Genomic DNA, 72,089 nt, shown 5'->3' with positions numbered 1-72,089 from the left:
ATTGTCTACTTCACTGCACCGACATTTGAAAACAGATTTACAAAAAAAAAAAAATAATGATATAAATGATGAAGAAAATTTAATTATCCTATGAAAATGGCAATACATGTATTGACAATATCAGCAATATCTTGTATTTAAAAAAAATGCATAAATTTACTTTATGTGTTGAGCGAATTGTAAAGCCCACAATACAATTACCCGTAAAACAATTGTGCGTCAATAAATTTGACTACATAACCAAATAAATCTTAAATATTGCATCTTTGATCACCTGTGAATAACTTCCATCGGCTTCTTTTTTATTTTGAAATTGAATTTATTATGTTACCGTAATAATAAATTTCAAATATCTGCTTTTTATATAAAAAAATGTAAATTTACCGCGGATTTCGTAAAGTTAATTTATTAATCGTGGTTGCAGACAGATAGTCTGTATCTTTAAAAAATAAATTAGATATTTGAATTAAACAAGCATTTTTCTTGAAAATAAGCTTTAAATTTCAAAAATCGGATAATAAATGGAAAAGCTGTATGGTATTTTGTAAAGTAGGTATCCGTTGCGAACGGGCATTTACGCTCAGCGCCGGTAAATTATCGATCGATGTACCTTTATCGGGTGCACGACAAGATATTTAAGCATTTATATAGGTTAACTGGGAGTGTCCGATCCCTGTAATATAAATCCGTGGTCCAACTAATTGGTCATTAGACTTGCCAAAGAGATATCAATTCAAGATAATTTTGGACAGGCAATGTCTTTTTCAAATGGTTTTTTAGTAAGAAATTTTTTTTTGTAAAATGTGTTAGACGGTTCACACCAAATTTATAAGTTATGCTATAAAACTTAATAATATTTTTGAAAAAGCAAAAAATACCTGTATTATTTTTGGCAGTTGGTAGCCTTACGGGCCTGTATTACTAGCCAAAAGTTCTAGCTGTACATGAGTCACATACAACTAGCCTATACAAACTCTTGACTAGTCATCTGGCTAGCCATACAGCAGGGCTTCCATTAAGTTCCAAAATTTGGAAGTCAGAGACTGCAAATTGTCTGACATTGGAAGTCACATTATAATTAAAGGTAAAGAAGGAAAACGGTTATATTTTGGAAGTCATTTATAAGCCAAAATCAGGCCCTGTGTTCACAAAGAAAAAATCAGGATCAGGATCAGATAATCCTTATTTTTATTTTCATTGTTTTATGAAACTAAAACTGATCATACTATGCTAGAATTAAATGGTACATATACAAAATATAAATAACTGTTTATTTGCAAAGAAACCAACCTTATTTGGGATAAAATCAACAAAAACAAATACAAAAATAATTGGATCAAAATGATTATCAATTTTAGGATCAAGATCAAAATTTGGATCAACTGTAAAATGCTCATATCTTGTAAAAATGACAATAAATTTATTCTTAAATTTCATAAACATGCTATTTCAAGTCCAATTTTAGCATTAGTTAACACTGAATATATAATCTATGAGGATAAATAATGGAGAATATTTGAGATTTTAAATTTGATCTTGATCCTGATCCTTAAATCTTTGTGAACACAGGGCCAGGAGTAAATGACTCCCAATCTTCCACTAATGGAAGCCCTGATACAGCATTTTTAAAATGATTAACCTAAAGCAATAATGAATGTGCAAACTTGTGTTTTTAGAAGAAGATTTTATTGAATATCCTGAATACTTAATCAATTACAGTAGATCATAGACTTTAATTGTAATTAAAGTCCATGAGTAGATATTTTTTTTAGGGTTTGATGATTGGATGTTTTTGCTACTGAAATTACAAAGAGCATTATTAAATTATTTCCATGGACAATATTTGTAATAAAAATTTCATCTTGAACACTTCTAGCTGGCATTGAAAATTTTCGAGTTTTTTTTTTTCGAGGATTTCTTGTCTGTCGGATGCAGCACACCTGTTTTTTCACAATTGCATAAGAACGTTATCAGGTCAATTTCCAGCCATTATAAGTTAGATTATGATAAAGTATTTTTTAATAATAATAATTTGTAAATAACTGAATTTACATTAAAAAACTCTTAAATCAAAGGTGACTTTATTTCTGATTGACCTATATCCAATATCTTGTCATAGGCTAATTATAAATGGCTGAACAAAATTATTTTGAAAAGATATAATATATTCATTCTTTGTGAAAATGTAATAAGACATGCAAGTTACTGACTTCATCATTGCATATTTATTGTTGAAAAAATGCGATACAACTCGAGTATACAGTGTGTGTACTATAGACTAGTCATTTGTGACTCATATACGGCTGGAATTTTTGACTAGGAGTAGGAGCTTGTACGGCTAGCCACTCACATTTTTATTTGGGTCCTGTCTGATTGTTTAAATTAATCAGTTACTGACTGTGACAATATTTCTACACAGTCAAATTTATTAAAAAAAAGATAGCCGTACAATGTGTGAAATTTTAATTTGACTATCATACTCATCTGCTAAATCTCATAAAATGAATTAATATTTCGTGATATTGCAATAATAATTTAATTGTGTTTTATATTGATATTAATAATGTCTCCAATGTTGTAAAACTAATCATTAAACTGATGCCTGAGACTTGGTGGAATTTAAGATGTGATCACTATTTTATATTGTTTAATTGTTAAATAATGTTTTTTATAAAATTATGTGTAATATTTCAGATGGGTTTGCGTGTACCCTGCATATATAAATAGCAAGAAGACTGTAAAGGAAGGGAGAAGAATTCCTAAAGATAAGGTCTGAGCACACTTATGCATTTCCAAACATTTATTTAAACCAAAATACATTTTGTATTATATATTTTTTTTAACCTTCAAAAATGGTATTAACTCAACGTTCACACTTATTGTACCAATACAACAAAGATGTGAAGGCTCCATAAAAAGCCTTCAAATCTTTGTTGTATTGTAATGCTTAAAATAACATTTAAAAAGTCTGTAAGCCTTGAATATGAAACTTTTAGGGGTTCTCTCACTGGCTCTGTAGCAGAGAAGTTAAGTTAGCAAACTTCAAATCACTTGCCCTTCACCTCTATGGGCTCGAATCCTGCAAGGGACTTTGGATTGAAGCTATCTGGTTAGCTTACAGAAGGTCAATAGTTCTACTACTGATATGCTCTCTTATGCACAGAATGGCATTTGTGATTTTCCTCCACCAGTAAAACTGGAACATGCCATATGTGCTTTATATTGTAGATTTGACTTAAAAACTAACATAACAAAAATCAATGAAACTTATAAGTATTCAAATGTAAGTACATTTGTTAATACAATGTCATTTCTTTTAATTAATTGTGATATATAATTATGTTTGAAAGTTGATTGGATAACGAAATAAGGAATAATGATGAGCTGTTTAATGTAGTTCTTTAGAGTGATATATATAATTATGATAAATATTTGATATATGAAAGATAAATATGTGATAAATATGATAAATATTTGAATTCCAGGCTGTAGAAAACCCATCATATATAGAAATCAGAGATGTGTGTTTAAGTGCTCAACTTATTATTGGTGTAGAGGTAATAAAATACACAATTTATTTTCCATAGTCATACATTGTACATTGTAGGAAATAAACAGTTTCTTGCTGCTAGCTTAGCTAAGATGTTGTGTAAATTATTTATTATATTTAAATATTTGTTTCTTTCTTATTCAATATTTTACACAGTGACTTAATTTTTTAAAACTATTTTGTACATAAACCTAATCAAAAGGCATTAGACTTGGCAGGTTTAGAAAATATGCAAGGAATTCTGTGCCTCGATGCATAGATTTTTCATATGATAATGAACATTAATTGTTATGGTTATGTGTAAAAACTTGGATGGCAAATATTCAAGCAAATTGGCAAGTTTCTTTTTCTCAGTTGTTGTTTTTTTTAAAATAAGATAAATTAAAACAATTGAAATAACTAGATTCATCATCAGTTTGTCCTGTTACACTTAATATAAACCATACAAATTTATGCTAAGATACAACAAAAGTTAACTAATTTGTTAAGCATCCAAGTTATAAAAACCAGAGCCAGCCTCTCTAAATTGTGAATAAAAAAGATTTTAATGTTTAAATTTTAAATTCTGTTTTAAGGATATCCTAGGGGCATAGACTATAGCTTGCATTTTTACTGCCATCCAGAAAAAGACAAACTCAGTCTGCTACATTTTCAATTTTGCCATGTTTAGAGAGGTTTGAGATTTCTGATTTGAATGTGTCTTTAAAATTCAAGATGTGATTAAAGGGACACCACTGAGGTTTTTTAGACATGAGACTGAAAATAATTTTTCAAGATATTTGTTCCATTTGATGTAGGTCTAGATCTAGACCAAATAACTTGTGTCCAAAATTTCAGATCATTCTGTGTTAACTGTTTCAGAATAATTATTTTAATTGTGAAAGATAACCTAAAATTCACTCAAATCTGGCTAAGAATAGCACAAAAATATGATTTTCAATTTATTTCTTTAAGTATATTTCTTCACTATTCTGTTTTAAGTGCCCCAGCTGATCTATGTAAGAAATTTAAATTGAATGTTTTTAGACTTTTAGACCTCAGTGGAGTTTCTTTAATCTATAATATAAAATATTACTTAATCAAATTACCTGGAAAATTTTGATCTTTGTTAATTAATGCTGTTACCTCAGAAAGTCATGTTATATTTCAGAATAAGACATATTGTAGGGAACTAGAACATAAGGACCTAAAGTATAGAGGTAGAATACGCATACAGTTAAAAAATGAAGACGGATCACTGAAATATGAAAAATTTCCTAATAGTAAGTATACGTATTTACAATGTATGGCCTCATTTTCATTGAATGTGCTTTTTTTAGCTAGGCTTTTTTTCGAAGGTGATGAGCGTTTTGTTTGTATTTTGTTGTAGATAAAATGATTACAATACATATCTGAATATGGAGTTACTATTTTCTGCTAGAGTCGTACCATATTCGATCAGATTGGAAAAAATACATTGTTGAGTACAACTTAAATACAAACATTTGTCATATCTTGTCATAAAAATCAAAGGTAATAGTTAGAATCAGTTTAAAACTTTTCCGCCCCTTAGTCAAATACTTACTTTGGTTAATGGTTATTGAATTTTCTAAGCGTTTTTAGCTCGACTATTCGATTAGAATAAGTAGAGCTATTGTAGTCACCCGAGCGTCGGCGTAACCTCTTATGTTAAAGTTTTTGTAATAGTTCAAATATTTTCAAAGTCCATTGACATATGGCTTTGAAACTTTGCACACTTGTTTACCATTATGACCCCAACCTGTAGACAGGAGGAGGTAACTGTATCAAGCATTTTGACAGAATTATGCCCCTTTTTCGACTTAGAATTTACGTTATAGTTTTTGTAATACTTCAAATATTTTCAAAGTCCATTGACATATGGCTTTGAAACTTTGCACACTTGTTCACCATCATGACCCCAACCTGTAGACAGGAGGAGGTAACTGTATCAAGCATTTTTTTACTATCAAGCACTAAGAATAGTCGAGCGTTGCTGTCCTACCGACAGCTCTTGTTTAGCTATATACCGATTTACCGGTAAACAGATAAACGTTACACTTCTAGTTTAAAGTGGATTTAAACCGTGTTCATTTCTTGACAATTTTATCCTTAGTCTTCTGGCAGCAACTTAATCTACCCATGAAACTAGTGCAGACCAAGGTAAGCCAGCACATCCATGCTGATTGATCATGACCTGCACTGTTCACTATTCAGTACTTAATTGAAATTGACCAAATTGACAGCTGGACAAGTCCATTTCAGATATTTAGGGTGGTAAGGTATTGTATTATATTAATGTATTAAAATCAAATTCTGTATTCAGTCTGTTTCATAAAAATGTCTTCACACGAATGATGTCAATGAATGTGTTTCATTTCTCGTCCAATTATAGAGCAGTCAATATTGTTATACCTGGGAGAGACTATACCCAAGTTAAAGACCCGGCAGCACGGTGGCGGGGGATCCCAACAGGGCGCACAACAACAGCAAGGTGGTAAATCACAGAAAAAGAAGGGCAGAAAGGGGAAATGAACATTCAGTTGAAAAAGACATAATTATTAGAAAATCAGATTCTGTTGAAACGACCAATAGGTGGCCGTCTTTTCTAAATTGTAGAAAAAGGAGATATTTTGTGTTGAATCAAAAATTATTTAACAGTTTATTATTCGTACATGGTATTTATGTTATAGTCTGTTGATATTTGGCCTGATGTTGTTTTGATTAGGAAAATTTCAGGCTGTATGAAAGCAAGGTCGAGGAATGGCCGATAGTGATGTATTCAGTTTGTCAAGTATTACAGATATACATGATATTTCAGTGTCATAATGATAGTTACATATATAAAGTTGTTTAAATGGATCTTTCGTTTTGGTAATTGTATAATACAGAGTGTATTGTTTAAGAAAAACAATCTTGCAAATGAAAGAAAGATGTGTAAAACATGATTGCTATCATCAGTAGGCCAAATGCATATTAGTCAATATTAGTTTTGTCGGTCTCTTTTCTGTCCTTAATCTAGGTCATAACATATTCATTTTATATGCTAGAACCTTCATTTACCAGTACATGTATAATACTGTATAAATGGTTAAGTTAGCGACTCAGAAATATTGGCAATTTTCTCGCAAATTGACGAAAATCGCTAAAATTTGCTCTAGCGTGAATATCAACCAATCTGTCTTTAAATTCTATCCTGTATGGTTTGCTAATATTTCCACACTCATAATATCAGGAATTTAAATTCACTAACTATTTGACATGCGTAAATATCCATTTATACATTACTTGTTAACAAGATCTTTATTATAAATGAGACATTCACATAATTTATACACCAGGTCTCATAAAGTGGCAAATGACCTGGAAATTGCAAGAAATTTTACCTATTAACAGGCTTTAGAAGTGCATTGAAGTCGTTATTTATGAACACTTCTTATAATTTTTTTAATACAATGATTGATTTATCATTGTTGACCAGCTGTGACATGTACATGTATATCAAATGCTATTTATGTTACTGTTAAATCAATCTTAAAAAAGACATCAATCTTTAAAATTAAAAGTAGTTTAATATTATTTCATTGCTTTAATTTTAGTTGATTTATATTTATTTCCAAAAATATATACATATTTACAATCATAATTCAAAATCAAATCATGTATTTAAAGTAAAGGATAAAAACTTAAGACAAAATCTTTTAAAAGTCATCTCCATTTTACTTAATCATGTGTTCGATTTTTGTACTACAGTAAGTTAAGTATTTTAGGAATTGGGAATATAAATATTTATTAAGGAAAAAATTAGGAATTTTGATTGAGTAACATCACAATGGTGTGAGTTGAATAACGTTTAAGTTTTATTGAATAAACTTTCTTTGGACATATGGTAATGGTAGTTTCTTTTTCTTTATATATTTATAAATTTGAAATTATGTTTAAGATACAATAATTATAACAGTTGTTTTACTCTTTTCAAGCCTCAGCAGTTATTTATGTAATTAAAAGCCAGATCTTTTCTATATTGTTAAAGCATCTGAATTATTTACATACATGTTTATGTGGAGTAATAATGTAATTACTCAATATATGTACAAAATATGGAAATTGGTGTGCAAATTTTTGTGAACATTGAATTTTTTCAAATAAATATAATGAAATATAGATTATCTTTGTTTATTTTATTGCAACTTCCAAGTCTTTATTTGAAAATGGCTTCATTGAACTATCAGTTCTGGCAGTAATTGACAAATGAGCCGTGTCACGACAAAACCAACATAGTGGGTTTGCGACCAGCATGGATCCTGATCAGACTGCGCTGATGCGCAGGCTGGTCTGGATCCATGCTGGTCGCAAACCCACTGCAATGTGTATGTGTAGATACTTTCCCTAATCGGTGGTCGACAGCAAAACAATTTTCCAAGGACAGTTATACAATTAAGCTACATTTGTATATGCTACAGAGAATAGGCATTTTACTCCTAAATCAGTGGGTCAAAAAAAAAAAATAGTTTCGTTTCATGTCTCTTTTTAACATTATGACTCAATTTTTTTTTCCTAATAAAATATCAAACATTAAGATATTAGTTTTAAGAGCATGTTAAAGAAGTATCAAATGAAGATAGCCCCGTTCAATGTGAAATTATTTGTCATAACCATAGCAAGATGTAAACAAAACTGTATTTTGACTTCCATAACTATTGCAAATTACTATTTATGTTAATATTTTTCTTAACAGAAGCAAAAGATGGTTTGTGTAATTTGCCAAATTAGTAATTATAATTTTGTATAAACTATACCCGGACACCAACAATAAAATGCTGATTAGAAATCAAAACAAAGCATTTCGAGGGCATAATGGGCCTTTAACTGCTTACCTTCCCTCTTTTCATTAGTATTAAAGGGGGATGCTCCGGCGTCATGCGTCAACAATCGTCTTCTACTCTGAAACTGCTGGGCAGATGTACTTCAAATTTGGTCTGTAGCATCCTTGTGACAGTCACAGTTAAATTTGCTCATGTCATTTCAATTGGCCCCTTTTAGGGGTCAACAGAGCTAAAAATAGAAAAAACCTTTAAACATCTTCTACTACAGAACTAATTGATGGATGATCACCAAACTTTGTCTGTAGCATCTTATGTAGTCTTTTATCAAATTTGCTCATATTAATTTGATTGGCCCCTTTTAGGGACCGCTAAAGCTAAAAAACCTTTGAACATCATTTCCTACTGAAATAATTGTTTGAAGCATTTCATCAAGTTTGCTCATATTAATTTGATTGGCTCTGTTAAGCTAAAGTTTAAATGCCACAGGTCATGGCATTTCTTTAAATTATTGTTTAAAAATATTTTATGCTCAAATTTTATATTAGAAAATACAGACAATGGATAATTTCCAACACTGAAAAGCAGTTGTTTCTGGAGAGCGACTGTGGGCCATCATGATAGGGCTATCATGGCCCTCTTGTTTTAAAAAACCTTCTCTTTACAATGTATTTGCATAGAATTTAAAAAAAAAATCAGACCCATTTCTTGGGTTGGAGGCAAGAAATTTTTTTCAACCTTGCTTGTTATTAAAATTCTTTCTACTGACCATTTTTCAGTCAAACTACATGTAGCTCTGTATGCCAGAGAAGAATCACATCCAAACAAAAGCTAGCTGGGGAAACAATCTAAATTTATATGTCACTGGCAGTATACAAATCAACTGAAAGACGGGGCTTCAAAGTTGGGAATCATAACCACTTTAGTATAGAGTCTTAATATGAGCATCATAGGAACCCACTGGTAGTGATTCTGCTGAACTATGTATATGTAACAAGTATGCATGGGTTACTGAGAATTACTTTTGAGTATAAATGCCCAGTCTTACTTTTAGTACATAGGCCTTCTCTTTATTTTGAGTACAAATCCCAGTCTTATTTTAGTATATAGGCCTTCTCTTTATTTTGAGTACACTTATTTTAGTATATAGGCCTACTCTTTATTTTGAGTACACTTATTTTAGTATATAGGCCTACTCTTTATTTTGAGTACACTTATTTTAGTATATAGGCCTACTCTTTATTTTGAGTACACTTATTTTAGTATATAGGCCTACTCTTTATTTTGAGTACACTTATTTTAGTACATAGGCCTACTCTTTATTTTGAGTACACTTATTTTAGTATATAGGCCTACTCTTTATTTTGAGTACACTTATTTTAGTACATAGGCCTACTCTTTATTTTGAGTACAAAATTTTAATGCCCAGTCCATAGGCCTACTCTTTTGAGTACTGATGCTTAGTTTTCCTTTTAGTACATAGACCCACTATTATTTTGAGCACAGAGGCCTAGTCTTACTTTGAGTGCAGAGGCCGAGTGTCTTTGATTTTGAATTGGGTCCAAATTTTTGTTTAGAGAAACAAAGCACAAAATATCTTTTCATTTTTATTCAATCATTAACAGTCAAAATGCAGCAAAACAATAAATGAATACATGACAAAATGGTAATGTTTTGAAATGATAAAAAAATTATGAACAATGAAAATGATAGTTTATGATGATAAGGCAAGGTTCCATATTATACAACAACTTATGTACTTAACTTATTCTCTAAAATTTTCACTTCAATATCCTTAACAGTTAATCTGCTAAAAGGAGTAAAAGGGGATTTTCTCTGTATCAAATTTGTAACAGTTCATTCTATGTTTAAGGACTCTCAATATTGAAATACGCGTACAAAACATGCTCTATCAACAGTATAGACCCTTGTAAGACTGCTTAAAAGGTGCAGACTGGCCCAGTTCTGACTCGATACCAATATCAAAGGCTTACTTTTGGTTCCAGGAGGGTGACAGTAACGGTACCAGACGGGTGAGGGTTAAAACATTACCTTCTTGTAAGTCGGACCATTTGTTCTTCTGCAATCAGTGGGAATAGTTTCAGAATTTAGTTTTCAAGAAAATTCAATATAAGTTTTTTTTTTCATGAAAAAACATTTGATAAAAGTTTGTAATAAAATTTTATTTTATAACATTCACTTATTTCATCCTTACATGAACACATGCACTAGGTTTTCTGCTGAATTTTAAGAAATGTCCTGGCATTAACCCTTTTTCCCCCAAATAACATTAATTGACTTGTCCATCTATTGATCTGGACAAATTTATTCATTACCTTTAGGGAAAATTTCAATCTCTAAGCCAACAGTGAAGACCATAATCAGAGACGCAATTGGTCGCATTGCTAGATTCTATATAAAAATAACTTTACCAAACCGTATATAAACTTTCAATAAGACAAAAAGAGTAATATGGAAAAATTCATCAGGCACTGGCATAAGGCCAGTATTGGTACAAACTAAGCAGTTAATACACAACTGCACAACACTTAAAGGAGGTTAACTTTTTTTTAGAATTTAACCTGCAATTTCTTGCACTAGTCATTACCCCTTGCAGCATTTTCCCCTGTTTATTATACCACCTTGAATTCTTTTAAATCTTCTTTTATTTATTTATTTTTTTTTTTGCTTTAGCAAGTTGGAAACTATTTTCTTCCTATACCTAAAGATGCATCCAGATAAACATTTTCCCTCTTTCCATTAATAAAGATTTTTAGCATTAAATAATACCATAGAAACTATTTTAACCCTAAACCTGCGGAATTTTCTAAAAATAATTATCAATTTTTGGGATACCTTGACAATGAAATTCTGAAATTTGTCAGTCAACAGTATAGAGCCTGGTCAGATTTGAACAGAATGTCGAGGCTGGCCTAACTCTATAATGGTTGTAAAGGTTAATCAATTTTAGTTCCAGCATTTTACATGTTAAGTCATACAGTGCATTTCCAGCATTTTATTTATATCACATCCTCATACAGAATATGAAAAAGGTCAATCACCAGACCCCAAAAACAAACAACTTGACTTAGTAATATCAGACCTTGGTAAGCTTTAAATCTACATTCATCATATAAAGCTAGCTTTACATTTAAATCTTAACATTGCAGCAAAATAATTCTTATCATCTATATATATTATGTACTTGACAGCAATTGATGGACATATTAAAGCATTCAAATATAAATAGTATGTTCAACATATCATTTGTAAAAAAAATCTTAAGTAAATATTCTTACACTTTCCAAAACATTTGTTAAAACAAAATCAAAACGGTGGCTCTGCACTTAATACATATAATTATTATGCAAATTTGAACTTAAAACTCATCTTCCTTTAAGCTAGCATTGTAAGGTTATTTTCCTTCCTGAGCCAAAAAAGTAGTTCCTCCAATTTTTAGTATCCTTGAGCCACTCTAATTTATATACCCACTGTTTGAAATCCTGTCTGAACTATGAGACAGTATTGCATACCTAAATAACACCAAGACACCTAAACAACTGAGAAAGAAAGCAATGCAACACATTTCTGTATCTGACCATTAAGTATTCTACAGTTTCCTTGGTCTTAAGACATGAGTAAATTGAAGGTTCAAAATCAAAATGGTTGTAACACAGTAATGAGCTGTAGCACTGTTGCTAAGAACACATAGAAAGTCCAGCACTAGAAGTTATTTGTATATTTAACTTTCAATGACCAGTTCCTGGTACATTGTACATAATTATACACTGCTATTTATACAACACTTATTTCAGGCTTTACTAGTATTTTATATTAAATCACCTCATATCACTTGTGCTTTTTTATCATATGACCACATTTGTCTCAGGACACCAAATGAAATTGTTTCAGTAGTGCTTTATATTAAATGACCTCATAATACTATCGCTTTATATTTAATTACCTGATTTGCCCCATGACACAAAATGACCCCCATGACACTAGTACTTTACATTACATGACCTCATTTTCCTCATGATACTAGTGCTTTATATTAAATGACCACATGACACTAGTGCCTTATATTACATTACCTTGTTTTCTTCATGACAGTAGTGATTGACATTAAATGACCTATTTTTTCGGATGACACTATTGCTTTATATTAAATGACCTCATTTTTCTCATGATAATAAATGACCTTATGACACTAGAGCTTTTCATTAAACAACCTCATTTTTCTTATGACACAAGTGCTTAGAATAAAATGACCTATTTTTCAAAATGGCACTAATAAGCATCATAATACAATCAATGTACATGTTTTTATTTCCTGTACCAGCCGTCACAGAGAAAAAAATACCCCCACAATATCTATGATACAAGATTTTAAGTAAGTCCATTTATCATTATTTTTGAACATTTAAAAGAAATTGTAAAATTGTACGACAAGTGAATGTCATGGAAATTCAACGTTAAAAGTGTGACCTAAATCATGAGACAGCATATGGAGTGCATATTGCCGTGTTCAAGTAGAAGTGTTTGAAGAAAAATTTTCAAATAGTACAAGATTTATAGAGTGGACATGGTGGAGACAGATGGATTCACTGATGGACTGACAGACGCAACACGAGTGATTCAAATATAGACCCCCCAACTACATTACGAGGAGGGGAATCAATAAGATCTTATTAAATTCTATCAAACAATCTCATGTACTTCAATTAAGTATTTTTCAATAAATTATGGCAATCAATAATATGTATTTTATTTGATGCAAAGAAAAAATATATTGAAAAAATCTATTTGTCTTGAGATAAATTTACCACCTGACCTCAATACTTTATTTTTAGGGCATTACAGCAAAAGAAACTCAGTTGATAAACATGTCTCAGAAAAACTTGTCTCTAATTTCCTGATCTTGTAAGTGTTTATAAAAGTGCTTTATTAACATGTGATTTCATTTGAACATCTTATTTTCAATTTACAGCACAATTTACTTGTACCATGTGTACACCACAAGGGCTTCAACATTTTTGTATGAAAAATTACACGATAACTTATTACAAAACACATTTAACAAGTGCATACTATAAAGGCTTGAAAAACACAGATTCTTTAGACAATAAAAATCCTAAATTTTTTGTCACTAAAGCCACATGATCTAATTTATAGTCATGTGATCAAATCCTTAACAGTCACATGATCAGATCATTAACAGTAACATCATCAAATACTTACAAGTCACATGACCAATTCCTTATAAGTTAAATTATCAAATCCTAAGTCACATGATCAAATTTTTAGTCACATGGTCATATTCTATGGTAAAATATATAAAGAAATATCAAAATCTTACCCTATAAGATAAAGATAACAAAATAAGAGACTGAATTTCAAGATATTACAGTCCAACCTGTGCTAAAGACGACCTCTAAATAAAAATTGCCCTGTAAATAGAGGCCACTCTAAGACAATGTCTTATTGATTAAGTAGAACAAAGCAACCTCCAAATAAAGACCACTTGTCTATAAAGGCCATATTTGGTCTCTCCTTTGAACGGCCTTTACTCACAGGTTTAACCATAAATCTATTTTCTAACTTAATATTTATTTTTTTATATTCCACAAAAATCTCAAATGCACCTCTAAAAAGGTCTCATTTTTGACCTCGGTATGACCTCAAACAGCACAAATACATGTATACACAATCTCAAATACTAGTCATAAGATCTTAAAAGCCAATCATTCCACAACAACAAGGTTTGACTACACATCTTTGTGTGGTGTGGAGTCCAGTTCATCTGTTTGATTAATCTATGACTTCCGCTTCTCAAAACAAAATGAATGCACGCAGTTACATGCCCCTGTTACGAAGATGAATTCTATGCTCGAGTGCAGAGGCCTGCTGCATCAAATAAATGAGATTCCGCCTCTATGTAACAAAATATTCTGAAATGTAAAACAAACGGAGACTTTCAAAAATAGGTTTTGTTTAATTAACTATGATTTGCAGGAAATTAAATCTTATTCATAAAGCAATCTAAGTAACTATTGGTGGCGTGATCCAGTGATTAATGCATCGGGCGAGTAATCTAAGTACTGCTGACCGCGTGGGTTCAAACCCTGTCAGGGACAAGCTGTTGTTTCCTTGAGCGCGAAACTTTACATTCATTGCTTAGTACTGGTTGATTCCAGGAATGGGTTTCAGAGTGTTTCAATAAGCTAAAATAAATTTGTATAAGTAAATATTGACACCTTAAAAGGCAACTTTATTTTAAGCAGATTGCCATTTTATGAAATCACTAACAAAACATAATTCTAATTGTTATACAAGCATGTTCTGAGAACTATAAATAGGATAAGTGTTACATGTAGCTTTTGTACATTTATGTAATTTATTTTATGAAGTAATTCGGTTAAAATTTCCAAAATATCAGCAATAAACTCAGTTTCAGGAATTGTCCATAGTGCCAAACTTGCTTATGTTACACCTATATATACAGAAAATGTATATGAGCCGCATCACGACAAAATCAACATAGTGCGTTTGCGACCAGCATGGATCCAGACCAGCCTGCACATACACGCAGTCTGATAAGGATCCATGCTGTTTGCTATCAGTTTCTCTACTTGTAATAGGGTTGGTAAGCGAACAGCATGGATCCTGATCAGACTGCGCGGAACCGCACTATGTTTTGTCGTGACGCGGCTCATATAAATAAAATATATGAAAATCATTAAATGTTTTACCTTCAAACACCTGTATGAGGATCTATATGTACTGACACGTCTGAAAACCATGTGGCCACGTCAACGTCTAATGTCTCGTATCTCTTTATAAATGGGTGTTCCTACAAAACATACCATTATATCTTTTTAAAGTGACATTATGTTCATACAAGTGACATTTTGCCTTAATTGTGTTCAATTATGTATTTTTCTATGAAAACATATTCAGTGGCAAACAGATTTTTTATAGATATTGTTTTATCGTTACAAATGTACCTGTAATGCTAAATTCTTTGTATCATACACATTTTCCATTATCAACAAGCAATTATCATAGTATTGCAAGCAGTCCATAAGTCCCCTACCGGTTAGAACCCCAGCAACATTAATGTTTCAATGTTTCAATTTTTCTCTTTTTTAAGAAAATTTGTTGGAAAACTTCTTTAAAAGTGATCAAAGGAAACAGTTTTTATGAACAGACAGACTGAAGGACACTCTAAAGTTAATTTTTTAAACATCCCTGTTACCAAAATATAACATTTTTAAAAGCAAATTCATAAAGAGGAGATAAGTTTAACTCTTGAAATAAAGATCCAAGATGTCATACATGATGTGAGTGTAACAAAGAACAATTAGTAATGAAGCTGTTTATAATGAATGTTTATTTTGAATTTGAAGTAAAAGTTTAAAGAATGAATAAGAAAAATTCAAAGTTAAAGGATGAGATAATTCTGGAAATAAGGATGCTAGTTTTATAAACCTTGTCATATTATTATGATGTGGGAGTTTGAAGTAAATGAAGTAATGAAGAAGTTGGAGTAAAATATACCAATTTCTTGAAATAAATCTAAGTTCAAGGGGGACATAATTCTGGAAATAGTCTTGCTAGAGTATTGAACCTTCTCACAAATGATTTGAGTGATAATAAGAAACATATATATGAAGTTTGAAGAAGATACATTAAGAAATAAAGAAGTTATTACAAAACAACATTTTTTTCATGTAAGTTCAAGGGAGGCAATTCTGATAATTTTTGTGCTAGAGTTGAAACCTTGTCACATTTGATGTGGTTGATGACCAGAAACTTATGTTTGAAGTTTGAAATAAATACCTTAAGAAATAAAGAACTATAGTGAAAAAGCCTAAAAACTAGAATCAGAAATCTTGACGAGGTTGCTAACGTTTGTTAAGTATGACAGCTTTCAATATACTCCCTAGTATAGTCAAGATTAAAATGATGTGTATAATTTCCATACTGCCATCTATCCATATTTCAAGTCTGAAAATTTTCATCATTTTTTTACTAATTACAAAAATTGTTTTATTTGCCATGTTTTAAGCCTATTTGTTGCCATGGCAACCATTTTGTTTTCAAAATAGGAAGAAAAGAAAAAGACATGCATAATCTCCATACTGCCATCTACCCATATTTCAAGTTTCATAAAAATATTTTCAGTACTTTCTGCAGTCTCACTAGATCAAGTTTATGTGTCAAATTTGCCATTGTTTCAGTCTATTTGTTGTCATAGCAACCAGAACTTTCAACATAGGACGAAAAGAAAAAGATGTGCATAATTTCCAGACTGCCATCTACCCATATTTCAAGTTTCATAAAAATAAATTCCAGTACTTTTTGCGTTATCACTGGATCCAGTTTATGTGTAAAATTTGCCATATTTTCAGATAGCAACCAGAATTTTCAACATAGGAAGAAAAAAAAAAAGACGTGCATAATCTCCATTCTGCCATCTATCCATATATCAGACGGACGGATGGACTGACGGAAGGACGGTTAACCTAAAATCCCCTCCGGTACACCGGTAGAGGACTAATTATTGGTCAATTACCATTACAGTAGCTAAAATATTAAAATATCTTTCTAATTAAACTCAACTTGACAGTGAAAAAATAAGCATAATGTCACTTTAAACTGCATATTCTACAAGACTAACAGTAAGATTTATTTGTTTCAATTTAATGAAATGTCTATGAATCATATTTTTTTCTTCTTCAATTATGTGTTTATTTTTAATTATGTATGTAACAGTATAACTCACTATTAATTTCCTATACTTTGGTCTTCGTCTGTAATCTTTAGTGAGGCTAAAATATAAACAAGAAAATTTGTACATGTATATCTTTATGGAAACTTCTTGAGTGCTTGACTTGAGAAATATACTTTTTTTTACAAGTTTTAATATCTAGAGTTTTTTGTTTAAGTCAGTAATATTTGGAATAGCTACATAGCCAGGTAAAGGACACTTACATATGGCACTCAACCTCTTGTTAGTGATGAAAGATGACAAATTTCATAACCGGATATAAAAAATCAATCCTGAACAATTAAACAATAACAAAATGTAGAAGGTTAAGAAAAGATGTAAGAAATTTTTTTTGTTCAAATGGTAAACTTTGTTTATTTTATGTTCCCCAACCACTTATTTGTGGTCAGCAAACCTAACCATGGAAGGTCCTGCTTGTCATAATAGATTGTGGTTAATAACATTTACAATATACATGAACCCTTAATCTGCTGGCAGCATTTGCCACCAGTATAGAGCCAGAACAATCTGACCAGGCTCTATACTGTTGGCAGCTTAATTTTTGTATTTAGATATATTGAAATCCCTCGAACTTTGAATGGACTGTTCCAAATTCAAAGCAGGACAGATCCATTATAGAAATTAAGGGTTAATGTTGTTTTGTATACGTACCAGTCCTTGACAAATGAGCAAAAGTCCATGGAGAAATGTTGACCAGAAGGTAACAATGGCGGGTCTTCTTGTAAAACTTTTGTTAAAACTTCAAAATCGGTTTTACAATTTTTGTACGGAAACTCCCCTGTTGCCAATTCAACCTGGAGAAAAGAGAAATTTCCATCTATTAACAATTTTACTGAATAAAAGAAAATTCCTAATTTCTTGACTGTATTAAAACACTTGCTCAGAACAGCAATTATATATGAGCCGCGCCATGACAAAAACAACATAGTGCGTTTGCTACCAGCATGGATCCAGACCAGCCTGCACATCCGCGCAGTCTTATCAGGATCCATGCTGTTTGCTTACAAACTCTATTACAAGTAGAGAAACTGATATCGAACAGCATGGATCCTGATCAGACTGCGTGGATGCGCAGGCTGGTCTGGATCCATGCTGGTCGCAAACGCACTATGTTGGTTTTGTCATGGTGTGGCTCATATGTCCATCACTAATATCCATATTAACAACAGGTAAATTAAGTATTGTTAGGTATAAAAATTAATTTGTGCATCAAGTAAAACAACTGTGATTTTAGTGCAAGATCTTAGTCTCTGTACATCAAAGAAAATTGCTAAGAATTTGTATAATGTACAAGTGAGCTACTAAGTGAGTTGCTTGCTAAGAAAAACTAGTTTTAAGAGAACCAAAACTTACTAGAGATATTCCTAAGCTCCATACATCAGCCCTGATATCGTAATCGGGTCGGGTGGGATCTGGTGGGTCTATTCTTTCTGGCTGTTGATATAAAAATAGTTTACTTTAAAATATGGAAAATCTTAAACAAGTTTCAAATAATTATATACATGTATAATGTATTTAACCTAAATCCTCACACCTGCTTGAATTGCATTACTTAAATTTGGAACTGTCCGATGTAAATTGATTTGGTATCAAAGAGCAACAAGAACTGTTGGTACGACAGTGCGCTACAATTTTCTGTAAGCTGAAACTGACGCTGACAACGACACAGCCAACAAAATTAACCCCTTTATGTAGCCTTTTCAAGGCGATACAATAAAATTGAGTCAGTTTTGGAAGATGAATAGCAAAACTCATTAAATATCATAACTGGATCTTTTTTTAGTGTGTGTGTGTGTGTGTGTCTGTGTTTGAGGGGGCTGGGGAGAGGGGGGGGGGGTCTTTTTCATTTATTGAAAGTAGTAAAAGGTCTAATTCATTATATTATAAAAGCCGTAGAAAACTGGTGTCAGTGACATAAAATTCAGGTATATTTTGCCAAAAAAATTGCAAAATGTCCATGAATAAACAAAAACTTGAATATATATATATTCTAACCCCCTTCAAAAGTCAATAAAGTTTTAAGCTATACTTACTGCCATATACGCGGCACAGCCTGCACTTCTAGTTTTTGCTTTAGAATCCACCAATCTTCCTGATATACCAAAATCACATAATTTAACTGTTCCTTTCTCGTCTAATAGAATATTTGAAGGTTTTACATCTGAAATACAATAGAAGAATAGATTCTTACTTATCTCACTTATTATTTTCCTTCATTTACAAAGTCACAAGCTCAAAGAAAAAGAAAGAGGCTATTCACATAACATGTATTTAACATTTATTTAGATAATTACCTCCCCTTGTCACCATTTTGAGGATAATTCTTTTTCTAAGCTACCACCAAAAAGTGATTGGCCTTTGCCTCCAGTATTAGAATAAGATAATTACCTCCCCTTTTCACCATTTTGAAGGTTATTTTTATAAATTTCTTAGATTCCTGCTGGCACCAAAGGTGATTTGCCTTTGACATCGGTATAAAGCCATGCCAATTGGCTTATCCATGCAGTCTGACAAGGTTCTTTACTTTTGGCATTTACATTTCCTCTAAATTGATAATGGTAAAGACCATTTTAGAAAATTTCAACAGGGTAGTAGTTAAATTACTTGTATTATGAAAAAGTTACTTAAAACTTCAACTATTTATTCAAACTTTCTTACCTCTGTGAATAACACCGTGATTTTCTTTGAGGTAATGTAGTGCCTTGACCATCTGGAATGTATCAACAACAACTTAAGTTTATTTCAATGTAAGAAATGTTCCTTCCCCTTTCTTAGTCCTTTTAGCCTTAATAACATACAATATGACTCTTAAGGCCTTCAAATCATTTCAAATTTGAACAAAATTAAGGGTAAGATCTCATTAAAGTAAATTTTCATTAAAGTATATAACTGTTAAAATGTACATGTATCATATTTGTCAATACAAGAATGCTTTATGTATCTAGGAATATAACAAAATCTTTATTTATCTACAGCTATGTATATCAATCAACCTTAAAACCTACACATGCACATGTATAAGAAGTGGTCCATGCAATGTATCTTCATACCAAATATCTAAGATATCTGAAGGCCATATAAAAAATGATATGTAAATGTGATAAAGTGGATAGGATGGAGTGAAATAGGATGGATTGATTGATAATCTGGTTGCTTTTATACTTCTATTTTGCAATACATAACATGAGCTGTCGGTAGGAAAGCACGCTCGACTATTCTAAGAGCTTGATAGTAAAGGAGCCTTGATAATGTAAAAGTTTTTAAGTTCACAAAATGGCTAATTTTTTTTTACAAATCCATGTTATAGGCCTTGGAGAGAGTCCTAATATGCTCACAAAGAAGTGTATAAAATTTCAACTTGTTTAAACCATGTCAATGAATTATGAAAATACCCGAGGTGGTATGCAAACTTTAACATAAATTATAAGTTGAAAAAGGGGCATTATTCTGTCAAAATTCGATTAGAAATACCTCCTCCTGTCTACAGGTTGGGTTAATAATGGTGAACAAGTGTGCAAAGTTTCAAAGCCAAATGTCAAAAACTTTAACGTAAGTGGTTATGCCGACCCCGACGCTCAGCTGACTAGTATAGCTCTACTTATTCTTTTAGAAAAGTCGAGCTAAAAATGAAAATTTAAAAAAAAACTTTGTATAAAAAACTGGGATGAAACAATTACGGGAAACACTTACGGCTACAGCCATCTTGCCAAGAATTTTTTCTGGAATGGGTCTTCGAGTTTTTTTCAATAATTTATCTAAACACGTAGACATTAACTCCATACATATCCATACTTCACTCTGCAACAAGAAAAAAATCATCATTATTACTGGCAAACTTATAAAAAACAGAATAATATATTTAATTAAAAAAAAACAACAACAAAAATTTATTGACAAAACTTAAAATTTATCATGTACATTAAGTACATTGTTTATTATAACCTGAAATACTCAAGATCTTATCCATTGCTATGGTCCAATATCTATTACAACAGTACATTCAGAGATAGAAAAATCCACTTGTCTGCTAGTAATTACGAGTAGAATTTAAGAGAATTTGATGCAGGACGAACCGAGAAATGTTGCCTGAACATTGCATTTAGAAGCTACTTGTCCAGCAGGGTGACTCTGAAAATATTTTTCAATGCCTGAAATTGCTTATTATCTAAAATGTATAAAGTTAATTGTACCTGTCAACCCTAACTAAATCCCTATCCATGCTATTTTACCAAGGTAGAGATCATCTAAGAAATTAGAATACAAATGATGGGGAATTAATATCAACAATTTAAAAGGCTACATTTCTATCCATATCTAAATAGCAAATGAAACCTCACATAATTGCATACACACCAGAATAATTTAGAGTAATTCATCCTTAATTTGCCGCTGGAACTGTAAGTCCATGTGTACTTGGCCTTTGCCACCAGTATAGAGCCAGGGCGGCTTGCATATCTGTGCAGTCTGACCAGGCTCTATACTGTTGGTAGCATAAGTTTGTTGTTTTGACATTGAAATCCTCTTAACCTATGGTTCAAAATGGACTGTTCTAAATTCAAAAGCAGGGTTAATCCATTACACAAATTCAGGAGGTCAAAGGATAACAATCAAAAACGTAAAAACTTACAGGAGTTATGAACGTTCCTATACATTGTACTATATACGGACAATCATGAGATTTTAACACAACATCCAGATCCATTATTATTCTTTTATTCTCCTCTTTATTACCAGATCTTCTCATTTGCTAGGAAGAAAAAATAGAACATCAATTATTTATACAGCAATATAATTTGTAGATTATAATTAAGTTATTTTCTTCACAGATTTATATTATGAAAAATCAATGCTTGCACACAACCGGAATACTACTGGGGGGCCTATGCAACTTCTTTCTATCCCAAATATCATAAAATTTTCCCTACAGCAGCCAGAAAAATTGTTGCACTGAGAAAAATTTGAAAAGTTTTGACTTGTTTTAAAAAAGAAGTTAATCATGAACACATCAAATGAATAAAACTTAAAAGTAAAAGGTAGACTGTGAACTTTTTAAACTGTCACGTCTTTAAATTTTCAAAATGCCATATAATTTTTCCCAATTTCAGCCTTTTTCTTTTTTTTTAGAAAAAACCCTGAATTGTCAAGGAATATATTTCAGTTCAGACCTCAGATACAAAGGCACTTTAATACCTTGATGTTTAACATAAAATACTTTGAATGACAAAAAGGGGTGTTTTTACTTCGGACAATTATTAAACTAAATAAGACTTTTTCCAAATACATATGGGATTACATTGCTGAAAGGGAAGTAAGAAATAAAGCTTTCAAGTAAACCAATGCAACAAGTTCCCCCTTACTAGTCCTCGTGGTAACTATTTATCTGTTTTCAAGGAAGAAAGGACTGAGGGCCCTTATCTACTTTTCTTTGAGTTATTGGGTTTGACTTAGCAATTTGAAGTGCCACTCAAACCCCTTAAAGCAAGTCGTTCTGGAAAACAAGTTCCTTGTTTAAGATTAATATTAAATACCTTTTTTCGTAATTGATAATTTGGTAATTTTTAACCTTTTTTACATCCACATTCACCCCTGCTTTTTTGTTGCCTCAATCTGACACCTTGTCCACGCTAAAAGTACCATGGTCCTGTTCACGCAAGAGGTTCAAAATCGAATATATCTGTAGGAACTTTCTAAAAATGGAAACGAATGTATCTATTTTTAACTCTTAGGTTGCTGGTGGCAACAAATTTACCTATTTGACTAGTTTAAATTGAGATCAGCTTGCAAACCTGTGGTATCTGATCATGGTCTGCATTGTTTTCTATAAAGTCAGTACAAATAATTTGAAATTTTCCTTAAAAAAAAAAACACTAAATGATAAATGGATCACTCAAAGCAGAAACATGGTCAAATCCTTTAAGATATATACAGTGTAGTAACGGTTAATAATTATATTTAAATACAGCTAACCTATTACCTCAATATTGAAATTAAATGAACAAGAGCCCGGTTTGAGCCGGGTGATGCTCCCCGAATAGGTTTTGGACACAGAAAGTACACCTCTTGTAGTTTTCAGAGTTTATGTCTGTGGAAAAAAAGTTCAAAGTGCAATAATTCCAAAATTAGGCAAGGCAGAGTTTTACAGTTCTTTGCAACTGCACTTCTAATTAATCTATCAACCTACAAAGTTTTCTTGATGATATCTCTTATGATTTCCGTAGTTTATGTCCTGGAGACAATTCAAAAAGTAAAAAAAAACAAAGAGCAATAACTCCAGAATTAGACAAGGTAGAGTTATGATTCTTGTGCACTGCACATCTACCCATTGAGATTTATCTACCTACAAAGTTTCATGTTGATAATCTCTTATAGTTTTACAGCTTGTCCCTGGACAAGATTTTTCTAAAAGGGTTGAGATTATTCAAAAATAAGGCTTAACAGAGTTATGGTTCTTTGCACTGCACCTCTACTCAATGAGATCTATCTACCTACAATGTTTTCATGTTGAAAATATCTCTTATAGTTTTAGAGTTATCTCCCGGACAAGATTTTTTCTATAAGGCGGAGATAATTCAAAAACCAGGCCCAAAATAGAGTTATGGTTTTCTTTGACACTGCACTCCCCCCTCGATACCCTCTACCACTGTATGAAGTTTCAACAAATTATCTCCAAGGGTTTTACAAGTTATGCTCCGGACAAAGTTCAAGTTCTCAAAGTATTAAAATTAACAAAGAGGGCAACCAATAACTCCAAAATTAGGACAAAAGAGTTATTGTTCTTATGCACTGCACATCTACGCATTGAGATCTATTCACCTACAAAGTTTCATGTTGAATATCTCTATGCCATATAGCTTTTTAGTGAGTTATGCCCGGACAAGATTTTTCATAAGGGGAGATAATTCAAAAACCAGGCAAAATAGAGTGTTATGGTTCTTTGACACTGCACTCCCCCTCAATGCCCTCTACCACTGTATGAAGTTTCAACAAATTTTCTCCAAGGGTTTTCAAGTTATGTTCCGGACAAAGTTCAAAGTATTAAAATTAACAAAGGGCAATAACTCCAAAATTAGGACAAAAAGAGTTATTGTTCTTATGCACTGCACATCAACCCATTGAGATCTATTCACCTACAAAGTTTCATGTTGATATCTCTTATACTTTTAGAGTTATGCCCCGGACAAGATTTTTCTATAAGGGGAGATAATTCAAAAACAGGGCAAAAAAAAGTTATGGTTCTTTGACACTGCACTCCCCCTCGATGCCCTCTACCACTGTATGAAGTTTCAACAAATTATCTCCAGGGGTTTTCAAGTTATGCTCCGGACAAGACAACGGACGGACAGACGGACAGACAGACGGACAAGGCGCCGACTATATGCTTCCCCGAAATTTTTCGGGGAGCATAATAATGCCTCAGCACTATGTGTGTATTACTATGAACCAAAAAAAAAACAGGATCTGGTATAAAATGACTTCACAACTTCTTTGATAGAGGCATATTTGAACTTGAAGGAGCCCTTTTTTAACATTTTAACTAAGACAAAAATAAGCACCTGAGTAAACCATAGATATATTCATTCAAAAGTATAAAAAGTAGAAGATCGGTTTAAGTTTTGACACTCGGGTTTTAACAACTTACCTGACCATTTAATGTCAGAATACCAGTCTGTTTCATAATCTCAGTGTACTTTTGTTCTATCTCATGACTGAAAAAACAAACCAATGACATACTGTTTAAAAGTAAACTCATTCCTTTTATATTTACATATTTTTCTTCTGTTACCATATAATTATCATGTAAACCTTGTATTTTATATCAGATTTGTTTGCATTGTAATGCAATGTACAACTTGATTAGAACACGTTCTAAAAACTTGACCAGTTTGATGACAAATGTCTTTCTGTATTTGGTAACCATATGACTGTAAGACAAATTTAAATCCATTCAAAAAATCTTTGTTCACAAGGCCATCCTTAAAAAAATGTTTGTTTGCAGTAACCCGACCCAGAATTTTCAAGGTGGGTAGGTAGGTCAATTTTTTTTTTTTTTTTTTTTTTTTTTTTTTTATTGAACTCCCAAATAAACATGGAATTTCAAAATGCTGGACAATTTATGCTTTGATAATCTGGTAACAATTAATAAATTGATAAATGAATTCTAATTAAATAATACCTACATTTTATTTCTTCTATTAACCTTTAAAAGAACAAAAACAAAGCACAAGGCATAATTTTCTGATTCAAAAAAAATATTTTTTTACCCAGACCATGAAAAAAACTTTTGAGTGGGGGCAAATTTTATGAGTCGGTCGCGTTACTGCAAACAAACATTTTTTTAAGGATGGCCCAAATTGTATAATTATCAAAAATACTGCACACAAATCAGCTAGGGTTTTGTAAAATTGAAAGAACTGGTTTAGCATATATTTTTGCTCTTTTGAGCAGGGCTCACACTGGCTCAAATAAAATAATAGCCAATATTTTCAACTTCAAATAATAATAGCCAAAAGTTCAGCTGACTATTCACGAATTAGCGATTAACAACATAAGCAGTTGATTAAATAAACATTACATATAAAACTTTTTCAGTTTTGTAAGGATTTTCAAATAAACTGACACATTTGTGTATATTGATAACTACCTTTTTTTAAATAGAACCACAACTTTAATTGTTATTATACACGTAGAACAAAATAAAAACATTATAATTAGTATAATTACTGTACAACAATTATATTACAGATTCATTATAACTTTACATAATGCTGTTATCAGACAACTTTTTTTGTTTGTTCTAATCAAATTTTGTCAGCTATAACCACTGTCAATTTCCACATTTCACACAGAACTGGAGTAGATTTAGGTCATATTAGCCTATAGAAATAACACAAGTTTGCAAACTCATTCACAGAATGCAGCCTTTTTCTGAATAATTTACTGAAAAATATCATCATCACCAATGTTATACAAATTTTCTGCCATAGTAGTAAAGATTTTTAAACAGAACATAGCTTATTTCACCTTTAAATAAATATCAAAATTATCGGTGTCGCGAAAATATGTGACAATCAGATTTTTTCCTGTTTTCTGAAGAAATATTCACAATTTTGGTTGTTGTGCAAATAGTTGTTTGGAAGTTTATACTTTTTAAATATTTTACCATTGTTTTCCACTGGCGATTTAGTTAAGTAGCTTAAAACAAAAAAAAATCAAAATTTGCAATTACTGCAATTCACGGTAAATTTTGGGTAAGTCAATATCCAGTTTATCAATTTTAAAACGATTTTTGTGGCTAATTGACGGATATTTGATGGCTATAATAAATGCTGGACAATATCTTTAAAGTACTTATACAATTATACATCTCTCATGTATTTTATCACCTCGGGCAATATAGTAGCAGCACGTGACCGGTAAAAAGTTGACACTCAATTAAATGCACCGCTGGTGTTAATTGGGTCTACTGCATTCATTATCGATTTTTACACCTTATATAATCACTGTTGGAAGTAAAAAATAATCGCCAGATTTTGTAGCCAAAATGCAAAAATAATCGCCAATCTTATAAAATAATCGCAAATGGCGACTATGGCGACCGACAGCGTGAGCCCTGTTTTTGCTCTTTTGAGCATTTACCAAAATAAAATGTAACAAGATATGTTTGTATAACATGTATGCCCCCTGTCAAAAGTCAATAAGTCATGTGATCAGGTTATTATGCTTGACTTCTGACCCAGTGAACAAACAATTAATAAGGGTTATCTAGTATCTACTGGTCATGACTAGTCACAAGGTAATAATTATTGTGACCCTATAGGTTGTGTGCGCAGCAGCAATTTAAGTTATTACAAATCTTACCAAATAATATATGCATAAATTTTATGAATCATGTAGGCCTCATTAATGACAGCCAAGTTGTTGACCCCTTGACCCCAAAATCAATAGGTCATCTGCTGGCAATGACCAATCATCATACCAAGTATGAAGTTTCTAGGCCTAAGCGTTCTTTAGTTATTGATTGGAAACCGTTTTTTCCTACAAGGTCAATGTGACCTTGACCTTTGACCCCTTGACCCCAAAATCAATATGAGTCATCTGCTGGTCATGACCAATCATCATACCAAGTTTGAAGTTCCTAGGCCTAAGGGTTCTCTAGTTATTGATCGGAAACCGTTTTTACCTACAAGGTCAATGTGACCTTGACCTTTGACCCCTTGACCAAAAATCAATAGGGGTCATCTGCTGGTCATGACCAATCACCTTACCAAGTTTGAAGTTCCTAGGCCTAAGCATTCTTTAGTTATTGATCAGAAACTGTTTTTACTTACAAGGTCAATGTGACCTTGACCTTTGAACCCTTAACCCAAAACTCAATAGGGGTCATCTGCTGGTCACGACCAATCATCATACAAAGTTTGAAGTTCCTAGGCCTAAGCGTTTTTAGTTAATTGATCGGAAACCGTTTTTACCTACAGGGTCATGTGACCTTGACCTTTGACCCCTTGACCCCAAAATCAATAGTGGTCATTTGCTGGTCATGACCAATCACCATACCAAGTTTGAATTCCTACGCCCTAAGGTTCTTTAAGTTATTGATCGGAAATCGTTTTTACCTACAAGGTCAATGTGACCTTTACCTTTGACCCCTTGACCCCAAAAATCAATAGGGGTCATCTACTGATCATGACCAATCACCATACCAAGTCTGAAGTTCCTAGGCCTAAGGTTCTTTAGTTATTGATCGGAAACCGTTTTTGCTTACAAGGTCAATGTGACCTTGACCTTTGATCCCTTGACCCCAAAATCAATAGGGGTTCATCTACTGATCATGACCAATCATCATACCAAGTTTGAAGTTCCTAGGCCTAAGGGTTCTTTAGTTATTGATCGCAAACCCTTTTTGCTTAAAGGGTCAATTTGACCTTGACCTTTGACCCCTAAATCAATAGGGGTCATCTACTGATCATGACCAATCACCATACCAAGTTTGAAGTTCCTAGGCCTAAGGGTTCTATAGTTATTGATCGAAAACCGTTTTTGCTTACAAGGTCAATGTGACCTTGACCTTTGACTCCTTGACCCCAAAATCAATAGGGGTCATCTACTGATCATGACCAATCACCATACCAAATTTGAAGTTCCTAGGCCTAAGGGTTCTTTAGTTATTGATCGGAAACCGTTTTTGCTTACAAGGTCAATGTGACCTTGACCTTTGACCCCTTGACCCAAAAATCAATAGGGGTCATTTACTGATCATGACCAATCACCATACCAAGTTTGAAGTTCCTAGGCCTAAGGGTTCTTTAGTTATTGATCGGAAACCGTTTTTGGTTACAAGGTCAATGTGACCTTGACCTTTGACCCCTTGACCCCAAAATCAATAGGGGTCATCTACTGATCATGACCAATCACCATACCAAGTTTGAAGTTCCTAGGCCTAAGGGTTCTTTAGTTATTGATCGGAAACCGTTTTTGGTTACAAGGTCAATGTGACCTTGACCTTTGACCCCTTGACCCCAAAATCAATAGGGGTCATCTACTGATCATGACCAATCACCATATCAAGTTTGAAGTTCCTAGGCCTAAGGGTTCTTTAGTTATCACTCGGAAACCATTTGGTCTACGGACCGACGGACGGACAGACCGACAAGTGCAAAGAAATATACCCCCTCTTCTTCAAGTGGGGGCATAATTAAAATGTGAATCAAACTTAAAGCAATTCAACTTTCAGTTTGAATATCAGCAGGAATTTAACATTTGAATTTTAATCAATACAATAACATAATGGCAAATTGAGATATTAATCACTGTTATAAGAATAAATCAGGAAAAAGGACGAAATTGTAAGCTTTAAATAAATGTAGACTGTTAATTTTCTCAGAATTGTAAAAATTGTAAGACAGATTGTGATTGTGAATGTGTATGTTATTCAGTGCCACTTACACGAGGAAAAAAATTGCTGAATTTTAAACATAAAAATTAAAACAAAAAAAATATACTCAGAAAATTGAGGCAGAGTATAGGTAAAGAATTGGAGACAAAGAAATGCACAGGCGTTAACCACTAAATAACCTACTTAGTACTTAAATTAAAATGTGTACAAGGTAAAAAAGCTCAGATTTCTTAATCTTTTTAAACATAATATTTCTAGTTACCTATCTGGCTGTCTTGGAAGGTGTGAGGTACGTGGCTGACAATCAAGGCCACCTGGACGTCTTCGACCTGACGATGGTGCTGAACTTGATCTTGATCCCAAATCAGTTACTTAAGAAGAAATTTTAATAAATACTTTATAATTCACTTAAAAATGCTTTTATACGGGGAAGTCAAAGCTTTGGCTTGCCTGGCTATAGACTACATGATTATGTGTATATTTAAAAAGAAAAAAATATAGATTTCTATATAGATCTATCAGCGAAATTTTCAGTACCATTTCTTGTTGGGCGCCGTAACACAATGATAAATGGCGGTGTATTCCGATAATGGCCAATAGCAACTTACTATATACGATAAAAGCCGAGAAATTCTTATTGAAAACAGATGTGTAGACTGGTCCCCTGCGGACTACTATTGGGGATCTTATTAGGACAGGGAACCAGAATAAATGGAAGCAGTGTATAGAATACCAAATGGCATTTTTAAAACGAAAAATGTAAAATAAAAATGAAAGATTACTTTAATCGACTTCCCCGTTCATAGGCTATGCCTAATTTTATATTACAGTCTGCAATCTTTATGTTTTTTGATACCTGATGGTAAAATAAATGGGATTTTTTATTTTTGTGGAAATAGTTAATATGAAAAAGGCAAAGCCTCAAAGCTAGCTCATACGTGAAATAGTATGAAATAATCGCTCATATTTAATTCAAATGCAGTGACAATTGCGTATGACGTTACACGTACTGTGTAAAATATGGCTCCGCCCCTGTCGTTAAATGAATAATGAGTTTTAAAACGCTGATAAAACTTTGTTTATTTTATTTCACTCTATAATTTTTCAAGCGAAATAAAGATAATTTAAAGTGAAATAAATGTTAAACTTAAAACGTTTGCGACATTAAAATAGCGTACTTGTTTCGCACGTGCTGTTTGGCGCTACATTGTGACGTCACGTAAACAATACTTTAAACGTCTGTACAGCGTTAACGATTGAATAAAAGATATTGGTGTTTGGATTCATTTTCTTAGTTAGACCATTTTCTTTCATTCTAGATAATTTTCACAACAAAATTCGACAAAAAATTGTTTTTATTTATCAGATTTTTCAAACAAAATGGCGCCTTCAATTTTCATTTTATCATTCGATATTTTATACACAGCTTCCGTTATTCTGGTTCCCTGTCCAATTATGGTTCCCATAGACATAGGCGGATGACCAGTCTACACATCAGTTTTCAGTCAGAATTCTTCAGTGTTTATCGTTATCTTTAAATTCGAAAGGTTGCGATGTGTCAAATTCGGTACTTGGGACGAAAGTATTCAAAACCATCACTTAGCAGGTACTCGCGTTACCGTAAAGCTCGCTTTGCGAGCAGGCCCTTCGGGCAAGCTTGTCGAGCTCGCTCAAAAAACAAAAATTAGTCAAATTAAAATGATAAAGACAGATGCCACATTAATTTTGACATTTCATGTTAAAAAGTTTAAAGGTTTTTATTCACTGATTATAGGGGTGGTTCAAGCTGGAGGAGTTGGTCTGACCCGTCCAAACCCATCTCCCACCAGGAGCCTGTGCTAAATAGCTACCACAATAACACTGAACTTTTAATTTTTGAGGTTACAAATTTCCAATAGATGTATTTCTAAAACTTCATTGAACTTGATGGACGTATAATCTTTTTTTCACTAACAACAGAAACATATTTTGATAAAAATATCTCAATGTCAAAAGGTAAAATTGCATGTAACATTGTTAAATTGGTTTGTTCATATTGTTTTTTTTTTTCTTCTGGTTTTCAGTTCCAAATTTTCATAGAAAAATGTAAATACGTTTTTGTATATTTTAGAATGACATACGCGGTAATGTACGCCTAGGTACTTGATCACATGTTGGGCGCACTCTGTCCCTCTCTCTGGACTTATTTTCCGCTTTTAATCGCCTTTCTAATTCATTCACTTTGTTCTGGAATGAGGTTGATGTAGACATCTTGGATTGGTCACATGATCAAATAAAACCGGCGTCATAATATTTTCAACCTATATGCAATTTATGCAATTTGTTTTAGACTGTACACCACTAAATTATACAGTTCTTTCATAATTTTACAAGAGGGAAATATACATAAAGACATACTATATTGTCACATATATCCACATGCATATTAAACACGCCTAAATGCAACTCAAATGTCATTATAAATTTAATTTAAGTGGCATGTTTTATGTTTCCCTATAGGAGTGTCCATTAATGAAGCTAAAACCTTATTTCTACTGAAATATTAACAAACTAAATTATTTGATTATAAATGAATAATCATAAAGTTAAGATAAATGAAATAATTTGCCAATTATGTACTACAATCGAATCACATTTATCGATTATAATTTAAATTATAATAAATTCCGTATTTAACCCCCTTTAAACGCCATTTCACACCCCCCCCCCCCTTTGCTGTCACATATGGGGGGAAAATGTCTTATTAAGGCCCAACACTTGTTATTGTTTATGAAATATTGCTTTAAAAAGTGACCACTTTTTCGACACCGCCACCTATCCAAAAGATACATTAGGAGTTGCCAGACAGTAGATGTGCTCCCTTCTATTTGGGGGTTTGGAGGGGGCAGGTATATATGTTAGCAGCTATTAGGTTAATATACGTACCTGGAGGGGGTGATAGCCCCCCCCCCCCCTGATAGCCAAGCAAATTTTGGCCATGTTGTTACAAAGGCAATGGTCCAGTCAACATTTGAGCCAAGTTTGATTAGTATTGAAGCAGTTTGATCAATCACCATCAATTTCTACATTCTGTTAAAGGGTATAAAGCTAATTTTATGGAATATTTTTTACATACTCTGTAAACGGTAAAATTATGTTGTATCTATCATCTTATGGTGGATTCTTGATGAGATTCACTTCACCTAGCAGACGGCATGTGATCAGCGAAGTTCAGTAACAAATTTCCAAATGTTATTCTTCATAATACCATATATTCTTCATAATTATCTGAACTATCATATAAATGTTATTCTTGCTTGAATTTGGTATTTCTTAGTTTTCTGTAAATATATCGTGCTCCCTTCCAGTCAGACGAGTTCATACGGTAATATGGTCTATTCCAATGTTACATTGTCATGATTGTCTGGACAGTAATCATAGCCCGTTTCATAGTCAAAGTAAACAATTATTTAATGTACAGGAACGAAGAAAGTGAATGAAAATGTGTTATTCATTGATATAAGTTTTAAATGATTGCACATTTCACACGATTCATTAATCGGTTACGACAAATATAAATAACCTCTCCCATGCCGGCATTATATATTCATGTACATATCTCTCATTATAGGCTATGAGGGACATTAGAAATGAATGATGAATTGACATCACCTACAATACAGCCTCCACATAAAAATTGAACCAAGCTACGTTCCTCAGTACGACCCTGTGTGCAGAGACTGGAACACTCATCATTCATCAAAGAGAAATTTGAGTTTAGCTTTAAAAATATCGCCTCCTTTCTGATAAAGTGGACGTGATGTCAAGAGTTGCCCTGAGCGTAATGCCACAATTACATATGGACATATACACAGAATAGCACAATTCTACGTAACCTTTGCACAATGCATGCTTATTTGCACATTCCTGTTTTACTGGATATACGCGATGTAGTTATCGAAGCTCACTCAATACATTCTATTTTCAATTTTAAGCTCTGAACTAACATGATAAACAGAATCGTACTTGGGAGATTAAAACTGAAAATACTCACATATATAGACAATTCACATACTTAAAAGGCTATTCAACATAGCTATTCGGAAAATGTTTGGGGTTTTTTTTTGGAGGGGGGGGGGGGGCGGCTGATAGCTTGATGATTATCTATTTATATAAAAAATCACTTCTAATCTTCAGTAAACATCCGGGGCACTTCTAATGGAGATATCTCATTAGCAACTTTAAGGCTTAAATAAGTTCTGCAGTTTTATTTTTCGCAGGCATAAGAAGTTCGATCCGCAGCTTCACAAGTAAACTTCTATAATTGTATTTCGGTTTAATCCTTCAGACCCAAGATCACAGCCATATCTTCCGCATCCAACATGTAGAAGAATCTGGACCGCGTTTGGAACATGGCAACCACTGTATCTTATCGAAAAAAATGAAATAGCTAACGTTATTCATAAAGATTCACATGAATGGGTAACCGTAATGCGACAACGAATAAACCGGATTACAGGTTACGATGTGTTAGAAACAAACTCATATTTCAACGTTTATAAGTATAGAATCTAGGACGTTAAAGTATCAGGTTGTTGTTTTTTCTCCCAAAACAGTGTATACAAAATTAATGTATTAGGTTTATTGATATATAATATACGATAAGTTTGTGTGATGTAAATATGCAATTGATTTGGTTTTAAGGTGTTTGAAGCTCCACAACCAAGTGCCTGCGCGATAGATAAATTAAAAAATGCAATTAACTAGTTCTAGCTCAATTGACTTTAACTTGGTTTTACCTGCATATTTTACACAATCATCCTCTCCAAATGAATGTTTTGCAATGCCCATTGTCATACTATAGAAGATCTTACACAATCCTCAGTATATATTTATTTGTAATGCTCCACATTTATCACATCGATTTTGACTTCTCCAAATCCGAAATCCCTCTAGAGGTTTGAACGTCGCGGGAAGACATATAGCAGGTCAAGGTGAAGTCAAAACATGTTCCAGGGATGAGTGGTTGACCTGTCCTGACTAACTCGGGTGGGTGGCGCTAACAATAGCATTTTTTGTTAGAAATGATCCCTAGCTTGGACAGTATAATCGACTCCTTATCACCATCGTACGAAGAACATGCTTATGAATATCAACATGAGAAGTCGTTCTCTTAACAGAAATCTTCATTAATGAAAATGAACATACGATGTTCCTTACATCAATGAAAAAGGAAAAGCACAAAAATATAAAATTGTGAAAGATAAAAACATTTTTGACAACGAATGATAATGTAAGAATAATATAAACAGATCTGTCACGTCTAAATATGTAAATATTTTAAGTACATATAATGACCACATATGGAATAAAAAACCCTTTCGAATGCGGTTTTTGTTTTATTAACATAAATATTTCCGGAATTTATAGATTTTTACCAATTCATTCGTTACAGTTCATATTCTGTGAAAATTGTCCAATTTTACCCACGTGTGATGAAATCACTTCGCCACTATTATCATCATGATGACTATTATATGTTCTAGGTGCTTAAAAGTGAGTAAGTGTAAATATGATATTAGTCCACTTTGAAAGAAACCCAATTAATTCCTTATTAGATATAGTAAATATAGTCCTTTGATCTATTTGCTTTGAACGATGACCTTAAATGGTTTTGGACCATAAACTGCGCCACGGATAGGCTCGGTGTCCAGGTCACAACCTTCCGCCTTTTTAAAGGAGCAGCGTTGCATCAATGTTGCAGTCGTGATGAAAACAAGGATTTTTGCTATCATTTCACCCATACATCTACGCCTTCCGGCACCAAAATACAGAATGCGAAAACGTTTCTCCTTGTCGACATGACCTTGTTCATTTAAAAGTCTTTCTGGTCGAAAACTTTCCGGATCGCCCCAAAATAATTTATCGTGTGAAACAGAATGCAAGTTGAAGAAGACCATGGTATCCTTGTCGATGTCGTATCCGCGAAACTTCGTGTCATGAAGGGCACTGTGTGGTAATGCTGTTGGAACCAGGCTCGTTATCCTCATCACCTCAAGAATAACAGCATTTAGATACGGCAGATTGTCCCGATCTTTATATCCAACAGCTTTATCGTTCCCAATGACGTCACTTACTTCTGTGTTAACGCGTTCCTGTACCTCTGGATATTTGGTCAAATACAGAATGATAAAAAGAATCGTACGACAAACAGGATCGAATATAGCAGTTTGAAAAGCTACTCTTTGATGAATGAGGTATGCTCTTGGAAAGGATTCTGCGTTTTCTTCTTCAGGCATTTCGTTTGAAAAAGCCAACAATGCATCTACCATATCTCTTACTTGACCTTGCTCAAAAGTAGCTATGCGTTCCTCTGCTTTCAACTTAGTTACCTTGTCCGTTGCCAATATAGCTTGTTTAAACTCTTCGATTTTCCCCTGTTTTAGATAAAGCAACCAGGGCATAAAATTTACCGAATTATCTGCGTTTAAAAACTTGTTTATGTATGACATTGCGTCAACGACTTCCTGCACGTTTGCTTCTATTTCCTCTTCCTTTCCTTTTCCGTAGAACATTTGATACACCATACTTTCAACAGCCAGTTCAACATGAGATGCTAGTTGCATGGGCTCCTTGTTTCCTTGCATGAAGAGTTTATTTGACAATTTAATAGCTTCATCTCTAAATAAATCCTCGTGAGGGTAATCACAGTTGAGCATGTAATTCTTCAAAGCTCTACTGGCAATCTTCTTTAAATGGAGAAATTTCGGGCTGAATGTTTCAAAACTGATTAATTTTAATCCACCAAATGTCTCGGTCACAGCCTTGTTGAATAAAAGTGGTGGTCTTCCCGAGAAAACATCGTCGCTTCTTTCTGCTGCATCTTTCACCGCATCGTATCCATTTACAATAACAGCTTTCCAACTTCCTAACCGAAAACTTACAACCTCGCCATACTGTTTCCACCACTGTAAATATGTTTTCTCCAATTCACCTCCCAGCAATGGCAAATGTCCAACTATAGGAAATCCCCAAGGTCCTGGTGGATACCTTTTCTTTTTTACAAAGATGTTGGCCCAGCGAACAAATAAATATAATGTTAAGAGCGCTAAACCTATGCTCACAATATTTTGGCAACCGTCTAGCATTTTTAACACTTTTAGCACACGCTTTAATTATGAAAATTCACTGCAAAATATATAGAGTCATATCATGCCACCTTGTTTTATAGTGTGACAAAACTATACTGATAACACAAAAGAGAGAAACGCTTCAATACATATCTAGCATTAAACTTAAAATATTTTAATGGTATTCCTATATGTGTAAGGTGTTTAATTGTGGTATTTAAGTTTCCAACATTCAAAACAAAATAACTAAGTTATTAAAACTTGTTTGAATTGTTGAAAACTTGTTGAATTCTGTTTCAGCCGGTGCTAGGGGTCGTAGAGGTAGTTTGCACTTGACAGTACCATCCATGAACAGGCTCAATCAAACCGAGCCTGCAACACTTTAGATTTTGTCGTGTTGGGCTTTCGTTATGGATTCTGATTTTCTCTTTTTTGCAGTTATCTCCATGTATGGTCATGTTTTCAATTTTCTATTGTCCCGTAAAAATGAATAAAATAAGGAACATTTTGACGTTTTATATCATTGCTCCCTCAACAACAAAGCAAATGTTAAGTTTGGTTATACGTAATTGGTAATCTTTTTGGTCATTGTAATTCAGCATATTCAACTGACATTATGCCCATCCAAGGGTCTATAGCGAATGGACATGTGAAAGTCAAAATAAGTTTCCATGTTGTCATAATGTATTATAATATAATAATATATTTCAATTTATATAATTCATTTTGCATGAACAACAAAAAGGTCACACTGCTCAGTGAAATTTCTGCAAATGTCCATCGCAATTTACTTGTATTGTTCAATTTTCTAAAAAGATTGGGGTAGTCTTAATATTTTAGGACTATTTATATTTTATCCTAAACATATTTCAGTATCAACTGTTGGTCAATCGCCATTATAACAGTCTATCTTTTGAAATATATAGTCAATTCAACAGAACTTGTCAATTAAAAATTGAGCGTAATGTCACATTCAGCATTTTAAAGGATCATTTTAGTAGAACTATGAAGGAAATTATATATTTGGTTTCAAAGGTTAATAGTTGTTATAGTCGTTCATTGAACGCCGCCTTTCCTTGTTGATCTTGTTTTTCATATTTTTTGGAATATCATCATCACTGAAACCCGGCTTTCCTTGTTGATCTTGTTTATCATATTTTATTCATATCGAAGATACATTATAATTATATGAAATCATCTGCGGATGTTCATTATATGAACACATCTGCGGATGTTTCTAAATTCAAAATTTTACTATTTCATGTTTAAATGTGAATTCTGCTTAAGCCGGTGCTAGGGGGCGTGGACAGTTACTTGCACTTTCCAGTACCGTCCACGAACAGGCTCAATCAAACCAAGATAGATAAATACAGAATCCCTAAAGAAAGCCCAACACGGCAAAATTGAAAATGTTGCAGGCTCGGTTTGATTGAGCCTGTTCATGGACAAAATATGAAAAACAAGATCAACAAGGAAAGGCGGCGTTCAATGAACGCAACCCCCATATGACCCAGCAACAAGAACCAATGGCAAGGAGCCCAGGCGGACCCCAAACATAAAAAGGACAGGGCAACGACACGTTAATCAATAAATGATAAATAATTTGTAACTGATTAGGAATTCAAAGAAAATAATAATAGGCCCACAAAGGGGAAGGGGACAGGAGACCGGGGGAAGGGGGGGGGTTAATCAAAGAAATAAAAACTAGAGGCAATGGGGAAGATACTTACCGTAGACGAGAAAACAACAAGGGACACAAGCAAAAGTGTCACCAAAACAGTATGAAACAACATAGACATACATCTGAGGAACACAGTGGGGCGCCGCCTTGGAACGGTCAGCAGCATAATAATGACTGCTGGGGAGTTTAAACCGGTTAATGGTGCACCAAACCTCGCTCTTAGCCCCACCATGTTCCTATAAACGAGACAGTGTAAATAAAATGAATCCCCGCCAAGTGAAATTCTAACAGTTGTCATGGTTACAAAAGGTTAAATAAGTAAAACACTAAAATGATCATGTAGAAACATATAAAAGTAAACCCAATGACCATAACAAAAGTACTCAATGTCTTAAAGGAAGACAGAGCAACAAGAAAATCACCTACAAGGGCCCGACGAAGCAAAGCAGAAGACGAACATTAAGACAATTCAGTCCCAAAGGGCTTTACGAACTATCCATCATAGAGTCTCCCACTTGGTCCGTCAGATGCAATCAAAAGAGGAAAGCGTAGTGTCCAACTGTAAAAGGGTTGAACACTAAACATGCAGTATGTCTTAAAATAGTAGGGTCATAACCTCTTTTAATAAAACGTTTAATAATTTTAGTAAAAACAGCAGAAAAATTACCATGACCCAAAATCTTACGAAGTTTGTAAACCACATCGCCACAAAATCCAGGCTGGCTAATCCCTTGTCGCAGAAGAGTTTTTAAATCACTATTGAATTTAGAAATTAAATCAAAGTTACGATTGTAAAATTTAGTAAAATATTTCCGTAATTTATGATAGCGGTAGCCCTGTTTTAGAAGCTTGCTGGTAATAAAAATATTCCGCTCGTTGAAATCCTTTACGTTGTTACAAGCTCTAGCGAATCTAATTAACTGAGAAACATAAACCCCGTAGGATGTTGCATGGGGTACGTCTCCATCCAAATGTGGATAATTAACTATACAAAAGTCAAAGTCATCTCTTTTATCATAAATTTTCGTGTGAATAGAATTATTGTTGATAGTAATATGAAGATCCAAAAATGATGTACTAAAATTTCAAGAGTTCGTTTTATTAAGTTGTAGTTCATGCGGATAAATGTCAGACACCATTTGATCAAAATAAGGATTATCTAAATTAAAAATATCATCAAGGTATCTGGAAGTATTATTAAATGCGACTATAACATCTTGTTGTTTCTCTTCCGAGAGACTCAACATAAAGTCTCTTTCATAGCAGTACAAAAACAAATCGGCGACCAGGGGTGCACAATTAGTACCCATAGGAATTCCTAGGTAAGCCTGCAACATTTTCAATTTTGCCGTGTTGGGCTTTCTTTAGGGATTCTGTATTTATCTATTTTAGAAATATAGAATATCTTTGCATAATATATTCATATATTTATATCATATCAAATATGTATTCCATATGAAAATGTGGAAACATTGTCATCCCTTGGAAGCATTAGTCACAACAAAATTGCAAGAGAATCGCAGTCTCGGTATGATTGAGCCTGTACATGAGGGATAATGAACACGTGCTACATCCCTCACGCCCCTAGCACCAGCTTGAGCGGGACTCAATTCTCAACACTTAATAGTGCTGGCATCAATGATCCCGAAGGACCAGAAAAATATAACAACACTGAAGTGAAGTACGGGACAACTTTGTACATTTGCCAAACAGCACTTGACACCTGCTGATGTGAAGTATAAAAATCTGGAAAGAAACAAAAGTATCCCTCGGAATCATTTATCACAACAGAATTACAAGAAATCATACATTAAAAGTTCATGTAAATTCAGTATTTGTGCGACGTAACTTTTCTTTTAAGTATAGATTACATGGATAAAGTAGATCATAAAGGATAGTTCCAAAATACCTTGACGTTATTTCGTACAAGAAAACCTAGACAAATCATTTGACGCACCTCAACCTATTTCATTGAACGCCGCCTTTCCATGTTGATCTTGTTCATCATATTTTTCGGCTCATTTCAGACCACTTTTAATTGATTGCATTGGTCTATTTATCTTCCGGAATATATTATAGGATTATAATTCGTTTCCGATTGCTTTTTAAGAACGAATTATTCATAGAGCTAAACGAAGGTAAAAAAATGATATTTGAAATTCTCACAATGGTCAAGTGAAACACTTAGAATGGAAAAATCTGCAAAATATAATATAGAAGTATGCCCAGAGATAAATTGAAAATCTATTTGTACGATTCTAAATATCTGGTAAAAAGTGATCCCTCGGAAGCATTAAAAACAGAAAACTTACATGAAAATTGCAGACTCGGTTTGATTGTGTCTGTACATGAGGGATAATGAAAAAGAGCAACATACCTCACGCCCCCTAGCACCGGCTTGAGCCAGTTTCTCAACACTTAATAGTGTTAAGCCCGGTTTATGTGCGCAACGCCTTTTATTTTTGGATTATTTTTCACATTAAAAATTGAGGGGAACTGTGAGAACGGAGTGGCACGAAGCACGCACTCAAAATATCATATTATCTGATTATCGGCATTACAAATCAGTATTAACCTGTAAAAATTCCAAGAAACATGTACATTTCTTAGTTCCAACCAACACAGCCGCTACAGAACGCCCAAAACGGCAAAATTGAAAACGTTGCAGTCTCGGTTTGATAGAGCCTGTTGAAAACATATTTGAACAATCCTCAGTTCATGCGTATGTAAGCAACCTATATCAGGTGTTCGTGTAGTGTTATCTTCAAGGTTTTAAAATGTACATATAAAACTGGTGTAAATCGATATGCCCTATCTCGGCTAAACTTTGTATAATCACTGCACATTTCGCAACAAAAATTGTTTGAGGTGAACAAGACACATTCTATGAAATTAGTTAATTAAATTATTTAGCTATTTTGCTTAAAGAAGGAGCTTCACTTCACTGAGGTGCAAAACACAAAATTTGAAATTCGTTGGTGCTTTAAATGAAAAAAAAAATGAATAAGATAATTTAAAAGAAGACAGATTGGTTGTTTGTGTGACCCGTTTTTTACATTTTGAAATTAATATAACCAGACTTACCATAGTAGTTACATTTCTACTTTGTATTCAATACACGATAATGTGTTTAATTTTAAGTTTTAGATGATCAGATGTTCCATATTTTTTTGTGTATATAACTTATGAATTACTTGATACCTAAATTTTCAATCATTTATCACATCTTTATAAACTTCAATTTCCCAGCGTGCACCTTTTTTATTTGACACAACATTGTCATGACGAGGTCATCGCATATTTAGTGTTATTTACATTGCAATCCATTTCTAAAAAGGTATAATCTCCCACAAAGCATTTATCGGTGTCAAAAAGTAGAATCAGTATTTGTGAAATCCCAGGTGACATGAGATTATTTAAACTGTTATTAGATTATATAAACTGTTCATGCATTAGCAAACTAAATTTGCTGTTATCACCATCTCCTTGCATTATGATTTATGATATATTAAAGGGGTTTTTGACATGACGAGACTAGAAATATTTTTTCGAGATTAATGTTCAGTTTGATGTAGGTCTACATCAGAAACTTGTTTGCAAAACTTTAGATCATTTGCTCTCTCGGTTTATCCAGAATAATTATTCAAGTAGTGAAAAATGACCCAACATTGAAAAGCGTCTAAACGCTTTTCACTCAAATCCTATAATAAAAATGTCACAAAAATACGCTTTTCAATTCATTTCTGAGTAAATTTCTTAATTATTTTTTTCATGTCTTCCTGTTTTACGTGCCCCAGCTGATCTGTGTAAAAAAACAAATTTTATGATTTTAGGCTTTTGAACCTCAGTGGAGTTCCTTTAAATAACCTTGAGATTGTTCTCTTTATCTCATACAGATCTAGTGCACTTCATATACGAACAGGGTAAAAAAAAACAGGCAACTCACATTGAAAATATTTAAAAAACAAAAAAAAAAAACACAAAAAAACAATAAAAATATATGAAGTACATGTATGTTTACCTTCTTTGTCGGTCACGTAATGCACCATTCAAATGAAACCTGCGATACGGGTTTATACCATATTCATTAAAGAATTTCAGGGACTTTGTTTTGGTGACTAAAAAAATCCGCCCTCATTGGATATCAAAAGAAACTTCCATATAGAGGACTCAAAGCTGCGTGTTAGACAAAACCCTTGCTTTTTGGAGCCATAATAAGATAAAAAAGAAAACCACAAAACGGCAAGATTGAGAATGTTGCGGGCTCGAATTGATTGTGCCTGTTCACGGACTGTAAATAAGTGCAAGCTACCCTCCAAGCCCCCTATCACTGGCTTGGAAAGTAGTAAGCAGCATTTTTGTTTAGGAGTAACTTGAAAGCTTTCAATTAAGTGAGAGAATGGACCGATCGAATCACGGAGCACCAAAAGTTTCTCTTACTTAAAACATGTTCTCTAGTGTCTTAATAATGAACAGTTTTATTAATCAAATGTATTTTATGCAAAAAATGAAAAAATGTTTAAATTGGCTTCATTTAACTTATGGAACACTTGGAGAAAAAGATTTGCTTTTTGATGAGGAAATGGTAAAAAAACATGATTACCATGCTTTTATACTGTCTCATTTTGTGTATATGTCTAGGAATATTAAAACATGACCATCGATTATACGTATGTGCTTATATAATAATGTATATTTCTGTTTCTTCTGCTTTTCATCAAGATTATGATTTTATCTTACAGTTTTCATTATCTAACTAATGCAATATTGCTGTTTTGCTTCGTTTCCAAAACTCAAAATCACTGGTTAAATTTAATCTTGGGGATTTATCTATATGTAATGACAGCAATTCACCATAAATCTGCAATATGCACATGGTTGCATTTCTTAATTGTGTTCTTTGTCTTTGGTAATAACATTGTGTCACAAACAAAATGTTAATTTCTGTACATGATATTCTTGTATATACAAAATTGAAGTGCATAATCTCTTCTGTTTAAAATTCCAAAAGTTTATGTTTGATATTGTCTATGTCATATTTTTAATGGTCCTTAATTGATAATTGATTATGTAATCAACTGTCACATATGTACATTTCATTTAATAAAAATAAATATATGCATAGTCATTGGCGTTATAGAGAATAATAATTTTTTGTGAAAGACAGAGTGAGTTTATAAGAAAGGCCTGTTTGTTTAATAGCAATATTGTTCAGTTAGTATAATTCTGAGTAAAATCACGCACAAACTGATGCAAAGGTTTTCTTATTTCCAGACACAAGATGAGAGAACAGTATAACGCCCAACTGCAATCAATGAATTCTGTGTTACAGAGATTTTTTAAAAATATAGTTTATTTCAAACAAGTATGCATGCACATTTTAAATTTACAACACATGAAATGCACGTCCTACAATTTATTTGCTAAAAATTGGCAGTTTGCATATACATGTACATGTACATAGATATGTTTGACAGTATGACGAGTAAATTTGTAATTAAAAGAAAATTTATAATACATTGTATATGCAAAACATATGAGTATGTAGTTCAAAACCCTTTGCCAACCAACGTAATTGGTTGGTGGATGTTTTGAAACATATATAATGGAAAGATATAAACTATCAGGAAAAGAAAGGAAAGGAAGAAGAATTATAGCAAAAAAAAAAACCGGCACTATAACAGCATGGCATTGAAATAAAAGATTAGCGTCCATACGGAAATCTCTTGCTTTTGTTGATGTAGTCTTGAACAGCAAGGAACAAAGAATTTAAGAAAGTCTTGATATGGCCAAAGACAATGTTAATTGTCGGTTTGCCAATAAACTTGAAACTTGTTCAAAAAATTCTATAAAGAAGTATTTCAGTGTTCATGTATTTCAAGTTATTATATATATATTTGAAGTATTAGAAGTAATCAATTTTGCAGCAGTAACGTAATGTAATTTCTCAGTGCTATTTTATTATGTCCCACAATGAGATATTACATTCATACATTTGTTAGTACGAAAAAGGAACTTCCATTATAATATTTTGATTAAAAAAATGGATAGAAAAGTATCCAATATTTAAATATAATATTAATATTTTGATTTAAAAAATGGATAGAAAAGTATCCAATATTTAAATATAATGTGGTGGCTGGCTGGCTGGATGGGGACTGGAGGTAACACCAACTATAACTTGGCAAATATTAGAAGTAACCGTTGCGCGGAGATTGGGACTGGACCGCTCTAACAATTTAGTGTTGTTGAATCGGCAGTGCGGTATAGAACGGAGCGGACAGAAACAGACTAAGTATATACAATCTCTGAACCACCTTAATTTTAAAATGATTTATAAAAAGAGAAAATAAAAATTACAATTCATGTTTTGCAAAAAGTCAATATTATTTATTGTCAAACATTATACCTATATACAATATATATCTATTCTTGAATTATTTTCTTTTTTAACTTTTGTTTAGAGATTACAAATATTTTGTGATGGCTGAAAATTTTATTTTTATTAAAAATTAATTCACGTTTTGTTAGTTACCTCTTTCAGGATGCAGCCAGAAGACGCAAGATATCTGAAAAGGTATTTATACGTAACTTTGCAATGCATTTTTCACACTTACACCCATTTCCGTCATTTTAATAAGAGAACATCATGAAAACATCAAAAATAAATATGATTAACGATGATTATGTTCACATGTCAGCGTTTTTTTTCTCTACTTTGGGAATGGTGCCGGTACCAGAGTGATTGGGAAAAAATGCGTTATTTTGACTAAAATTGGGAATTTTTTTAATGCATTTTTTGAGCTACAAATGAGATTAGACATCATGAATAAAGATAGCTAACAGCTTCTACTGCACTAACAAAGTTTTTTAAAGATAGCTAACAGCTTCTACTGCACTAACAAAGTTTACACTCTTACCCTATGCTACGACCGGATGTAAACAATACGTTCGCACAGGGCATGCGCGGTGGTTAAATCCCACCCATTTTATTCGATTAAATTCTTGAACAACCACTACTTTCGGTTTCAATTTTGTTGACAAGGAACAGTTTGAATCAACGTAAGCGTTAATTTTAATTGCAATGTCCAAAACTTTGCACTACACGGCGTAATGTTCATTACATATCCGGTCGGTCAAAATGACGGTACACATTTACATGTAAACAAACAGATTTAACTTCTTAGACAATTTAAATAAGGAATGGACACACGGTAAACTCTGTTGCAACGTAAAATATATTCATAAACCTGTTTGAGAAAAATTGTCTCCGTGTTTAAATAAATTTCAAATACGGAAAAAAGCAGTCTTTTACCGATACCCTGCAACAGAATCTTATTATTCTGACGAATTAAATTGACTTTATAACGCTCGTATACAATTATTGATTGATCGATTTTCATTATATTTATTTTGTAATACCTATCATTCAGTATGCAATCAAACAAAACCAAGTTTTCCTACATTCAAGGAAACTGTAAGTAAGGACGAGCTTTCAAAACGCACAGGTAGCAATTTCCAACACGCTTACCGAAATTCCAACATGGCGGCTCAACGTGGCTCATTTGCATAATTTATTCATAAACGCAGGAGCATAGAACTTTGTTAGTGTACTGTCAAAATAGAACTACTGAATGGTGATTTATATGAATATGTTGGATTTAAATGATTTTAGAAAAATCACTTGGCCTTTTGGGCATTTTGAACAGCCATTATGGGAATTTAACATTGGAAATTGGGAATTTTAATGTCTATTTTCTATTGGGAATGGTACCGTTTTGGGGGATTCCGGGTCAGCTCGGCCCTAAAACGTACTCAGCCCGCGAGTCAGCTCGGCACGGGTCAACTCGGCCCACTTTTCAATTATTTATATTTAGGTTTGTGTAATCACTATTTTTTGTAATATTTGTAATTATGTATAATACACGGACTTAATTTTCAGCTTTTGACAATTACAAACAAATTAAATGAAATTGGTTAAAGACATTAAAGGGACTCTTATTGTCACAGGCTATTATTATCAATCAGTGTGTTCGTAAGGATACCGATTAATTAGGTGATAATTATGATTGACGCATTCATTTAAAATTGATTAGTGACCACCTGCAATTAATTAGAGGCTTAATTATGATATTAAGTAAACATGTTTTTGTTTCATAATTTTTAGCTCGACTATTCGAAGAATATGAGAGCTATTGTAGTCGCCCCGGCGTCGGCGTCGGCGTCTGCGTTGGTTAAAGTTTTTTGTAAAGTCAAATATCTCAATTATTACTTGAGATATTCAATTGAAACTTACAATAGTTATTTATAGTAACAAGGTACATCAGCTTGACAAGTTGGATAACTCTGCCTACAATATTGACAGAATTATGCCCCTTTTTAACTTAGAAATTTTGGTTAAAGTTTTTTGTACAGTCAAATATCTCAATTATTGCTTGAGATATTCAAATGAAACTTACAATACTTATTTATAGTAACAAGGTACATCAGATTGACAAGTTGGATAACTCTGCCTACAATATTGACAGAATTATGCCCCTTTTTAACTTAGAAATTTTGGTTGAAGTTTTTTGTACAGTCAAATATCTCAATTATTGCTTGAGATATTCAAATGAAACTAACAATACTTATTTATAGTAACAATGTACATTAGATTGACAAGTTGGATAACTCTGCCTACCATATTGACAGAATTATGCCCCTTTGGAACTTAGAAATTTTGGTTAAAGTTTTTTTGTAAAGTCAAATATCTCAATTATTGCTCGAGATATTCAATTGAAATTTAAAATTCTTATTTATAATAACAATGTACATCAGTTTGCAAAATTGCATAACTCTGTCTGCAATATTTGCAGAATTATTTGCCCCTTTGAAACTTAGAAATTTTGGTTAAAGGTTAAAAATCTTCAAAGATATTTACTTGAAATTTTACACATGCACTTAGGGTCATAATTGGAGGGGCATAATTTTATGTCACTGACCAAGTTCCATAACTCTATCTTGCATTAAGGCTGATTCATATCCCCTTTTCTACTTAGTCTCTTGGTTAATGTTTACATGCAAGTTTTACATATCTCAATAACTATTAAAGATATTTATTTAAAACTTCACATATGCATTTAGGGTCATAATTGTAGGTCACTGACAAAGATCCATAATTCTATCTTGCATTTATGCATTTTTTCTCCCCTTTTTCAACTTAGAAATTCATGGTAAAGTTTTGCTTGTAAGCTGTTATCTCAATAAGTACTGCAGGGTTGGTGCCTTTTTTGGGACAATTTTATGCATTCATAATAATAAAGCAGTGATTTACTTGATAAAACATCTTAATAACAAGCTTTTGTACCTTTTCTGTCAAATTTATGTATTCATAGGTAATTAGTATTATTATACTCAATAAAAAAACCCTCGTGACCTTCCAAATAGTCAAGCCAATTCTGTATAATTAGACTCTCTCTAAGACCTATAACATGAATTTATAAAAAAAAATTAGCCCTTTTGTGAACTTAAAAAATTTAACATTATCAAAGCTCTTTTACTATCAAGCACTTAGAATAGTCGAGCGTGCTGTCCTACAGACAGCTCTTGTTTTTAATATTACTACGTTAAATATATTTTTTAAAGTGGGCCGAGTTGACCCGTGCCGAGTTGACCCGTGCCGAGTTGACTCTTTTCCGTTTTGGGGTAGTAGTTATATAAAGAAATAAACACTGCATGTTAGTGTCACGGTTCAGAAATGTTCACTATTTAAGGGAGAAGATGTTTAAGCGGCCAGATAGCTCAGTCGGTAGGGCCGTCGTATGGTATTCTGAGGGCGCGGGTTAGAGTCCCGGTCAGGCTGCTATTTTTCTCACCCTGTGACTTTTGCGCCAACGTGGGGCCGTGATGGTTTAAGCTCCGAAGTCAAATTCACATTGTTCTTTTTACCCATTAGAAATTGGAGGAAAAATTTCAATAAAGTGGGGGAGTATGTCACAGTTCAGAACTGTTTACTGTTTAGGGGAGAAGATGTGTAACTGTAAGCGGCCGGATGGAAACAAGACAACTCACCCCCCAGATGATTCATCCCCCTATAAACCAAGACAACTCACCCCTCAAGACAGTTCACTCCCCAAAATTGATAAGACAATTCACCCCACATGTTTATTGATTAAAAAAAAAATAAAAAAGTAAATAAATTTATTTATTATTTATTTATTATGTCATATTTATTCACAAAATAGATCTATAACGAAAACAAGCAAGTCAAGTTTCAAAATTTGATATATATTTATTTGTTATGCTATAAAACTTATATATGATTTTATTCAATCAAATCAAATTGCACAAAGTTTATATTGAGGGAAATGCCTATGATGTATACACTTTTCATAAACATGTCATTTATTTAAATAGTCTTGATTTTTTTATTGTATATACAGGGCTCAAGCTAGGTTCAAAATTTAGGGAGAAGTCACTTCTCCCTCCAGCTGCTTTAGGGAGAAGTGGGGAGACTTTAGGGAGAAGTGAGGAGATTCATTTATCGATGTTTGTTGTATGTTATCGCAATTATGTTGACTCACTGTACATATCTTATTAAATGAATTGGATTTGTGTTACAACAGAATATTCAATTTTAATTTAAAAGTAGTTTGAAACAAGTAATAATAAGAATGAGTATCATGTAATGCAACCATTGCATTAAATGAAGATAAAAAAGCCATAGTTGATTCCTATCATGGATCATATCATGGGTGGATTAACAGTTATTCCCTTCTGATTTACTATTAAAAAGCTTGCGCCGGACATTATATTCATATTCACTTATGTTGTAAAGAAAATGAAAGTAGATAACGAAAGAAACGATCTTTAATTTAACTATATTTTACTACATTTGTAATAAATACAGTGTAATACGCCGTCAATTTTATCAAATTTAACTCGTCGCCAAAAAAGGTTATCATAACTTTCATTTAAAATTACCGTTACAGTTATATGTCGAGCGGACAATCATTCGATACTGAAAATTTAATTGACGTTTGATCCGTCCATCATAAATAATTGTTACAGGTAGTTGTATGTTAGCGATTTAATGATTGGTTTAATAATGTCGCCTCGATTAAAACGTGAATTATGATTGTTCCTCGAGCGTCTGTTAATTAGACTTTTATGGCATGTTGGTAAACAAACGGATTAATGACATTTCGCGTTGATTGAGATGCATGACAGTCCCTTTTTCCGGCGGCGAGGGTAAACAAAGCAAACACACACAACATGTTATTCACAGTTATTGTTATTGTTGGTAATTTTCAATAATGGATCAATAAAATCGGGCGACTTCGTCTTCGCTTTCATGTAAGATGTCGGCGAAGTCAGACGGAATTCGGCGACTATTTCGCCCGAATCGCCCACTAGCTCGAGCCCTGATATACAATGCCATTATGTACAACTGTCTACAGGAATAATTTAATTATCCATTATCTTGAAGTGCTGTAAAACATATTGTTTATTCCAAATCTTTTATCAGATGCACATAACACCTTGTTGTATAATCAATTAATCAAAGTGCCATATGATATGGTATTTTATGCACTGCTTCCTTTTATTTTGGTTCCCTGCCCCATAGAAGTACGCAGGAGACCAATCTATTCATCCGTTTTTGTTATCCTTGACTTTAATCCTAATCTTGTAATTTATAAAGTTGTGATTAATGAATTATCCATAATTTTGTAGTACTTACGGCAAAAGTTTTCCAAACCATAACTATCTAGCAGGTACTCGCATTTCTGTAAAGCTCACCTTGCAGGCCTGCTCCACGAGGTCACTATTATTCTTTATCTGAACCATGTTCCTCGTATGAGTATTAGTAAATCATGTTCCACGTGTGAATGTGTAATCTATAGTCGATAGCTGTCATGCCTTTGACTTCCCCATATGTGTAAAGAAAAATATATCGTGAATCATAGGTTTTCAAAAATTTAACAAGAAATGGCAAGTTAAAGCAGACTAAATATAGAATCTATCACAGTGTCAGTGAATGCATTTGCCAAATAAAGTTATATACTTCATTGAATGCATTTGTCTACAATTTTTCCTTTCAAGATCACAGGGACCCTACAGAACAGTGTTTGTAGAACAATTCTAGAATTAGTAGCATACAATTTCAGCATCTCTTAACAATAACAGTAAAAACCCACTCAGACAAACACATCAAACAAAATGTTGTACTTTTGACAAGTCAGAAGGTTGAGAATAGTTGAGCACACTGTTCTACTGACAGCCCTTATAACCCAGAAAAGATAATTAGATTATTTTACATGATTTCAGGAAGGTGAAGGGAGGAAGTATAGATGTACATCCAACAGAGAAGGCATTAGTGGTGAACTATGAGCTGGAGGCTACAATCTTGGGGGAGCTTGGCGACCCGATGCTGGGTGAGAGGAAGGAATGCCAGAAAATGTAAAACATAGATCTTAAAAATCAGCTGTTGACAAAAAATACAGTACTACACATTTGTAAAGTCGCTTTTATTAGAATAATTGTGACATTTATATAGGTTTTTTTTTATAATACTGTTAATATAGTTTTATATACATTGGTAATTGTCAATTTATAAAGACGTCTCATTTTTTGTTCTATCAAAAAAGGAAGTTTGCTATTTTATTAATTTTGTAAAAAAAGTTCCTGACAGGTTGTATGCCTGTATATGAACAGTTGTTAGCAGTATAACCCTTGCCTTGCAGCTCTGGTTATATATGCAAACAACCAATTACATATGGCCATAAAACCTGTCAGAAATCTTTAAAACTAATATTGTAATTGTCTCACAAGTTGAAGTTTCATTATGCTCATTTTTTCAATGTTCACTGTTAAGCTTAAATGGCTGTACATATATATTAAAAATGTGGCCATTATATTGGTCATCGACCAAATACTGATAACGAAAAATGTTTAGGAAAAACTTTAACAAGTGCCTAAAATTTTTGAAAAAAACTGCCCCATTCTTTGTATCAATCAAATGTTAACAATAGTTTTATTAAAATGTGTCATTGAAGTTAACAACACAATGCTAAGTATATTTATTAAATTTTCCCTGTATCTAACAATTGCCAAATTACTAAATAAACTTTAATTAAAGTACTTTTAATATATCTTATATATATCCAGTATGTGATTAGGCCTTTCAGCTACTAACATGTTCATTTTACTTAAGTTCACACATCCAAAATAAATCAAGTAAATTCTTGCTTCCATTTTACAGCATACGTGTCAAAAGTTTAAATCCCAACAGTGACCTGTCAGCTTTAGCCAAAGAGATAATTGATAAATGTAAACTGATACACCCCAGTAAACTGCCTGAGGTTGAACAGTTACTGTACTACCTTCAAAACAGGAAGGAGTCTGCTCCTAGTAAAGGTAGGCAGAATCTTATTATCATATGTAGTGTATTTATCACTATTGCTTTTGTCGTCAAGTTTTTGATATAGAAAAAGAAACAAGGTTACCAAGACCTGAGTAGTTTACTGTAAATTCAAAGAAATTAGTTTGGAGTGGAAATTGTCATCCACATACCGGTACTGTATCCAGATTTTCTATCGCCTGCCGAGTTTATGATCTACTTAAATACAATAAAGTAGGGGTGTCATCACCATGATGGCATCAGTTGTCTTAACACATTTATTTGCCACACTTCTATTACAATATTTTAGCTCAATATTCTTACGTTTTAATTAACACTAAAATATTTTATACCAGACGTCTTGATTTAAACGTTTGGATACTCAGTCACTGGATGACTCCTCTAGAAATTAGCACAAACTTTTTTAAGATCACTATGTTGAATTCAGATAAGCATTCTTTCAATAACTTCTAACATGTCATTTATTGTTAAATAATGGCCTTGTGGTATCATTTATTTTACAGCATCTGGAAAAACCGAGTTGCATGAGACGCCAGCAGTGCCCATGTACGATGCTACAGAGATCGATGAAGTCGCCAATATAAATGATCTCGATGAGTACCTTGAGCTGTTGTACGAGGATGTCGGAGACAAAATACGAGGCTCGGCTTTGTTACTACAGTTGTCACGAAATCCAGATAATCTTGAAGAACTTTTTCAAAACGGTATTGTTGACTGGGTTTTAATTCATTGAAATGCTGAAAAGGATTTTAATGGTATCATTTATTAAAAATAGTATGGTATGATACTTCACTTTTATTTAACATGACCTTGTATTTGTACTTAACTTTTGACTCTTTCAGTGATATAGATTAGCCTTGCTTTAAATTTAAAACAGTCCATACCAAATTTTAACTTAATTTTAAGGGATTTCAATATCAAAATATAAAATATGAACCAACCACAGCATAGAGTTTGGTCAAAGAGCACAGATATGCCTACATGCCTGTCTGTAAGCATGTGGTAAGCACTTGCCACTTTTAGTTCAAACTGGTTAAGGAATATAACCTTTTTGCTACTTTGCATTTTTACAAAATTATCCAGATATTTTCTAAATTTTAAAGTTACTCTTCTGGAAGCTGTTGCGACTCAGATGTACTAATTATGTACATAAGCCTATGCCACTAGTGTAAAGTAAATTAATACCGCATCTCTCTAAAGTCTATCCTAATAGTTCAACTGTTATCAAACATAATTTTATAATTTGATGTCTTTATTGTTTTCAGAGACTGTGGTAAGTGCGCTGGCTCGTGTATTGAGGGATGACTGGAAAAAGTCATCAGAACTTGCCACCAATATCATCTACATATTCTTCTGTTTTTCGAGTTTTACACAGTTTCATGGGGTCATATTACACTTTAAGATTGGAGCTCTGTCTATGAACATTGTGGAACATGAGCTAAAGAAGTATGACCTGTGGAAAGAAGAATTAGAAAAGAAGAGGAAAGCTGATATCCTTTTATTTAAATCTATAAAAAAAAAACATGGTGGCCTGTCACATGATGAAAATAAATCCTGTATTTATAGAAAAAAACTTTAATTTTCTGTTTATTGTACATTTCTATTAATATATATATAATTTTTTTTACAGACATAACAGTTTGAAATCCTTTCCCTTCAATTTTGTGTATTGGCTGAATTTAGAAAAAAGGAGTCTGGCAAGACACCAGTGAAATACGGAAGAATATGTTTCACAGCAGTCTGAGTGACAAATTATTACAGTGAAAATACAGAAAATAAAAAAAGGCATTTTATGTCATCAATATTCTCAATATTTTACAATATTTCATAAAAATTAGTATATTATATAATAAATATATATATATTTGTTTTTTATAACCTTAACATATGTTACCTGAAACTGACAAAGGCAACAGGAAAGCAAAAGAAGAGTATGATAAAAGTTTAAAGAAGTTTGAGGGAGTCGTCAGAAAACAGGAACAATTATTAAGAGGTATGTTGATAAATTAGCAACAGAGTAAGATAAATTCCTATATATTACAAGTTACAGATAATTTCTAATAATAATGATAATTTGGACTAGTTAAAATCATTTTGTTTGTTTACTCAACAACATGTTTGCCCATTCGAATAAAGTTTTCAAAAGAATTAATTATAATTTTAGAGCCGTCATGAAGTTTTCATAAAAATAAAAGCAAATATGGAGAGGACATTTCTTCAGGAATGAATATTAAATTAAATTCAGCCTGCATTAATTGTTAATTTCCTTAGCGTCCATTACTTTTGTGGTATTTCTCTATGCATTAGTTTCGTTTTTACTAATTTATTTTAGTTCAATTGTGCTGGAAGCTATAAATTTATTCAAATTTTCTTAAATCCATTCCTGGAACTAAGCTTAATGATTGTAATTTTTCTTGCCCATGGAAAGAACGGCAATTCTTAGACTACTGGCATTCGGCCACGTTGCCGGACCTTTTAATGAATTAGCAAGACTGTGATATTTAGAGTCCTTGCCTTTCTTTCAGTGGCATACTATTTACTGCTGAACTTGGCGGAAGATTTGAAGGTGGAAATGAAGATGAAGAATAAAAACTGTATAAAGATGTTGGTGAAATCTCTGGAGAGAGATAACTTTGAGCTGCTTATACTTGTCGTGTCTTTCCTTAAAAAGCTGAGCATCTTTGTGGAGAATAAAATAGAAATGGTATGTAATTTTATCATTATATATTGACATGGTTTGCTTTATATCAGTTTTAATCCTAATTTTTAAGGGGCCTAGTGGTTTAGGTGTCTGCCTCTCAACCCAAAGATTTCGAGGTTTCCAAGGTTTCGAGCCCTACTCGGGTCATGATAATCATTCCTCGTATGGCATCACTACTGGTTCATTCCAGGAAACCGGCTCGAAAATGATTAACATAAGTTGCTCTAACATGTTTCGCAATCAAGCTGAAACAAACATGTTCAAACTGATCTTTTGTTTGTAAAATGGATATTGTTTTGCCTTAGATTTTGAACATTCCAATAGACGTATAAGTGAGATTTGTATCAAATTACAAAATAACTAAGAAGCTAACAATGTAGTCTTTGAGAGTTTGTAGAGTGTGGTCAAACTGCGTGAATGTGAAGTCTGTTCAGGCTCTACTGGTACAAATTGATTATGGACACAGATTTGAAAAAAAAAGAGATTATTTAAGCTAAGAAATAAAATACAATGAAAGTTCATCCGAAGGTAAATGGAACTAGGTGCACTGTCAAAAGGACAAGTCTAAAACTATGTCATACTTAGCGGATGATTTCACATACTTAATGGAGGCATTGTAGCCTCTGAGAATGACCTTGGCACAGGTCATCTTATAAACAATACATGTCATACATTTATTATAAATTATGAAAATTGGTATAATAAGAAAATATTATTAGGTTTCCTGTGAAATATACTCATTCACCTTTATTATGCCCCCATTTCGAAGAAAAGGGGGTATATTGCTTTGCACTTGTCGGTCCGTCGGTCCGTAGACCAAATGGTTTCCGAGTGATAACTAAAGAACCCTTAGGCCCAGGAACTTCAAACTTGGTATGGTGATTGGTCATGACCAGTAGATGACCCCTATTGATTTTGGGGTCAAGGGGTCAAAGGTCAAGGTCACATTGACCTTGTAAGCAAAAATGGTTTCCGATCAATAACTAAAGAACCTTAAGGCCTAGAAACTTTCAAACTTGGTATGGTGATTGGTCATGATCAGTAGATGACCCCTATTGATTTTGGGGTCAAGGGGTCAAAGGTCAAGGTCACATTGACCTCGTGAGCAAAAACGGTTTCCGATCAATAACTAAAGAACCTTAAGGCCTAGGAACTTCAAACTTGGTATGGTGATTGGTCATGATCAGTAAATGACCCCTATTGATTTTTGGGTCAAGAGGTCAAAGGTCAAGGTCACATTGACCTTGTAAGCAAAAACAGTTTCTGATCAATAACTAAAGAACTTAAAGGCCTAGGAACTTCAAACTTGGTATGGTGATTGGTCATGATCAGTAGATGACCCCTATTGATTTTGGGGTCAAGAGGTCAAAGGTCAAGGTCACATTGACCTCTTGGGTAAAAACGGTTTCTGATCAATAACAAAAGAACCCTTAGGCCTAGGAACTTCAAACTTGGTATGGTGATTGGTTATGACCAGCAGATGACCCCTATTGATTTCGGGGTTAAGGCGTCAAAGGTCAAGGTCACATTGACCTTGTAGGTAAAAACGGTTTCCGATCAATAACGAAAGAACCCTTTGGCCTAGGGACTTCAAACTTGATATGGTGATTGGTCATGATCAGTAGATGACCCCTATTGATTTTGGGGTCAAGGGGTTTAAGGTCAAGGTAACATTGACCACTTGAGTAAAAACGGTTTCGGATCAATAACTAAAGAACCCTTAGGCCTAGGAACTTCATGGTTCGCACGGGCCTTAAAAAGTCCTTGAATTTGGTTTCAACCTTTAAAAGTCCTTGAATTCAGGGTTGCCTTGAAAAAACACTAAAATTGTCCTTGAATTTCAGTAACCCCCCTTGAATTTCGGTAAAATGCCTTGAAAATCCAAAAGGGTATTAAATCTGTCGCTGTAAAGGTCAGGCAAATTTTCCGCTACAAATCGGACATGTGAACGAAGGCAGCCCGATCGAGTGCGCCCATTTGGATCTGTTTTAGTAGTGTTTAGCCAGCGTTACGGTTTTGGCACAGATTTTAACAAGCACTTGTGTATGATGTCATTGCAAATTGTGTACAAAATGTCAGCTTCCATTGCAAAGTAAAAAATGGGAAAATACACTAAGAAATGTACATTTCAGCTCAAATGGCTTCAACAATACAGTTAGGTAAAACAAGTTATACAAGACCGACGAAAAGCACAATGTACCATGTGTATGAAAACCATCAATTTGTCGCAAATGGGAGAGAGTGCATTAACATCGCATGCGAGGGGTGCAAAGCACCTAAAAAATCTAGACATCAAGTCGTCATTGACGAAGTGTGGCCTTGCATTTGTCAGACAGGAAGGAACTATAAATGTCAAAACTGAAAATTGCAGTAGATCTGATTCAAATAATAACATTGTGCCATCCCAATCCACAACGGAAACTGTGCATGACATGACAATACCACCCCCACCCACTTCTAGTAATCAAGAAAATGTCCCCTGTGTGTCCAGTAATCAAGCAGGAATATCTCCGTTCATTTCAAAGGCTGAAAATTGTCTTGGTGATCTGCCATGGTCAAGCAGATGTCGAGAGAGGGTTCTCGATTAACAAGGAGATGACAGTAGAGAACTTAAAGCAACAGTCTCTTGTAGCTCAGAGGATAATCTGCGACCATGTAACACATGTTGGTGGTGTCCTGGAAGTGCCATTAACTCAGCAGCTAATGGCATCAGTCTCTACTGCATCATCTAAATACAAGCTGTATTTAGATAAACAAAGAGAAGAGAAGATGGCAGCTGAGAGGCAATTGAAGAGGAAGTCTGACCTTGATGCTATTGAAGATCTCAATAAAAAGAAGGCAAGACTTCAAACTGATATCACCATTCTAGAAGAAAAATCTGAAAAACTGTTGGAAAAGGCTGAGAAAACTGGAAAAATAACATTTGTGACTGAATCAAACATTCTAAGAAAGGGCTTCAAAGAAAAGATACTGGAAGTTGAGGAAATTGGAAGAGAAATCCAAAAAAGAAAGGAAAAACTAGATAGAGTTGTGTGAATTTACTCAATCACCTATATGTTACAGTTTTGGTGTTCATATATTCTACTGACTGTGCTGATTTTCTAAATTTAGTCACTGTTTTGCAATTCTAGTCATTTGAACCTTAAATTGAAATACACATGTTTTATTTACATGTTTTATTATCACAGATATGGTTGTAAAAGTATAATTTTAAATAAGATCAATTGCAATAAAAATGTATATCACAGATATGGTTGTAAAAGTTTAATTTTAAATAAGATCAATCGGGGAAAAAAATGCCTTGAAAATGACAATTTTACCTTGAAAAGTCCTTGAATTTTGATTTTAGAATTTGGTATGAACCATGAACTTCAAACTTGGTATGGTGATTGGTCATGACCAGCAGATGACCCCTATTGATATTGGGGTTAAGGGGTCAAAGGGCAGGGTCACATTGACCTTGTAGGTAAAAATGCTTTCCAATCAATAACTTAAGAACCCTTAGGCCTAGGAACTTCAAACTTGGTATGGTGATTGGTCATGACCAGCAGATGACCTGTTGATATTGGGGTCAAGGGGTCAAAGGTCAAGGTCACATTGACCTTGTAGGTAAAAACGGTTTCCGATCAATTAACTAAAAACGCTTAGGCCTAGGAACTTCAAACTTTGTATGATGATTGTTCGTGACCAGCAGATGACCCCTATTGAGTTTTGGTTCAAGGGGTAAAAGGTCAAGGTCACATTGACCTTGTAAGTAAAAACGGTTTCTGATCAATAACTTAAGAACACCTAGGCCTAGGAACTTCAAACTATGTATGGTGATTTGCCATGAACCAGCAGATTACCCCTATTGATTTTGGGATCAAGGGGTCAAAGGTCAAGATCACATTGACATTGTAAGTAAAAACGGTTTCTGATCAATAACTAAAGTACGCTTCAGCCTACGAACTTAATACTTGGCATGATGATTGGTCATGACCAACAGATGACCCCTTTTGATTTTGGGGTCAAAGGTCAAGGTCACATTGATCTTGTATGTTAAAACAGTTTTCGATCAATAACTAAAGAACCCTTAGGCCTAGGAACTTCAAACTTGGTATGGTGATTGGTCATGACCAGCAGATGACCTATTGATTATGGGGTCAAGGGGTCAAAGGTCAAGGTCTCGTTGCTTTTGTAGGTAAAAACGGTTTCCGATCAATTAACTAGAAATGCTTAGGCCTAGGAACTTCAAACTTTGTATGATGATTGGTTCTGACTAGCAGATGACCCCTATTGAGTTTTGGGTCAAGGGGTCAAAGGTTAAGGTCATGACCACTAGATACTTGATAACCCTTATTAATTGTTTGATCACTGGGTCAGAAGTCATGCATAATTACCTTATCACATGACTAATTGGCTGCTGATAGGGGGCATACATGTTTTACAAACATATCTTGTTTAAATTAAAACAGGCGGAGTTGAACATAATAGAGAAGTTAACGAAGCTGGTTCCGTGTGATCACGAGGATTTGCTCAACATTACTCTTCGTCTCCTACTTAATCTTACATTCGATACAGAAATGCGCAGTAAGATGATCAAATTTGGCTTGTTGCCAAAACTAGTTGGTCTCCTCAGTAAGTATATTTATTGGAAAATAAAATTAGAATATCATTGTTTGGAACTTGGATTCCTTTATGGGGTGAAGCTATCCAGCTAGCTTACGGACATGTCAGTGGTTCTACTCTGATACTTGCTCATTGTTTTGCCACATGTAAATTCCAGAATGTTTTGCTGACTAACATCATGTTGACAAAAAAAATAAAAAAAATGGAAAAGGAAAACATTTCAGTATTTCTGTATATTTAGCGTGTCAGTTTCAAAGAAAAAGTCTAGCTATTTTGGTCTCTGCCTTGTTGTCCTCCAAAAATTTAATAAAAGCCCATGATGTAATCATTTTAAAAGTTTTAAACATAAAGCGTGGAATATATGCTTATCACAAAGTGCAGTTGTTAGACAGGGGGAATATAATTTTGGAGTTATGCTCCTTTCTTAACTTAAAATTTTTGTCAAAACTTTTTCCTCCTTAACAGGTGAGTGTTATCATTAAATGCAATGCTGTTGTTGACCTGTTTGTATATGGGGTCTGTTGTTTTTATTTACAGATAATGAGAATCATAAGCTGATAGTGTTGTGTATACTGTACCATATATCCATGGATGACAAGTCTAAATCCATGTTTACATATACTGACTGTATACCTATAGTAAGTCATGCAGAATGCCTCCAGATTCATGCCAATTTTCATGAAATTTTATAAATGTGTTTTGTATAATATTGTCAAGTGAACAAAGTAAATTACACATTGCAAACAGCACTTTTAAAGGCTAAGAAAATTACTAAGAAAAGGCCAGGATATGTAAAAACTAGCCTTTATTGTGGTAGTTTTTCTAGCTGAAATATGGTGATAAATATTGCAAAATTAGTCATTACTTTCATTTTTAGCTCGACTATACGAAGTATATGGAGAGCTGTCCTACTCGCCCCGGCGTCGGCGTCCGCGTCCAGATTTTAGATTAAAGTTTTGGTGCAGTAAAATATTTTTCACTATAACTTTGTCATTTCTTAAGGTATCAACTTCAAACTTCAAATGTATGTTCCTTATCATCAACCCCATCTTATGTGACAAGGTTCATAACTCTAGCACCAATATTTTCAGATTTATCTCCCCTTGAACTTAGAATTTTCCTTAAAAAATACTATTTTTTACTGTTACTTCTTTATTTCTTAAGGGATCAACCTCATACTTCAAATATATGTACCTTATCATCATCCCCATCTTATGTGACAAGGTTCATAACTCTAGCACCAATATTTTCAGATTTATCTCCCCTTGAACTTAGAATTTTCCTAAAAAAGTACTATTTCTTACTGTTTCTTCTTTATTTCTTAAGGGATCAACCTCATACTTCAAATATATTTACGTTATCATCATCCCCATCTTATGTGACAAGGTTCATAACTCTAGCACCAATATATTCAGATTTATCTCCCTTTGAACTTAGAGTTTTCCATAAAAAATATTTTTTTTACTGTTACTTATTTATTTCTAAAGGGATCAACTTCATACTTCAAATATATTTACGTTATCATCATCCACATCTTATGTGACAAGGTTCATAACTCTAGCACCAATATTGCAAGAATTATCTCCCCATAAACTTAGATTATTTTACTAGAAAAAAGTTATTTTTTATTATAACTTTTTTATTTTTAAAGGTATCTACCTCAAACTTACAATACTTATTCCTTATCATCAATTACATTTAATGTGACAATGTTCATTACTCTTGAAGCAATATTTACACATTTATCTCTCTTTGAACTTAGGATTTTCTTAAAGAAATATAAAAACTTCTTTACTTTTTAAGGTATCTACTTCAAACTTCAAATATATATTTCTTATCATTACACAAATGTTGTTTGACAAGGTCCATAACTCTAGCGTGACTATTTCTAGAATTATTCCCCTTGATCATGGAATTTATGTTAACAAATATTATTTTTTTAATTATAACTTAATACATAATTATACATAATTGATTTTTCTTTCATAGTTTTGTCCTCCTTACTGCGTCCAGTATTTTATTAGTCGAGCTTCGCTGTCTCTTGTGACAGCTCTTGTTATGATTATTTCTTGAAATGTGAATATTTTTTCTTTTCCTGAAATCTTAGTACATTTTAACTTCAGGTTGATTTTCTTGAAATATTTTGGCTCATTTGAAGGCAACAGCTTCAATTGAAAAAAAGATATTCCATGTGTTAAAAAAAAAGTTTGAAAAAAAAAAAACAGCAACAAGTATGGAAATGGGGAAATGGAAAAATAAGTGTTGGGAAAAATTGAAAATAAATGTTGAAAGTAAAACTTGAGATGGGATAATAAATTTAGAGTTGGGGGAGAGGAAAACAAATGGAGAGTTGGGGAGGGGGAAATAAATGGAGAGTTGGGGGAGGGGGACATAAATGGAGTTTGGGGAAGGGGGAAATAACTGTTGGAATGGAAAATTAAATTTTGAGATTGGACATTAAAGTCATAGCCATTTGTTATGTATTATCCCTGCATGGAATTTACTTGGAAATTGTCTGTTGTACATGTTCAAGTTAAAAAAAAATCCAGTAAAAAGTTTTGTATATACTGCAGGTTATGAAGATGTTGTTAGAATCACCAGAGAACCCTGACATAGAGCTGCTAGCACTGTGTATCAACCTGGCCTCTAATAAACGCACTGCACAGATCATCTGTGAGGGACAGGGCCTGAAAATGTTGATGAAACGAGGGTTCAAATTTAAAGATTCACTGCTGATGAAGATGATAAGGAATGTCTCTGAGCATGATGGGCCAACCAAAAATTTGTTCATTGTAAGTGAGTTAGAGATAATGAGATTTGGGGAAACATGTTTAAGCAGAAATTGCTTAATTGTAATTTTATGCAAGACAAATTACATATGTTTGAACAAAGGAATAATTTTTTGGAAAAAAAAAAAAGTTCAAAATATGAAATATTTTTATATTTTCTGTTACATTCTAATAACATCATCAATTTATGATGGTTTTAATGTTCTCCTGATATAACAGAATTTAATTTCAAATATCTTGTTAACAGAAATGTTTTAAATGCATAAAACTCAGTTTTTATTATAAGAAGAGTTCTTGTGTTGAAATATTGAGAGATTGGTCATCATTTTGGCCAAACAGATTTGATGGTGGTGAGTTAAGTTATCTCTCCCGTCTATTTTTATACTGCTTTTTTTCACAACGTGACTTGGAATCCTGCTAAAAGGGTGCAGTTGAGCGTGCTGTCCTACTGACAGCTCTTGTTTTATGACTTGAAATCTATGTGAACAGATGTATGTAATATTTTAGGACTATATCAGTGATCTTGCTGAAGCCGTGTTGCACAGTGATGATGAAGATTTCAGCCTGGAATGTCTTGGTGTTCTAGGAAATCTCACTATACCAGATCTTGATTATGAACTTATCCTTAAGGAATATCAGCTCATTCCATGGATTAAAATGAAGCTGCAGCCAGGTATGTTGAAAATTAGACCAGTCTTTGAACTATTTTCTTTCTGTGACCATTATAGAATTACGAGTGTGCTACATTTTAGATATTGTACATAAACTTCTGTATGTGACCATTATAGAATTACGATATGCAACAGTAAACACCTGATTGTCTTTTGTGGCTTACTTTGTGCAATATTGACAATACAAGGGCTGATAAGGACAACTTGACATTTGTTATCACTGCCCAGAAACATAATATAAGCGTATCAGTGATAATGTGAGTAAAGTCACCAATTTTGAATCACTTGTCAATGGATTTGAAATGTACCATAGCCTTGGGTTTTGTATGGAATCTGTCCAGAAAGCTTGCTCAATTTTCCCACAGTAAATATTGTAATTGAATAATGACACAAAATTGATAAGCATTGCAACACTTTTCACAATAATCAGCCTAAGAGTAGCTAAAAAATGCATTTTTTTAAATTTATTTCTGAGTATATTTCTTAATTATCTTTTGCTTATTATTATGTTTTAAGTGCCCCAGATGATTTAAGAAAGAAATTCAAATTTTATGTTTTTAGGCTTTTTGACTTCAGTGGAGTTCCTTTAAAAATTGTGTTTTGTTATACAGGTGCAGCAGATGATGATTGGGTTCTACAGGTGATTATTTTGGTTGGAACTGTTTGTAATGATGATATCAGTGCAAAAATGTTGGCACAGTCTGGAATTATACAATGTCTCATAGAGCTGTTAAATGGTAAGTAATGTTGGCACAGTCTAGATTTATACAATGTCTTATAGAGCTGTTAAATGGTAAGTTATGTTAACACAGTCTGGAATTATTCAATGTGTTATAGAGCTGTTAAATGGTAAGTTATGTTAACACAGTCTGGAATTATTCAATGTCTTATAGAGCTGTTAAATGGTAAGTTATGTTAACACAGTCTAGAATTATTCAATGTCTTATAGAGCTGTTAAATGGTAAGTTATGTTGACACAGTCTGGAATTATACAATGTCTTATAGAGCTGTTAAATGGTAAGTTATGTTAACACAGTCTGGAATTATACAATGTCTTATAGAGCTGTTAAATGGTAAGTTATGCTGGCACAGTCTGGAATTATACAATGTCTTATAGAGCTGTTAAATGGTAAGTTATGTTGACACAGTCTGGAATTATACAATGTCTTATAGAGCTGTTAAATGGTAAGTTATGTTAACACAGTCTGGAATTATACAATGTCTTATAGAGCTGTTAAATGGTAAGTTATGCTGGCACAGTCGGGAATTATACAATGTCTTCTAATAGAGCTGTTAAATTGTAAGTTATGCTGGCACAGTCGGGAATTATACAATGTCTTCTAATTGAGCTGTTAAATGGTAAGTTATGCTGGCACAGTCTGGAATTATACAATGTGTAATGGAGGTTATAAAGCTGAAAAATTGATCTTTTAAACAAAAAGATTTGGGATAAAAATTGAAAAGGTCTGTTAAAATGTAGTTATGAAAATAAATTTCCAAAATAAATGCACTCAAAGCCTTGTTAAGTAAATAAATGTTACCAAGCTTTTGAAAAGGAAAAGTGATGAAATTTATCATTTCAGAATAACAGGAGATCTTTTATTTCTTAACTTAAAAACATAATTTATTTTACCTAATTTATTGTTATATGAAATATTTGCAAACATTGAGGTGATAGGTGGCTTAATGATTAAGATGTTTGCCTCTCAACTCGGGAATTATGGGTTCTTTATGAAAAGTATTAACCAATTATTATTGATGGCAAAACGGACTGGTTTTGTGACAATTTTTGTCTCATATTTATTGTTATTATGAAAGATATTAAGTTTGCAAAAATGGAAGTGTAATATGATATTTCTATAAATGTTTTCAGCAAAACAGGAAGATGATGAGATGGTATGCCAGATTGTGTATGTGTTCTACCAGATGATATTCCATGAGTCTACACGAGAAGTGATTATTAAAGATACACGTATCCTTCCTTAGAATAATCTCAAAATAATTTTTCATTAGAATAATCTCAAAATAATTTTGTTTCAAATAATTTCAATATAAATTATCAAAATTGAAAATATCTTAATCTAAAAAATCTCACCATTACACTTTAGTTTTACAACACATAATACATTGACAATAACGATTCTTTATGGCTATTGTCAGTACTGAAAAAATTATTACCTGCATTATTATTTTGCCATTAATTTGTTGTTGGTTGCATGCAACTGCAAAGTCCATCACCCCCTCCCCCCACAAAATTGTCTGTGTATAAAACTTTGAAGCAAGCCTTTATGGCCTGGTGATTTCTTATTTCAAATATGTTCCTCACTGCAATTGGTTTGAATCAACTGACTAAGTAGGGATGTCAGTATATGTAAAATGCTGATGTGGGTCTATACACCCAACCTGGGAAAAGAAGAAGACCACAAATTTTTAATCACCTAGCAAAGAAAAATATATTCCTTAACAGTTATATAGAAGCTCCAGCATACCTGATAGATCTGATGCATGATAAGAATGCTGAGATACGAAAAGTCTGTGATAACACTCTCGACATTATAGCTGTAAGTATATATATATACTTAGTTTGTTTTTAACTGCAATAGGGAGAGCATTTGTACTCACCAAGGCAAAGGCCTTGGTGTTAGTGTCACACTTGGGATAAGTTTTTGTGTGCCGTTAGTATCTCCAAAATTACTGAAGGGTATGGATTGAAACTTCACACATTTATTTGAGACCACAAAGGAGGTCACTGTTGAAGGCCCATACCACTATTACTAACATGGATGTTGACAGAATTATGATCCTTTTCAATTCTTCTTTTTCTTAAGTCTTGTTTTACTAACAATCACTGAGAATAGTTGAGCACACTGTCCTACTGATAGCTCTCTCTGATAGATTTTCATGCTTTTTATGCCTCCACAACGGGTCATATAGATTTGTCCTTGTCCATCTATCAAGCTGTCCAGCCATAGACTGATTAAACTGTGGATTGTCGGGGCATCCATGTCCTAGGAACACATTTAATTGAAACTATACAGAAAACTTTGGAAAAAAAGGCAACTGTTCTGGAGGAAAGGGTTTTATTTTGAACTTAATGCAACTGATGTAGTGATCTCCTTTGTGTTGAAACAACATATTTTTTAGTTTGAAATGTGTAATACATCATTAATCTCACCACCATAACTTAAATGATCCTGTCTAACTTTCACTCTAGATGTAACCACCCATCATTTCTAGGGAAACCTTCAAAATATTTCATGTTATCATTATGACTGATTAGCAAACCGTGTAGGCTGGTAGATGTGTAGACTGATCTTGGTCTGCACTGGTGGTACAGGTATATTCACTTGGTGCCAACATGCTGAGGGTTAGGATGATAGTTTGACTTTCATTACACCATTTGATTGTTTTATTACACCCTTTGGTACTTATTGAATAGGAATTTGATGAAGAGTGGGCCAAGAAGATTCAGTTGGAGAAGTTCCGCTGGCACAACTCTCAGTGGTTAGAGATGGTCGAGTCACGACAGATTGACGAGATGGCTGACCCGTACATGTATCCGGAGGAAGGTTACGACGCATATCTACAAGATGCTGATATACTAGATCGACCGGATCTCTTCTATCCAGGTATGAAAGACTATAGTGTCTGTTACATCACACAAATTGTAGCTGTCTACATGTGTAGATCCAGGATTTGTGTATTTGAGGGGGTCTTAAAATTTCGATAGGCGGTAATGTATATTCCAGAGGGTTTGGCATTTTACTAGTTTTCAAGCTTGGGGTAGGGGTCATAAGTAAAATTTTTGGTATGAAAAGCGTAAGTAAACAACAAGACTTTGATGTTAAATTATATGGTTTGCACATTCAGCCAAATTTCACCTGGGTGGGGAATTTGATTTGAATAAGGTCAGTGTTACTGACAAGAGAAACTAACCATTATAAAGAAACAAACTTGAATGGGTCTTGATATTTTATTATCAAAATGCTACTTTAAAAAGAAAATGGTGGAATGTTATAAAAGATATGATGGTTTCAAGGGTCTGGTTATAAAAACTGACAAGGTTGAAACAAATGGTAGGTTTTTTTTCCTGTAAAACTCATTAGAAATATTTTTCTTAAATTTTGAAACCATGTCTCAGCATTTTAATAGGAGCAAATTTTTTTTGTAAATCATAAAATGCTTTCAATACATTGTTTATATTCTAATGAAATGGTGTATGGGTTGCTATTCTTGACTCAACTTTTAGCTATATTGCAAACATTCAGGTCCAAAAGGTATGAATTGCATGGTGTGAGACCAACTAGAAGTTTCTTTAATCTAATTTCTGCATGTTTTATTTAATGTAAAGAAAACATCTTGGATATTTATTGTTTGTAAAATTAATTAATTTTTATGTTTTAGAGATATTTTAACCTTTACTTCTGTTTTGTGCATTGTCTTTTTAGAATGGATATGATTTTACATATACATGTAAGTTTTCTTTTAAACAGTAGTACAATTAATTTGTTATTCCTCATTGAAATAAGTAAATTTGTTGTGAAGCTCATTTTTGCTGCCATTGCAACAGAAAAATTTAGAAAAGGGGGAATAAAAAAATCAAAAGGACTTATAAATTAGATAAGTTACAGTTTTAGTTTTAATGAGAACTCATGTATTTATCTTTTCTTACGTTTTAATTTTTGTGAACTTTAACAAGGGTAAGAAGAGAAAAAAAAATTAATTATGAGTTCAAATGTTTCAGAAAAAGGGTATTTTTACCTTTTTTTACCCTTTTTATGTGGTTTGTTATGTCATGCATGTGTAAACTTGTTCATGGAATTGATATTTTCAATAGGGTGCTTCAAGTGAAATTTATTTCCTATGGTCTAGATAATTTTCTAGAATAGATAATTATGTTCTGAATTATGAATAATAAGTCTATAGAAGGCTTGATTTTGTTGTTTGTAACAATACATGGTATTTTAGAAGTGAAATTAATTGATTGTTTTCTTTCTATCTTTATAATACTGCACATTTGTAATGTTGATTTTCATTGGATAATTGGGATGTTGATATAGTTTTATATACATGACTGCTATCAATTTTTGAAGAAATTTCTCCCTTTTTTTATTAAAAAAAGGAGTTTTGCTGTATTATAAATTTGATATAAAAAAGGGGCATTTAACCTGTCAAAAAAATGTATAACTAATAATATAAAATTTTGCTGCTTCAGTTTAGATATGACATTGTTGTTTTGTTGTGACTGTATAGCAATAGTAGTTGTCTGTATTTTAACCCCTTAACCTGCAGAAACTAAAAGTGACCAAGTTTTGCCACCAGTATAGAGCCAGTCCCAGCCTGTATCTACTTACAGACTGACCAGAGTCTATATTGTTGGTAATTTATGTGGATTTTGAAATTGAAATCGCTGACTCTTTGAATGGACTGCTCCACATTTGTTGGATTTTGATATTGAAATCCCTGACCCTTTAAATGGACTGTTCCACTTTCTAATCTATACTGTTGGATTTTTATATTGAAATCCCTGACACTTTAAACGGACTGTTTCACATTCAAATCTATACTGTTGGATTTTGATATTGAAATCCCTGACACTTTAAATGGACTGTTCCACTTTCTAATCTATACTGTTGGATTTTGATACTGAAATCCCTGACACTTTAAATGGACTGTTCCTAATTCAAATCAGGGCAAATCCATTACACAAATGTTATAGCAGTTTAAAGGTTAGTGATTTATAAGGTGAGGAAATTTATATCATATGGAAGCATTAGTACTGTATGTTTGTTATCCTGACAGATCCAATCTTAAAGGAATCAGTTAATATTCACTGATATTTGAACAGTTTCAGACCTTTTTCAGTTAAGAGTTTGAGAGTGGTTTATTGCTGCAATTATGTGTATTCTCATTTACAAATAATTAATTGTTTATGGGTGTGATAGCTGTGAATTCAAACATTTACCATCTTTTATGTTATAAGGAATGTTTAAAAAGTATCTGGAACATTTTCATTGTTTATTATCATGGTTAATTGTACAAAATTTCCAAATATTTGGCATATCTTTTAACTCATCACATTGTTTACAAATATTTCTTAAAATTTTGTTATAATAATCATGCATTTGTCTTCAAATTTCCTTTTTGTATATCTTAACACTGGAATCTGATCAACCTTTTACAGTTACTCTTTGAACACTTGGATAATCTTTGGACTACCTATGCAGGGTACTCTCTGTAACACCCAAAAACTATAACAACCCTTTATGGACAATCTTTGAACACATAAATAATCTTTGAACAACCCTTAACAGTTACTGTTCGAACACTTGGATTATCTTGAACTACCCATGCAGGTTTCTCTTTGAACACCCAAAAACTCTTTAACAAAACTTAATGGCAACTCTATTACCACCCAGATATTCTTTGAACACTCCTTGCCATTTACTCTTTGAACACTCATTGTTAATACATGTATATTGTAATGTGATTTATATTTTTAGATGGATATGATCCTTCTCTAGTGATGGATGGTCATCTAACACCTGAATATATTGATGAAAATGGCATGTACGGGTGAGTATACTTGTTTTCAATATTTGTTTTTGTGAATATATTGCTCAGTATGGACAATAATTGCAATTAGGAATGTTATTTATTGCGCAATTTGTCAGGATTTTTTGTTATAAAATTAATACTTAGTTTGACAAGTATACTTTCTAAGGGATCTTTTATTTGTATACTTTCTGATTTTTTTGTTTGAAAAAAAAAAAATCTTGGAAAGTTCTTTGATTCAATTGGTTAATGTGTAAGTACTGGTTGTACACAGATATGTCGGTGTTATTAGTTTTTATTGCAAATGATTTACTTTTTATAATGGCTTTGGAAGTTTTATAAAACAGGGAAATGCTTTGGTAAATGTATTTTTAGTGTGAAAAATGGTTATTACACAAGTTTATTTGTAGCAATTGGGACTTATTTATTCATACATCATCTGTCAACTTATCTACAATAGGTTTGATTGTTGCAATATTTTCAATAATTTTAATTTGTACAAAAAACAGGTACGGAACTGAATATACAGTTTGTTTGTAGCAATTGGGACTTATTTATTCATACATCATCTGTCAACTTATCTACAATAGGTTTGATTGTTGCAATATTTTCAATAATTTTAATTTGTACAAAAACAGGTACGGAACTGAATATGGTAACGAATATGAGCCGTTTGCTAGACCAGATTCCAACATGGGTTTTGTGAACGGTAACGCCTTAGATTACGACCAAGTGGACGAGTACGGTCAGCCTGTTGATGAATATGGTCGCCCTTTGATGCTAGACGAGTATGAACACTACCCACAAAGCTACGGGTATGGAGGACAACATCCGCAATTAGTGGAAGAAGACGGATACGGTTATGAATACCGATAGCTAATATCAGTGTTAGTGTCTGTGTTACATGTGTAATAACTTATTTATTGTATATTAAGAGCTTGTTTAAGAATGCCAAATGAGACTTGTAAGGGTATAAATTGTGACTTTCGAGTTATTTTTTATGTGATAGCAACAATAATAGCAATGGAAAACTCATTTTCTTACTTTGTTGACATACTTTAACATTTGTCATATAGCATAATTTTTGTGAAAGACAATTTTTGTAGAAATTATAACTATTTTTTTCACATTTCATAAATGAAAATTTTCCTCTTCAGAAACATTACATATGGCAGTAAGTGGTTACTTAATTTTCATATAATTATGAAATATGTCTTGTGATAAATTAATAAATTACTGAAAAAAAATATGCAAAGAAATGAATATGAACCATATATGATTCTTTGTTGCTCTCTTAAAATAGTGACATAATGGTAGTCAAGAAAGTATTTATTTATCTTGGTCGTTTTTTTTTCTTCATATTTGAGAGATATTGCCATGGCAGAAATCTTTTAGAGACATGGATAACTTTAAAGATATGTTATGCTCAAATTTGATAGTAAAAAAAAACACCCAGATGATTACTATTCAGTCTTTATTAACATATTTTGAATACACAAAGAGAAAATATATTAAATTTTAAGCTCTACACACTACAGTTGAAGGATTTACTAGATTTCAATAAATTTCTGCAATAAAAGTACATGTATTTTACCCAAAGATGAGCATTGTATAATTTTAATGATATTGTTGAATAACTTATATTTGAAAATTATTACCTAATTTGCCACCATCCAGCTTTGAAAAAATTCAGTATGCTCAATTTATTTTACTGGTAAATTACTTATGTAAATTTTAGGTTTGTCAGTAGTTTGGAAATCACAGAATTTACCAGATTTTATAATATTATATTCTATTTTTTCTTCTTGAAAAATCAATTTCTTTCATGATTGGATGTTACTTAAGATATTCTATGCACATTTTTGGGTAAAATACTTTTATTGCAGAAATTTATTGAAATCTAGTAAATTCTTCCTGAATATGTCTAATTTCAATAAGTGAATGTATAAACTATTTTTGTGAAGTTGCATACTCTGTTACGTCAGTCGTTGTTTCCGTGTGCAAGAAACGTTACACTCATTGCTCAGTACTGGTTGGTTCCAGGAACGGATTCAAAAGCGTTTTAATAAGCTTATAGATTCCAACAAAATCAAACTATAATAAATTAGTATGAATTAAATGGTACAAATTACAACTTAAGCAATACAAAGTGTGAAAATACAAAAATGTTGATTCCAGATATTTATGTTTCTTTATTTCAATGTGACCGCATTTTTATCAGTAAATATATAGGTATATAGTAAATTTTTTACGAGGCTCACAAAACATATACTTAGTTTTACCATAATCTGAAAACTAGAGCATTATTTGCTTAACATAAGGTTGAGGTCCTAAAATGTTGAATTTATCATCGGCATTTTAGACTGATATGTTTACATTTAAACCATCATAAAAATATTATCTGCTAAACCAGTTGTAAAGAATGTTTAGAACCTCTTAAACTTTAATCATGTAAGTAGGCTATTTTACAAAAAAGTACTTTTGTATGTTAGTGTATAAGTTTTAAACCAGAAAATAAATTACAAGATGGTCACAAGTATCTGTTACAAATGTAAAAAAAAAATTTTAAGTGTTCACTCCACATTATTAGTAAATTTTGTTTCTCCACTTTTACAATTTTTCAATGTTGTAACTTTGTAAAAAGATTATATGTGCATAAAGCACTAAATGTTGAAGGAAGTCAGTTATTAAGTATTCTTAGCTGTGCTATGAAAGGCATTCTATATTGAATATTTTGTTAGGACTGCCAATGTTCTGGTTAAAGATTGTTTCTTATTATTACAAAGCAAGTGTTTCTTGTCTTCTTCAGCTCTTTTGTCTGAACTGTCTTTAACGACCATGACAGATATTGTCAGAATAAATAGGTGGTCTTTTTAAATAAGACCAACTATCTATAACAACCTTGGCCATTATAGAATACAATTTGTTTGTGGTCGCTTTCTATAATATTTGTTGAATTTTCTATATAAGACCAGCTATCTTTGATGACCATGACATTGTATATTATGGTATACACTTAGTAGGCGGTCACTTTGTACAAGTTTTATTGTATTTTCTACTATGCTTGTTGTGCGACATTTTTGTTGATATCTCATGCTTAAAATCCGTCCATTCCTGTATTTTATTTATTGATTTATTTTACATTTAAGTTATTTCTACATCAATGATTTCATATTATGCTGCATTCAGCAGCACTAACTGTATATTGAAACAATAATAAAAACTCAAAATCAACAATTGGTGTTTGTATCTTGTATTATTTTTGTCTTACTGTGTAACCATTTGCTTTAAATATACCAAGAGAAGCTCCAAAATTGTGCAAGGAAGAAGCTAAGCTAGAAGGTCATCTGGCAGATAGTTTTACAGATTAGAGAGGGGCGTTTCAAATATGTGGGTTTCAAAATTGTTACCTATGAGATATAGAATGTTCCATTTTTACCAGAAATTCGCATTTCAAAGAGAGAGAGTTTGGTAACAGTTATGTATATTAATTTTCTTAAATGCCTAGATCCCTGTAAT

At 32.8% G+C, this 72,089-nt stretch overlaps 4 protein-coding genes across 4 annotated transcripts in view; 2 read left to right on the top strand and 2 right to left on the bottom strand.

Annotated features, from left to right (window-relative positions):
- Positions 1-7,710, top strand: part of LOC132727677 (signal recognition particle 19 kDa protein-like) — a 9,460-nt gene extending 1,750 nt beyond the window's left edge. Inside the window, exons 2-5 of the mRNA XM_060713245.1 lie at positions 2,695-2,770; positions 3,486-3,557; positions 4,701-4,812; positions 5,943-7,710. Coding sequence (XP_060569228.1) covers positions 2,695-2,770; positions 3,486-3,557; positions 4,701-4,812; positions 5,943-6,082 — 400 coding nt within the window. The 3' untranslated portion in view covers positions 6,083-7,710. The remainder of the gene's footprint in view (positions 1-2,694; positions 2,771-3,485; positions 3,558-4,700; positions 4,813-5,942) is intronic.
- A 6,334-nt stretch (positions 7,711-14,044) lies between these two features.
- On the bottom strand, positions 14,045-31,345 carry LOC132727676 (dual specificity mitogen-activated protein kinase kinase 7-like). The gene is given in 13 exon segments (XM_060713244.1): positions 14,045-14,321; positions 15,123-15,223; positions 17,159-17,204; positions 17,816-17,958; positions 18,518-18,598; positions 19,198-19,325; positions 19,823-19,874; positions 20,855-20,962; positions 21,792-21,931; positions 22,752-22,851; positions 24,804-24,870; positions 29,320-29,428; positions 31,178-31,345. Coding segments are annotated over 12 exon segments (1,203 nt in total). The 5' UTR covers positions 31,308-31,345; the 3' UTR covers positions 14,045-14,321; positions 15,123-15,124.
- Positions 31,346-34,549: 3,204 nt separating this feature from the next.
- Positions 34,550-36,191, bottom strand: LOC132727684 (cytochrome P450 1A2-like). The gene has a single exon (XM_060713252.1). It carries the CDS (start codon positions 36,182-36,184, stop codon positions 34,679-34,681), a length of 1,506 nt encoding a protein of 501 aa, XP_060569235.1. The 5' UTR covers positions 36,185-36,191; the 3' UTR covers positions 34,550-34,678.
- Positions 36,192-44,284: 8,093 nt separating this feature from the next.
- On the top strand, positions 44,285-71,807 carry LOC132727685 (kinesin-associated protein 3-like). Its single transcript, XM_060713253.1, has 17 exons — positions 44,285-44,424; positions 50,154-50,285; positions 51,088-51,242; positions 51,750-51,950; positions 52,512-52,736; positions 53,141-53,239; positions 53,772-53,950; positions 58,402-58,564; positions 59,093-59,193; positions 61,129-61,347; positions 61,852-62,017; positions 62,627-62,752; positions 63,889-63,987; positions 64,491-64,576; positions 65,455-65,644; positions 68,519-68,591; positions 69,209-71,807. Exons 1-17 carry the CDS (start codon positions 44,393-44,395, stop codon positions 69,444-69,446), a joined length of 2,484 nt encoding a protein of 827 aa, XP_060569236.1. The 5' UTR covers positions 44,285-44,392; the 3' UTR covers positions 69,447-71,807.
- The last annotated feature ends 282 nt before the right edge of the window (positions 71,808-72,089 follow it).

Source organism: Ruditapes philippinarum, unplaced genomic scaffold (genome assembly GCF_026571515.1).
Source record: "Ruditapes philippinarum isolate M1 unplaced genomic scaffold, ASM2657151v2 ctg3267_1_1_1_1, whole genome shotgun sequence".
Lineage (NCBI taxonomy): Eukaryota > Metazoa > Mollusca > Bivalvia > Venerida > Veneridae > Ruditapes > Ruditapes philippinarum.
Note: the sequence above shows the minus strand (reverse complement) of the source record. Positions and strands in the feature narration are given on the sequence as shown.

Excerpts from the sequence above, each read along its gene's own strand:
- LOC132727684 (XM_060713252.1), bottom strand. The coding sequence starts at position 36,184 with ATGCTAGACGGTTGCCAAAATATTGTGAGCATAGGTTTAGCGCTCTTA.
- LOC132727685 (XM_060713253.1), top strand. The coding sequence starts at position 44,393 with ATGCAGCCAGAAGACGCAAGATATCTGAAAAG. Across the intron at positions 65,645-68,518 it reads ACCGGATCTCTTCTATCCAG|ATGGATATGATCCTTCTCTA; the intron begins GTATGAAAGACT and ends TTATATTTTTAG. Across the intron at positions 68,592-69,208 it reads GATGAAAATGGCATGTACGG|GTACGGAACTGAATATGGTA; the intron begins GTGAGTATACTT and ends GTACAAAAACAG.